The sequence below is a fragment of the Myiozetetes cayanensis genome, unplaced genomic scaffold (genome assembly GCF_022539395.1).
Source record: "Myiozetetes cayanensis isolate MyiCay16 unplaced genomic scaffold, myiCay2020 scf5-8, whole genome shotgun sequence".
NCBI classification, from domain to species: Eukaryota; Metazoa; Chordata; class Aves; order Passeriformes; family Tyrannidae; genus Myiozetetes; species Myiozetetes cayanensis.
In genome coordinates, this window is record NW_026087742.1 from 112,890,784 (window position 1) to 112,951,731 (window position 60,948).

The following is a 60,948-nucleotide window of genomic DNA, read 5'->3' on the forward strand; positions in this document are numbered from 1 at the left end:
GCTTCCACAGGAGGAACTTGCACTGCTCCCTGCCTGTTGCTTTGGTCATTAAAAAGACATCAATCACTCCTGGTCCGGGTATTGATCCCTGAGGCAGCTGGTAACTGGTCACCAGTTGGACTTTGGACACCTGACGGATTACAAACAACCCTCTGATTCCAGCAGTTGAACCAGTTTTCCACCCACCTTATTTTCTGCTTATCCAGTCTGTATCTCACTAGTTTGGCAATAAAGATATTGAAGAAAACACTGACAAAGGCCTTGCTGGAGTCTGGGAATATGAGCTCCACTTCTTGCCCTTCATGTGTCTTTTTCCAGTCGTTGGGAACCTCACTGTGACCAATGACAGAAAGTGGCCTTGCAGGGACAGAGGCCAGCCTCCCAAGCTCCCTAGGTGCCTCCCATCTCGTTCCATGGACTTGTCTATGGCTAATTGTCCCAAGCACTCACTAACTCTGTCTACTCCAAGTCTGGTTTTACTCCCACAACCTCCATTAGGAGGCTCAAGCACCTGAGGCCAGAGAGACAACCAGATCAGTGAAAAACCAAACAAAAAAGGCAATGAGCACCTCAGCCTTCTTTATTAGGCCTGAGGTCCCCAGCCACACTTAACAACGGGCAAACAGAGGTGTCCTCTGGGATTTGGTGCTCGTTCCCAGAGAGGCTCTGGTGGGTCAAGTGCCCATTGGGGACTGTCTTGATCACAACCACGGTGGAACTGCCGAGTTTCCCATCTCTGGTGCTTCGCCTGCTCCCGTCTTGCTCCCGAGATGGACCCGGCACACGCGAGCACAGCTGGAAAACCAGCATCCTTTATTCATGTGTCCAGGGTGAAGCTGCTGTCCTAAAACAGGTTCTTTCACTCGCAGTGCAAGAAGCCAATCTCCACACATGGACTTGAGATATTTTATTTTTTTTATTTATTTCAGTTCTGCACAGAAAGGGGGTGCTGGCTGGCAAATCCACAGGGCCAGAACCACACCCACCAGAAGTTTTCACTCCTTATACATTTGATCAAACAAGGCATCCATGTGCATTGGCTTCAAATTCTACGTTTCTCTCATTAAATTAATAGAGTAAATATTCACTTAATAATTAAATAATTACTAAATATTATCCTCAATACAATTCTAAATAAAACCTATATTACTCCTTACTAATAATTAAAAATTGTGTCTTCTTTTCATCTCTTCCTAAAATAGTTATAATTTTATCGTTCTTCATGAAAATACTAACTTACTCTAACACACTATATACTAAAGAATTAAGAACTATTATTAATCTAACTGAAAATGCTACAAACAAGGAATTGATCCTTGTAAGGCCCGGCCATCCAGGCCAGCCCGTGCTGCTCCCTCAGGGAGCTGTGCAGGCTCCAGGTCAGCTCTCATCTCCGGGGCCCGGCCTGGTGCTGGCAGTGGGCACTAATCCTGCGGCCGTCCCGCCAGGCAGGGGATCCGCAACAGCCGGCGCAGAGCCCACAGCACCCGCCTGCAGCGGGAGGGACGTTTCCTGGGCACTCGGCTCTCTGCCCCTGCCTCTGGCACCTGCTGTCCGCAGCCAAGAGAAGAGGCTGCCAGTGCCCACTCCTGGGGAGTAGGCTGAAGCTTCTGCAGGAGCTCTGGGTACTTGGGGTTGACCCAGATGGTGCGGATGGTGACGTATTTGCACACTTTCTCCTCCCTGGCAAAGGACCACTGCTCAGGCTGTGGCCCTGGCAGCTCTGCCCCCGACATTGCCCCCTCCGAACAGGGAGGTGAGGGGCTGGGGGGGCAGCAGGGGCTGTGCAGGGCAGGGCCTGGGCTCTCTGCCCCTGCTTCCTCTTCCCACCAGGCAGGAGAAGCTGCTGCCTGTGCTGACTGCTGGGGCGCAGGCTGAGGGTTCTGCAGGAGCTCTGGGTACTTGGGGTTGACCCAGATGGTGCGGATGCTGATGCGTTCCCATTTCTCCTCCCACAGCTCTTGGTCAATGGTGTCAGCCTCTTGGGACAGCTCTGAGTCTCCGCTGACTCTGACTTCCCCTGCAGACATCTCTGGCTCTGCTCTCACTTCCCCTTCGGACAGCTCTTGCTCCACGGAGCCTTCCCACTGCCAAAGCACTTGGTCACTGTCGTCTTCTGCCTGGGACAGCTCTTCATCTCTCTTGCTTTCCCATTGGGTTGGCTCTTGGACTTCCACATCTCCCCCTGGGGAAACTTCTTGCACTGGCTCCCCTTCCAATTGGGACAGCTCTTGGAGTCTATGGTTGTTGCATGGGGGCAAGACTTGGAGTCTTTCATCTCCCCATTGCATCACTTCTTGGTACCTCTCAAATTCCTGTTGGAACAGCTCATAGACTCTTTCCTCTCTCTGTCCTTGCAGTGCTTCGTGGTATTTCTCAAATCCCCAGGGGGACAGTTCCTCATATTCCTCATCTTCCCATTGGGACAGCTCTTGGATTTCCTCAGCTTCCCACTGGGACAGGACATTGTCGGGTTGGGAGTCGGGGTTCACCTTCTCCTTGAGCATCTCCATCGCCCTCTGCCTCAGAGGCTCTCAGGGAGCTGCTGCCTCCTGAGCGAGGTGCTCTCCAAAAAGAGGGCACCCCAGGGCTCTGCGTCCCTTTATTGCCCCCACCCGCGGTGTCACAATGGCCTCTGGGCACGATGCGGCCCCCATGTCACAAAGGGCCACCCCGGCACCCCAACAACCATGGAACTCACTGGAAAGTGGCTGGAACCGCTTGGATCCATCTGGAACAGGCCTTGCCTGGCTGTGGGCAGCCCCCAGGACCTGCAGGCCCTGGTGTGCCCAGAGCCCTGGGAGTCTTTGGACACGGTCCCACACAACATCCTGATCTCCACATGGGAGAGCCCTGGGTTTGGAGGGTGGGCAACTCGGGGGCTGAGCAATTGGATACATGGATGTAGCCAGGGAGTTGTGGCCAATGGTCCTTGTCCAGGAGGAGACCGAGGACGAGGATGTTCCTCAGGGCTCGGCTTTGGGACCAGGGCTCTGCAATGTCTTTACCAGTGACACAGACAGTGGGGTCGAGCTCAGCCTGAGCACCTTGGCAGGTGACAGGAGGCTGAGCAGGCCAGGTGAAACAATAAAGGATGGGGCCATCCAGATGGGCCTGGACAAGCTGGAGAAGTGGGACCATGAGAAGCTCTTGAGGTTCAGTGAGGCCAAGTGAACGGGGCTGCACCTGCATTGGGACAACCCCAGAAACACCGAATCACAGAATCATTAAGGCTGGAAGACACCACTGTCAACTCAGCACCACCATCGTCACCCCTAAACCATATCCCCAGGTGCCACATCCACACGCCTCATGAACATTTGAACAGTGAGTCACTGTGCCTTCAACTGCGATTTGATTTTGAGCACCTGTGGATTTTTGCATGTGTTCAGGTTCTGAAAAACAATGTCCACCAATCTTCTGGACAGCCTCAACACTCCCAGCTCCCTCTGCCTCTCCTGTGCTGTCCAGTGCTCCTGCTCCTCACCATTTTGGTGCTCCTGTGCTGCACTTCCTCCTGAAAATCCATATCTTTCTTTTACTGGTAGCCCCAGACTGGGCACAGCACTCAATCTGTGCCCTCACTGGTGCTGAGCAGAGGGGAGGAATCACCTCCTGCACTTGGTATCTTCACACTTCCCAAGGTCCTTCTGAACAGCAGCCCCATGGATTGACTGCTTCCACAGGAGGAACTTGCACTGCTCCCTGCCTGTTGCTTTGGTCATTAAAAAGACATCAATCACTCCTGGTCCGGGTATTGATCCCTGAGGCAGCTGGTAACTGGTCACCAGTTGGACTTTGGACACCTGACGGATTACAAACAACCCTCTGATTCCTGCAGTTGAACCAGTTTCCCACCCACCTTATTGTCTGCTTATCCAGTCTGTATCTCACTAGTTTGGCAATAAAGATATTGAAGAAAACACTGGCAAAGGCCTTGCTGGAGTCTGGCAATATGAGCTCCACTTCTCAAAGGACCAAATTACCCTTGGTAAATCCATGTTGGCTGTTCCAAATCAGCTTCTTGTCCTTCCTGTGTCTGGAAATGGTTTGTAACAGGATTTGCTGTATGACATCCCCAGAGAATGAGCTGGGGCTGACCAGCCAAGTGAACGGGGCTGCACCTGCATTGGGGTAACCCCAGAAAAACCAAATCACAGAATCATTAAGGCTAGAAGACACCGCTGTCAACCCAGCACCACCATCGTCACCCCTAAACCATATCCCCAGGTGCCACATCCACACACCTCATGAACATTTGAACAGTGAGTCACTGTGCCTTCAACAGGGATTTGGTTTTGAGCACCTGTGGAATTTTTGCATGTGTTCAGGTTCTGAAAAACAATGTCCACCAATGTTCTCTACAGCTTCTGTACAGGTCTTATCCCAAGCTCTACATTACCTGGAGCAGTGCAGTGCCAGTAAGATCCCACCATGCCAGGAAGGTGTCCCAGTTCCAGTCAGAGGAATGTCTGGGACCTTATCTGTGCTGTGACAAAAATGCCTGAGGTTAGAAGGCAGAGGACTCTTCAGAGTCACTTTACTGCCCTCTGCATTCCCCACCCATCACAGACACAGATCTCACTGCAGCAAGGGTTGTCCAAGGGGAGTAGGACTCGAGGGCAGCACCCCCAACAAAGGGCCCTTGGCTCAGAGCCTCTGTTTGCCCTCAGAAATGTCAGTTCTAAAAACCAACAGCTCAGGCCACGTGTCAGGTATTAACTGTACCCCACCTGTGTTGCAATCAAGGGTAAAAATGCACCTTTGCAATCCCAAACTCGTGCTTTTAAGCAAGATGTTCCACCAGATTAACTGCAAGAGGAAAGAGTCAGTTATTAGCTATGCATGTTGTTCACACTGACCTATGCAAGGTTGGTCTTTGCTGATAAGGATGAAGGTACACTGTATTCCTCTAAAAATGGGATACCTTATGAAGAAATACACCGGATTTTGAAGGAGCTGGTTCTGCTATTTATTTTCAGTGCATTAATTGTTGCAATTTCATGAGAAGCTGAGTGCTCACTGTATCTATATCACTGATCACACGAATAATCTCCAGGACTTAATATTAAAAGGCGTTTATATAATGACAAAAGTGGACTTGGCAGAAGTTCACAACAAAATGCAAACAAAGAGGGTTCTGAAATCTCTCTCGTATTGACAACACATTCAGAGAGGTTTCCTCTTTCTCTTATGTTGCTAAGGTGGGGTTTTATTATGGAAGTACATTTTTAGAACAGCCCAAATGCAGCCTTGCAAATTTAGGATCAGGAAAACATGGCAGGAAAAGAAAGAGCATCTAGGCAGCTCCTGCCAGCACATCTCAGCCTTTGTTAACATGACCAAAACAGCCGCCTCCTAAAGGATGAATGACACTAAAAACCTTAAAGAACCAATTTTTGTGCAGGCACCTGTGATAAATTTTGTCCTGGCATCTCACACCCCAGACAAAAGTGTCTTGAGGAAAACCTGTGCAAAGGGCTGTCCTGCAACCCTCACTCTTTGTGTTTAGCAGAACAGGTAAGACACGCACAAAAGAGCACATGCTAGCTTTGGACTCGCTAACCCACATAAGAAAACCAAACCAACCAACCAAAACCAAAAAAAAAAAAAAACACAAAAAACCCAGCCAAAACCCAGGCACAATCTGTCATGGGACACAAAATAACTGGCTTTCCGTTTGTTTCCCACACAGCTTTACTGAAACAAGTCTTTCAAGTCGTCTCGTGGTAGACTGTTTTATGCAATACTCCATTAAATGTTTTTCAGATGAGGGTTGTTTCTACATCCCGTTTTTTTCTGAGGTCAGTGCACTTCTAGTATGAAAAGCCTGTTCCAGCTGCCTACCCCTTTGAGGCTGATAGAGCCAGGCTGCCTCCCCAAGAGGGTATCTGTCCATCTCTGGAAAATGTAGATTTTTTTTTTGTAGTCAACTCTTCACCTCCCATCTCTCAAGCCACCCTGCAGGAGCCTTATTCCCTAATTTCACCCTTGTTATGCTGCTTTGAGGTCAGATGGTCTGGGACAAAGCCAAACAGGGGACACATTTGATGCAGGAAGTGTCAGAGTCAGCAGGGATGATAAAAATGTTAGTTCAGCAGCCCAGGACAAAGTCAGTCCCTTAGCAGGTCCTAATGGAGCAGTTTGTAGAGACTGCAGGAACAGATGAACAGTTGCATTTTAGCAACTTCTTAAGACAGCCCTGAGTGAATGTCAAACTGGCACATGGTATTGACATCCCTGAAGAAAGTGGAAAAGCAAGCCCAAGGAAGAAGGAGAATGCCAGCTCCACACTTAACCTTAGACTGAGCATACATCTTAATTTCTGGAAATACTTCTCAAGCCTCAGGGGCTTTATAGTCTGTGTCTCAGCTCAGAGTTTTATGGGTGCAGTATTAAAAGCACTGGCAAAGGTTTCATCACAAGTACAGTGAGTGCTCTGTCTGCACCAGGAAGGAGAACCAGCTCCTTCTTGATTTATAGCCCTGGATAGCCTGTCTATTTATTTTTCCAGGCAAGGTTTCAATAGGACACACAAGATAATTTGGCAGAGTTCTTTTATGCTCACTGGTGGGAGGAATGGGTTAAAAAGTGGAAGACTGGAGGATTGTGAATTGCCCAAGTGACCTTGGAGCTGGGAATAACCCTTGATAAGCCTGTGTAAACAGCAGGCCAGGGATCCTCTGGCATGGGCTGAGTTTAACAGTGCCTGTGTCTCCGCTTTTGTGCCTTTGCCCAGGTGTTGCTTCAGGGATCCCCTGGCTAGTGAGGTAATGGAAATAAATTTATTCTTTGTGTTATAGTCGTGAATTTGTGTTTTTTTCTGGCTCCTTGCCTGTGCTGACTCACACACTCACTGTTGAGCTGACCTAAGTCTGCCTAGACCACACGAGGATAGGGAAAAGCTGTTGATGTCAGGCTTAAAATCTGCCTGACTCTAAGCTCTCCCAAGGCACTTCTGTTGGCTGAACCAGGCTTTTTACAGATCTGCCACGCCTACCCACCAGCCTTTGAACCCAAGACAGAATATATCTGAATACCCCTGGGTGGAAACTTCTATTATAGGTCTATTTTTCTCAATGACAAATATTTCCAGGACAGAGGAGGGGGAAATCTCATTGAAACCTGTGATGTTTTCTAGGTTGATTAACAGCAGTTAGTGCCATTACTATACCTTGTGCCCCTTTAACTTTTTTCAGCATGTATTTTACGGTTCAGTCACAACACACTCCTGACCCAGAACTTGTGGGTGGCAGCCAGTCCCCGTGGGTGGCTCAGCCAGCAGGGTTTGTGTGTTCCCTGCAAAAGCCAGAAGGGAAAATCAAGTTTCTGATCCATAACCCCACTAGACAATAGCCTCGGCAGACGGTAATTTGCAACTGCTCTGCTCCTAAGGGACAGAAATAGTGGCCTGAGAACAGTATGTGCTGTTGAGGACCTGTAGTGTTAACACAAAACCAGAAGTACATTTCAAGCACTCTCTGGAACAATGTTCCTTCCAGTGGCTTCAGTGGATACCCACATTTATGAGGTAGCTCCTGACGTGGAAAGCCTGGAGAGCTTAACCTCTAAAAGCTTTGGTGTTCTTGTGGACACTTGAGTAGAAAGAAAAAAATAGACAGAGAACCTAAAAGGCACCAGAAGCAAAGAAGGGTGCCTCAGTTTTCTTTTTGGTCCCCACAGACCTGTGCCTTGCACAGTGGCTCCCCTGCTCTGAAGCCCTGCGGTGTCATGCTATGCAACCAGTTTTCTCTGAAAGTAACCAAAATTCTTCTTCTTTGTGTATCACAGAAACACTATTTTTCTGAAAGATACATTGAAAGATTTACCTTCTTGCAGGTTTTAAACCAACCTGTGTCCAAGCACATGTCTAAGCTCCTGCTGTTAAGGAAGACTCAATCATTCAGTCACCTCTGAGAGAGGTGCAGTTTTTCTCCTTGGCCTTCTCTTATGCTCACTTTCCTTTTACTCAGCTGGTGGGTGAGCAACCAAGACATCTCTCAGTTTCAAGAACACTCTAAAAAAGATGCCAGTGTTATGGATATTACCCCATAACAGGGATGACAGACCACTTGCCTTTTACCTTATGGTTTTGGGTGTATTATGAGCACAACAGCATCTGCAAAAAGGACACCCAGTTTCAGGGGATGTTTCACAGCCCTGCTCACCTTCTGCACTGGGTCACTGGATGCCCCCAGGACAGCAGGATATGGAAATTTCCTAGCTGAAAACAGAGAACTGCTGCTCCTGCAAGGGACAGACTATTTTAGGAGTTTAGATCTGACCTTTGCAGAGCCTTCCTCTCTGAATCACCTGGTGATCTCTGGATCACCATGTGCTTCCAAGAGACATGACACTGTTACTATGTACTTGCACCATTAACCTGCCCCTGTTTTTGCTTATACTACATTTCACAGCAGCATAGCCCATATGGGGCATCCATCAGGGTAGGGGTCACATCTTTCCCTTATTTACCTCTGGACAGCCTCCACCTGCGTTTATCGGGATGTTCTGCTCACACCGATGGGCAGATACAATCCTAACTTACTGGGCTTGCTCCACAAGCTGTTCCTGGGTGTAAAGGCTGATTTGGGTGCTTCTGTCCTCCAGGCACTTGGCACTGCCCCTCTCTCACAAGACAAGCAGGCTAACCTTGGCCGGATGAAATGATTTCTGCCGGACTCCTCCAGAAGGGAACACCTGAAGAAGCTGTTAAAGGATCACTGCTGATCCTTCTGGGAGCGCTTAGAGGATGCTGTTGATGTGCCCCCATGCAGAAACACCGGCATTTGGCTCCCCTGTTCACATGCAAATCCGCGAAATCTCACCACAATCGAAACCTGCTGTTCTTGCCCCACTCAGAGCCTGACAGACAGCCTGAGCTCCCATCTAGGTAAAAGCCAAGGCTGTAGCTTTTGTAGCCCCATCACACAGTGATAGTTTTTGGATTATTGGACACTGGTTGCATTCGAGCTACCTATGATCGAGCTGTTCTGTGTGCACAGGGTGCAGGCGACCCAGTTGGCCTCCTTTCAGTCGTTTTATAAGTGACTGAGTGTTTGAAGGTCAATCAGATCGTACTAAATGAAATGACTCACTGGCATGTGGGCTAATTTGCCACCCTTAGCATATCTAAGACAAAATTTCCAAGTGTTCTCGGAGGAGGGGGCTCAAACGAGTGCTGAAGTACAGGCACTCTCCTGAATTGTTAGCTCCAAAACTGCCCTTCTGGGGCGTGTAATGGGATGCTAAAGGTCTGGCTGCTTTGTGGATTCTTTGCCTTAAGGTCTTCTGACAGTTCCCAACACTTAAAGGACAACTTCCTCTCTCACTTTCAACTCTAATCTCTGCAAGGATACACGGAAAATCACCTTTTTTTCCCGGGTGGAATCCCACGGTTCTTAAATTTTAAGCGTACTCCAATATTAAAATATTGTGTATAGACTAGGCTTTTCTGACAAATCTGACCAGTGTAACGACATATGAACAAAAGCAGAATAAACAGGAGGATTATTTTGTATTTATAAGTCGTAGAAAAATACATTAAACACCTCTACGTGTTACCCGGTCACCCAAGTGCTGCCAACATCTACAACATGCCCTGTGGTGAGGTGTCCACCCTGGCTGTCCTGCTGCTCTTTGAGAGTTTATTGGGGCATCCAAACCACACCCTGGGAATTATTTTCCAAGGTCTGAACCTTGCTGTGTTTACCAGCTGACCCTCCCAGCTTCTGCACTGGCACTCTCTTGAGAATGAGTCTAGAGAGCTCAGGAAGGGGCAGGACACACAAGCACCGAGCTCTTGCATCACTTCTGCAGCAACCTGAAGTTATAACTCCCTCTCTTTCCCACTTCAGCGCAGCTAACGGAAGAAGAGGTTAACTCCCTGTTTTCACACAAATAGACACCTCACAGCTGCGTTCAAAGGTGTGGAAAGCCACTTTGTTAGGCTGGACTAGTTCAGCAGAACTAAATTCATAGGAAAAAGGGCAGAGGACTGTTTTGTCTTGAAGATGCAACAGGAGGAGAGAACATAAACCAAGGTAATGTTTTCACTTACTGTGTACTCAATATTAACAGTTTCAACTGTGTGTAGTAGAAGTTACAAAATAGCAGAGCCATTAAAAAGGGGCTAAATAAAGAAAAATTTTAAAAAATAAAATATTTATAATGTGCCTTCCTCAAATCGCACTGCAGTCTGCAGTACCTGTATCTGTCTCCTGGTGGAGTTCAACATCCTTAGGGCAGTGAGAAAGTCACACAGCAAGCAGGAAAGTCAGATTTCCAGGTACCTCAAATATTTAACCAGTTCCTGCAGCTTTCAAAACTTTCAACATTTTTATAACTTTTTAAAATAATATGATCTGCCCACTGTGATTTTTTTATATGTTATCACTTCAGTTCTAGCATTCCTGTGTCTCTGGTGATGCTAAAGGTGGAATAAAAATCCTGACTGCAGACACAACACGTTAATTAAATTAATTATCATTTGGCCAACTTCTTTTACCTGACTGCCATCTATGCTATCCATTCTGGTTCTTTCCTTCAAAACCTGTCCACACAGACAGCAAGATAATCAGTATTTTGCAAAGAAACTCTGTAAGACCGACCTGAGCAATTAGTAATAGTGGTATAATGTCAAGATCTAAAGCACAGGCTTTGTCAGCTTCGGGTATTTATGGAAATGCTCATTTCTTAAGGCCCTTTTCTACAGTGCCCATGCAACGCTGTGTGTTTTTCATTGCACCTGTACTTTGAACAGCCTTACACAAAGCAGCAGTGAAGATGCCTGCCCTCACTGGTATTTGTTTTATGAGGGCTGTTGCTGTTGTTACCACAGAAGTGTTCAAGAAAATAGGTCCATCCCCAGCAGAAACTCGTCTGAGCCAGATCGTACTCCTTTCTCGGTGTGGGTTCAAATTACCTTCTGGAAGTTCCTCACCACGTGGCTGTACAGGAGTCTGATGACCTATGTCCAACCAATCCCAGAGAAAACAAACACTTCCAGCCAGCTTCTTCCAGCTTCATATGAAGCTCTGATATGTGTCAGTGTGGCTGGGATTTGATCACAAAGGAGTTATAGAACCAGTAAGAAAAAACGTGGTAACCAGGTGGTTACACCAGCACAGGAATTTCCTCTTCAATTATTTACTTGGTTAATGCTGAAGTGGTGGCAATTAGGTAAAGGTCGAATTAAAGCATCAATCTCTCACTTTTTAAGAGTAAAATAGTAATGCCACAGTTCTCAATACTGATCAGCAAGGATCTGTTTTCTGGTGCCACCTTCTCTAAAGATAAGAAGTATTTTGGCTTTGTTTTATTTGTGCCTTCAAATACAACACTTCTTTGCACAAACAGCAGGCCAACAAACACAGTTTTTTCTTAAGGAATTAATGCAGCCACTGAACCAGAATAAAGAGAGTCAGACCTAAATTAAGAATGATGAAGTAAGACATATTTTAGTCAACGAGGAAAAAGCAGCAAGTAGCAGAGTGTCAAGTGTGTGATGTCCTACTACAAGTTAATCATTTTCACACCGAGATGTGGAAGAGTGATTCTTCACAGTGATGATTCTGAATTTATTCTGATTCAGAAATAATTTCAGAAATCACCATTTTTCCTCCACTCAAAAATGTATTTGTAGCACAAATAGTGTTTCATTGAGCCTCTTCAGTTAAAATAAAATTTAAAAAAAAAAAGGCAATAAAAATAACATATTGGAGTCAAAGTGTAAAATCTTGCCTTACTCACAAATAAAGTTATCCTGTGAAACATTATGGACAACACATCTGGCTCCTTCCATGGAAAGCTTCCTGAAAACTGATATCTTGCATTTGCACATGCAATCAGTGCTTTCTCATAATCACAATTAAATCTATTTCTTCCTGAGTTCATTGCTGGTTTGCTGAAGAATATGAACAGGTGAAAGTGAACTGCATTTCCCCTCCTTTATGACACACCTGATCCAGGATCAGTGGGTTTTTTTGTGACCCATCAGGGGTTTACAGCTTTCTGACTCCATCTGTGCCATTTATCACGGAATTAAAGCAATGTCACATTGTTGATAAAAATCGATAAAATACCTGATGCAGGAACAGACCATAAAAGCTCATCTAGCTGCCGGTAAATATAAAGAGGACACTTCATTGTTACCCTTTTTATAACAGGTTAATCATCAAGTCTCCAAGCACTTTTACAAATATTTGGTTAAATGTGAAAATAGCTGTGCTCCTCCTGATACTGCATTAATTCCCTTTCACGGGGCAGGAAAGAAATTCGCTGAAGTTATACAGTAAATCTGGAGCTGAGCTAGTATGGAAGGTGAATAAAATCCCCTGTCTCTTTATTATTCAGCCAAACAAAAGGCAATTCTTTTAGGATAGGATTTATCTCTAGTTATCTCATGCAGGTATTCAGAAAATTTAGCTGTTCAAGAGGTCTTGTTCGTGTTTGTTTTTTGGTTTTTTTTTTTAACCTCTCTAGCATAGAATTATTTCCAAATAAATGAAAAGCAGTGGTCTACCTGGAGCTATAGAAAATAAGGAGGTTTTTTTAATATATAAGATGGCATGAGTAACATTCAACATTTTAAAAACAAATTATAATTAAATCATCATTTGAGAAGATCTGGCTCCACTAAATCAATGTTTCTTTTCTTCCAAGATTACATTTGAATCCAAAACATAATCTTTGGTTTCTACTTGGAAAAGAAAATAAAAAAAAAATCTTAATTTAAGATTTATTGTGGTTGTTTCTTTTTATTTTACCAATCAGTATTTTTCTGTATGCATTAGCAAGACTAAATCTATTTGACTCTAATCTAGACTGAAACACAGTTCTTTCACTAATTGTTTAAGCCAATTGCATAAGAATGAAGTAATTTTCCTTTTGCAATTTCATGCGAAATAAAATATTCTAAAATGTTAAGTTAAAATATATTTGTGTAATTTCTTTTATGAGAACAGTGAGATCATTCTGTGTCGAAACTCAAATTTACCGATGCATTGTAGTTGCTTCAGACCTGATTACTGGCACAGGAGTAACTATAAACCTGGATTAATTGGCTGAGTAGTTTGAATTTATGGCTGCTTTGTGTTACAAGTGCAAGAAAAGCTAAACCACCAGATCAGTGGCAAAAAAAAAAGTCCCAAGTATCAGGAAAAAAAAGTACAATAAATGAAAATTGTCATTCAGTTTCTGTGCCACAAGAGGAGGATTATTTTATCGTGGGTAGCAGGTCAAATTTGTAGGTCAGATTGTGTTCTGATATAGGAAAATGCAGCTGTATTTACAGTACACCCAGAAAAATCCAGCAAAGAGCAGTATTTGAATTTTTATTCTCTCTTGTTATAGAATAACAGAGAAGAAACCCGTTGAAACAACATGCACCTAAAACATGAAACAGAAGGTCACTGATTATTCCTGAAAGTTTCTTCTCTCTGGGAGACAGCAAAGAATCTGGTAACTCTGAGGCTTTTGTGTCTGCACCAGAAAGCTGAGAGAAAAAAAGGGAAAAAAAAAAAAAAGGAAACCCACGGAGAATCTGGGCAACTTTCTGGGTTTCTGGGTTTCTGTCTGTGTGGGGCTTGAAACTCCTAAATTAGTTTCTGAAAGGCTAGGAAAGAAGTGAGAATGTTCACAAGGACACACCTTTCTAATCTACAGGCACAAGAGACCCTCTCCTAGTTCCCAGATAACAGGGTAACAGGTTTAAGAAGTTGTGTTTTTTCACCGTATTTAGTTAATACCCTAACAAAGGACTACCTTCTGCTTCATTCAACAGTTAGACTTAAAGAAAAAAAAAAAAAAAGATTATATTTGAAGATGTCTGCCCATTTATCTTGATTTTCAAATATACCTGCAGCAGGTAAATTTATGTGTGTGCATTCATGGTAATACCAGCCAGATGCAAACATACTTCCAAAGTCAACATACATTCAGTTCAAGCTTAGTTATTAAATGACTAATTATATTACCAGGTTTGATGTAGTTTTATGGGTGAGTGCACAACCGTAGTGTCTGTCACAAAGTGTCAACCCACAGAGACCTCTTTCGTGCTACTGAGGGAGGAAAATAAATGTATAGAGGACACCACAAATTGAATATTGGTGCTTTTTTTTTTTTCCCCCTCAGTTGTGGGATTTAGCACTGAATTTCCCTGGAGATAGCTCTAACTGTAGTTCTTTTGGAATGGTAAAAAGAAGTCTCCTGCTGTAATCCCAAAGTGTCAAGGGCAAGCTCACCCTGATGTGCTCTGAGTAAGTACTCTGGTATTTGGCCTTACGGAGGTCTCATCTCCCACTGCCCCGGGGTTTTGATTAGACCCGTGAAAACCCAGGCAAAAATCAGAAGTACAGTGGAGCACATGGCACATTGGGCACTAACTGAGTGGGAAATGAACCCGTGGTGACAAAGTGCCTGCAGAAACCAAGGGACTTATGATAGATGACCTCATTTCAGTCTCCAACATCCTCACCAGGGGAAGCAGAGGGGCAGGTACCAATCGTTTCACTCTGGTGACCAGTGATAGGACTGGAGGAAAAGGAATGAAGATGAGTCAGGAGAGGTTTAGGTTGGATCTCAGGGAAAGGTTCTTCCCCCAGAGGGTGGCTGGGCACTGAACAGGTTCCCCAGGGCAGTGGGAACAGCACCAAGGCTGACAGAGCTCCAGGAGGGTTTGGACAACGCTCTCAGGGACATGGTGGGATTGTTTGGGTGCCCTGTGAAGAGCCAGGAGTTGGCCTCAATGATCCTGATGGGTCCATTCCAACTCAGCATATTCTGTGATTCCATAAACGGGTAGGCAGAACAACCTTATTGAACAGGGTGAAGGAGGTGTCATAGGAAGCCAGAGGTATCACAAGGCAGGGTGTACTGTGGTAGGTGATGCCAGGCACTTAAAAAGATCAGTGCATTCATCAGTTTGTTTATTCAGATACCTAGCACCAGTTTACAGAAAGGTTAGCCTGTATACCTAAAAAAAAAAAAATCCAAACATGTTCCCCTGCACAAATAAGGAGAAGGAAGGGGTTTGTCAAACATTTAACAATCAATATTTAAGCGAGATTAAGGTGTTTGGAGTAAATTCTGAGATGACAGTGTTAGGCTGGGTCACGTTGAAGCTTTCCAACACCCTCAGTTCTGGGCAGTGAACTCAGGGCTGCCCAGGAGCAGCACATCCCTCTCCAGCAGGCAACTCGCTGCCCCTCCCAAAGCACGCAGCCACTCCGGGAAATCAAACCCTGCCCTGATCTCTCCTTCACAGGTTGCTTATAAGCCATTAATAAAACGAGTACTCAGCATCCTGCTCTGCAAAAGACACCTTTGCATGATTAAAACACAGTAACACGCATGGATAATAGCGCATGGAACTACTTTGGATAAGATAACAGGGCCAGGAGCTCAGTCCTCGAGCAGAGAGGACAAGCTGAACAGACCCGACAGCTTCTGCTGCCAAGAGGAGGCAATGTCCCCCTCCCCACCTCTGCTGCCGCTGCTCCAGCTCTCCTGTTCCTCTGACCTTTGTTTAGCAAGCTGAGTTAACCTTGGGGAATATTAACCCAGGTTAAAAAAAAAAAAAAGCGCAGCTTTTACAACGTTAGAGATCTGAAAGGCCAAGCCCTTAGTGAGGCTGATACCAGCCACGAAGGGAGGGAATGACCGGGGGAAAGAGGGTGGGAATGCACTGTTCACTGACCGGCTCAGCCCTCTTTGAGAAGAAAAGGTGTTAACAGGGGTAATCAGCGACCTGCTGGCTTATGCCCAGATCTTCAAGTCTGTAACTAAGCAGAGCACCATTCATTTTAACCGAGCTGCGCTGAAATCTCCCCCATGGCAGGGCTGGTGCTGTTTCCCAGCGCAAAAAGCAACGAGGGTCCCCCTAAAGGGTTTAAAGCTTCCCTGGCACAGAATACTGCTTACCTGCTACCCTTCCGCCCAATTTTGTTCATTAACACCTGAATTGATGCAGTCCCCTAGAAGTGGCTGCATACAGACAACAAGAACCAGCATATATTTTTTATCATATCTCCCTTTCTCCTTATCTGTAGCCATTGTGCAAGACATTTGGGCAAATCCAAAGAGAGATCCAGAACACTCTAAACTCAAAAGAAATACCTCTTTGAAATATATATTGTTAGGTATCCTAATAACTAATAAGTGAGCTTTGTCTTAGAGAGGCACATGTGTGAATTTTGAAAGAAAAGAAATGTTCAGGTTCTCCTGTAGAACAGAACAGATCTTGGGGGATTTCTTCTTGTGGCCATGATGCCAAGTGACAATTTGGCAATTTGCAGGGCCATTTCTCTCCTCTTGATAGTGAAACTTAACAAGGAAACCTTATGACCAGGTACCCTGCTTCAAACCCAACATGCCTCTAAGCTCTGAAGGCCACTGACAGAGTTACTGCAGAATAAAGACAAGGACAAGCCACACAGGTGAGAGAACCACAGAAGGTGTCATTGCAGTGCGTTTTGGTTGTGACTTGGGACAATTTTACGTTTTCCACTTCAAATGAAATTTGAGGTCCAATTCCTGCAACTGAATCCACACTGGAAAAATTACCAAATCTCACTGATTCATTCTGGGAGCACATGAACTGAAATAGCCCTACAAATGGTGCAACTGGAAAGCCTAAGCTAAAGTTTAAAGCCAATACTGCTTATGTTTTAGTGCTAAAGGGCCTGAAGATCACTCGTTCTCTTTGACTAAACACACAGAGCTGGAAAAATACTGAAGGTATGATCTTATTGGTGCACTTGATGTAATTCCTCGATATGCATTTGAAAATACACACAAACCCCAGACACTTATCATGCCAAACTTGTGTACTTTGCCTTATCGGTAATCTCCATGCAGAGATGTTAAGCACAGCATTCAGCAATGCTGCAGCTAATTTGGAGCTGTTCTTAACAGTGAGTGGAATTTCTTCTTTTGCCGACTTACTTTTCCAGTATTACTCTAAAGTTTTGGGATATAAGTGGATTTTCTTTTGTTTGGTTGTTTTTTTTTGATGTGGAGCTCAGCTTCAGCAGAGAAAAAACTTCACTCCCTGTATCATAGAATATGCTGAATTGGACCTTCGAGTCCAACTCTTAGCCCTGCACAGGATCCCACCATCTGCCTGAGAGTATTGTCCAAGCACTTCTTGAACTCTGTCAGGCTTGGTGCTGTGACCACTGCCCTGGGGAGCCTGTTCCAGTGTCCAACCACCCTCTGGGGGAGGAACTTTTTCCTGATCTCCAACCTAAACCTCTGCAGTCCTGCTCCACAGGAGTTACCACGAGTCACCACACCGTTGCAAGTAACGCGACCACTGAGACCTCACAGTAATTTTCCAGAGTGCCCCGCTATTAAATGGTCCTAAAAACGCCGAAGAAAACGGAAGTCATTTCCCAAGGACCGGTATTTTACGAGCAACCTTTACCAGGCGCTGACCTGCCCTGTTCAGGGAAGTGCTGTGACTCCTGATTTACCTGAGACGGAGCCCAACAGGCACCGATGGGCGAGCGAAAAAAGAAAAAAAAAAAAAAAAAGGCAAACAAACGAACCCGCGGGTCCCTTTGATTGGAGCAGCAAAAACCAAACCCGATAGAGCATCGGGGTCTCACAAGGGAGGGGGGCACCGCCACCGTCTCCTCCTCCTCGGGGTGTCCCTTTGCTTCCATCCGGCTTGTTTGTTTCCCTCCGTGGGAGGAGGAGGAGGCAGAGGGCTGGGAGGAGGAGAGGGGGAGCCCCGGGGGTCGGAGGCCGGGAAGAGCTGTTGGGCTCCGTCCCCCGCCGGGGTCGCGGGGCGATGGAGGCGGGCGAAGGGCAGCGGGCAGCGCCTCCTCCCCGCCCGCCGCGGGAGGAAGGGGCCGGGCGGCGCATCCACCTGCCGGCACCTGCCCCTGCCCCTTCCCCGCTCCCTGACTCCTCCCCGGCCGCAGCGGCTGCTCCCGGCTCCGTGCTCCGCGTTTCCATCCCGTCCCGTCCCGTCCCGTCCCGCTCCGCCGGGAGCAGCCCCAGGTAAGCGCGGCCCCTTCGCCTCGCACGGGGCTCGTTCCCGACAGCCGAGCGGAGCCACCTCGGGCGGCTCCCGAGGGAAGGGAGCGGGGGAATCGCCATCCCGGCCGCTCCGAGGGGCGCCTGCTGGGTGGGTTTTTTTGGCTTTTAATTAAGGCGTTTCGGCTTCGCGGGCATGCGGAGCGACCCCGGCGGCGGAAAGACCCGTCCCGTGGGAGGCTCCGGGTGATAAAAAAGCGAACAGGGATGTAGCTCGCCCCTCTAAACGGTGCCCCCCCTCCATCCCCCCGGTGTTTTTCCTTGTCTCCCCCTCTCCGTAGCCGGGCTTCTCCGCTGGGAGATGCAGCGCGATAAAGTTGCGCTTCCCTGTGGGCAGCCGGTGTGTAAGGACAGCCGGGAGCTGAGCTCGCCCGGAGGAGTTAGGGTGGGTGTTGTGAGTTCAGAGGACACCGAGCAGGGGGGGGGGAAGGTGCGGAGGGCTCCGCGCACCTCTCCAGGTGGAGCTTGTCCGTGTCCTGCCGTGGTGATGGAAGGGCAGGAGGTGAGGCAGCTTTTTCAAGGTCACCGAGCGAGCAGTCGCTCACGGGGAGAGTAAACCCCGTTTTGAAGAGGTTCTGGGGCCTCTTCAGCGTGTATTAATGCCAATACTGGTTCTTTTTTTTTTTTTTTGCAAAAATTCTAATTTATGTTTAAAGTTGTCATAGTTCATCAAGTGATTTTGGAAGATCATTCTCACGTTGAGCCTTTGTCCTCAGTATCCCTGTTTGCCCTAAGTTACGCTAATGCCCTTAGGCCTTCACATTTCGGAAGAGTGACTTCTTTCAGGAGTTCTGTCACTGAAATTTCTGGGCCAAATCTTTGCAAGCTGAAACCAACCCCACTGCACGCCTCTCCTCAAGGTGGCTTTACGTTAGGAGCTTACCTGGCCCTCGAATTTCAACCTCGAGTTCCTGGGTGGGTGGGTGTCAGTGAATTTAAAGGGACCGTTCTCACATTGAGCCTTTGTCCTAAGTATCCTTGTTTGTCCTGAGTAAAGTGACACTAAAAAGCCTTTAGTGCTTTAGAAAGAGCCAAGGGAAGCAACTGGGATGATTTACGGTATTAGATGGGGAAAGATTTTTTACAGTATTTTGGATTTTTACACTGTTAGGTGGGGGAAGAGATGGACACTGTGTGTGGCACAAATGAATGAACTGAGAAGTGATTGCAATTGTGAATGTTGCCTACAAGTATCAACATAAATATAAAGCCAAAAGACAGGTGGACTAAGATAAAATTTGGTGTCAAAGTAGGACTTAACATGTCTTTTCTCCTTTCATTCTTAAAGTGTTAAAAATTATACTGGTTCATAGGACAATCAGCCTAGAGCAAATCACTCATGGCAGCCTAGCCTGAAATGGAAATAAGTTGAAACTGTGTTCCTGGATGTTGATGGAAAAACAAAATGACACAATATTCATAGAATTATTGAATCTGATGAGTTGGATGGGACTCATCAGGATCATCGAGTCCAACTCCTGGCGCTGCACGGGACCGTCCCCAGGAGTCGCACCACGTGCCTGAGAGTGTTGTCCAAACACTTCTTGAACTCAGACAGGCTTGGTGCTGTGACCACTGCCCTGGGGAGGCTGTTCCAGTGCCCAACCACCCTGTGGGTGAAGAACCTTTTCCTGATTCCAGGGTGCTGGTCAAAATACTTGTCTTGGAGTTGCCAGTCCTGAAGATATGGGCTTTTCCTCCTGTGTCAGTCCAGGGTTGGTCTGCAGGAGTGTTTCCAGTGCCACGATGGTAGCTCAGCAGTGTCTGTGCTACTGCAGCAATACTTCCCTCACATCTTGGATGCCTGGATCTCGAAACCTGTTTCTGGCAACACGAGCCTCCCCATGGAGTGAATTCAAACCTCCTGCCAGCAGATTTGCTTTTCATTCTTCTCTGCCATAGACCCATTAGAAATGGTTTGCAGCTTCTCAGGATCTGTAGTTCACAGGTTGAAAACAGCTGACCTGGACCGGATATCTAAATAAGTCTGATTTGTGAGCATTATTGGTTTTTATTTTTCTCCAGAGTGGGTAACTAGTGCTGCCATATTCATACAACGTACATTTGCAACCTGAATATGGTAAAAAGGTGTTCTTGAGAGCTTCATTTCCTTGTCAGCAACTTTCAGTGACGTAGACACTTGAGTTTTACTGCTGGAAGATAATAATAAAATATGAAGATAACAAGCAAATATGCTTCTTCCAGAGAATTATTTACTTCGGCCGGGGAAGAAGGGCAGAGGCAAACCTGGTTGGTTCTTCTGGGCTCTTGGTCCTTTCTGTTTCAGAAACTGGTGTTTTTGTAGGGTCTTCTGTCACTCATCATCCCCTCAGCCAGGCAACAGCATTTCAGCCTCCTTCCCCACCCTGCTGTTCCTAACAGAGACACGTGATGTACCCGTGATAGGCTGAGTTTCATGGCAGTGTCTGCTTTCAGAGAAGACAAATAGATGATTATTTGCGGTACAAATATGGCACTCTATAACTGCTTAAAGAGACTGCTACACTCAGGAGATTTTTAATGCCTTCTTTTTTTCTCATGTGGAAGTAGAATTAATCTTGGTTTCCTGGCCTCAGGAATACTGTTGTGGACTTCACTGCGCTGCTGCTGCTGGTGCTTATCAAGTTTTTTGACACCTGTTGATAAGTACCTTCTACAGTATAATGATATTTCGGGAGCTAATCTAGAATAGCTTCAAACCTGTTTCTCAGGGAGTGTGAGAATGCTGAGGTTTTATTTGTGGCAACCTTTCATGTAAATATTTACCGAGTCTCCTGTAGTTCTACCTCATAGGCACCCTGAGTAGAGATCGCCTCTATGGAGAAAGTTCTTGGAGGGCCAGGACATTGGAAGAACCTGATTTTGATGACTTTGAGACATTCAGTGAATTTGTCTTTGACCCCTTCCAGGGGATAAATTTTACCCTGTGGAGTAAATTATGAGGAGGCTTTTTAATCATCACAATAAGAATATTTAGTGCTACTTCCTGAAGTGTCAAGGAAATCTTGTTGATTAAATGAGATGAAAATCTTATTTACTTCCTCTCCTTTTTAATTTATGACTGGGTTTGTTTTAACCTTTCTATGCTTCAATTGCAAGTCATGATGACTTTTAGTACTGATTGTTCAATAGGAACCTTGACCTTGTTTCTTTCCTCTTGTCCGGCTAGCAAAGGGAAGAATTGTCCTGTTCTGTGAAGTTGCTCTGTGAAAAGATAATAAAAATTAATCTGTAATCATCTCCTTCCTTGTTTTCCCTCTTATTTTTTTTTTTATTGCCCCTCTAATGTTTCCTCCCCACCATCATATCATGGTTATGTTGTGTCTATGGTTATGCTACTGAAATTTCTGGGTGATCATAAAGTGGTTGGGAATAAAAAAAAAAAAAGAAAGCATATTTCCCTTCCAGCGTCATCAATGCCATAATTTGTTGGCTTGCCCTTTTTTAAGGTTGAGCTTTGCACTGAAATTACTCCTTTGCTATCTTAATGAGTTTCGTAAATTTGTTTATCTGGATAGTGGGAATTTTGTGGCTGTGACTCACTGTGTTAGGTTCAGGTAGAGTGTTTGGATGCTTTTATGATTCCTCCTTTTAGAAGCTGAGCTTGACTTCATTCATTTGGCTTTTGACTGTTCTGTTCTCTCCCTTCTTTCTTGTTTGCATGCGGTTGCTTTTACGTAGGTCCAACTGTGGAGAACTAGTTTGGTTTTCTTTGTTCTTTTTTTTTTTTTTTCCGAGTTGTTGACAACTATCATAGAGCTTAGCAAACAACTAATGTTGTTTCTGTCTCAGAAAATAGCACAAAATATGTATCGAAGCAATATGTAAATGCAGGAAGCAAACTGTTGCCAATGTGACTCTGGCTTCTTTGTCGAGGTTGAATTTACAGTGTTGAATTAGGATATCTGGAGGTACTTACTCCATCCTATTGGCTTGGGCTTGGAAACAGCCTGTGGTGATCTCCACATAAAAGCTTGTGGGAAGCAGTTAACACTTGTGAGATGGTTTGCACCAGGGAAGTCCCATCACTGTTTCTTGCGTGGAGCACCAGGGGAAAGGCCAGCAGGTCTGGTTTGATTGACAGAACTGTGCTTAAACCTTTAGGGTTTCATTGCCTTTCATTCTTTCTGTTGTCCCTTTGGGGTACTGGCTCCTGGCTAGTGAGGGGCACAGGCTGGATGATGCAGCCATGACATGATGGTGCTGTAAGGAGGCAAAAGTCGAGTCTTTCCCTTGCCCAAAAGTCATCAGGTGAGGGGCTTAGGAGAGATGTGGTGGTGACCACTTGGAGCTGAGCAGCACAACTCTGTGCTCAGTGCTTTGCCCATCCAGGGGACAGAGTGGCTGTCACTGGGGTAGGGAGGAGGACGAGCCTTTGGAGGACTAATTGTCCAGAAAGTCTGTTATTAGGTTAAGTAGCGTGTTATCAAATGCAGTGTGTTATCAAATGAAGTACAACTCTACTGCAGCTTTTACTTAAACACCTGATCAGCAGAAATCCATTGAAAAACTAAAAAACAAAACAGAAGTTATTTGGTTGAATTAGTTTTGAATTAATCTAACATTTTAAAATTTTGCATTGCTGTTTAGTTCCTTTGTTTGTTTGTTTGTTTGAGTTTTTTTTGTTGTGTGTTTGTTGTTTTTTTTTTTCATTTTGACAACTTTTACTGGAAATAATGATGTGTTTTTTTAAACTTAATGACCCATGGCATCACATTAATATTAACACTCCTAAGGCATATGTGAGAACAAGCTCAGATACTTCAAGCAGAAGCTGCCAGCTGTGAGGCAGTGCATTTTCCTGTATTCATCAGTGTACTGTGTCAGTGATGGCTTTTCACTCTCCTTATCTCCTGTCATTAGAAACAGTGGCTTTATTTCTGTGCTTTCAGAGTTACCAAAGAGAAACAATGCTCAGTTTTGGACATTTCTGTGTTGCTGGAGGTCCAGGTGCTGGTTCTTGCTCCACCCATACTGGCATAAACTGAAGTTTTTGAAATTCAAGGACTCGACTTTATATGACTGGAAGGTCCCCTTCATTGTTTGGGCTTATTTTTTTTCCAAAGCTAGAAGGTGTTAGCAAGCTGACCTACAGCCCTCTGGCACCCTGGGCCCTCTTTCTTACACCTTGAAAGCCTCTTTCTTGGTGGAATTTCATCCCCGTTTCCTTGCTCGGGATCTCTTGAAGTTTGTTTCTTCAGATGTACCCAGGAAAGTGCCGTTATAGCTCAGCAGACATCAGGAAGAATGACTGGCAGAGTGAATAGTTGTGCACTCCCACTAAACTCTTCTGCATCAGAGTGGGTTTATGATACTTTTACACGGGGCCTGTTTAAATTTATGTGATGTGTGAGGTGAGTTAAAGGCCAAAGTATTGGACTGAGATAAGACAGACCAGTCCCTTCTAGCTTTGTAGTTGTTGGGATGGGGAGTGTTTGACAGGTCAGTTTGTTTCTCCATGACCCACCTTCCTTATCTAAGAAGTTTTTGCAGTTCCCTCGATGTATTTGTAAATGATTTTGAAGTCGTAGGAGTGATGTGTGCTTAACAAAACTAGATTATACCATTATTGGATGCTGCACATTGATTTTTTTTTTTGCCTTAAATATTTGCAAACTAACAGGTTTGGTTTCATCTGGTTTTAAAACACTGGCAAGTGTGAATATGGAATACCATAAAAATTTATATGTACCTATGACTTCCCCGTATTTTTGTGGTGTGATAACTGTTATTAATCAGAATCTGGATGGAAAATAGGTTAATAAGTACTAAATTGGGAGTGATGGTTAAAAGGTAGTTAAGCAACAGAGATTTTTTCCCCTCAGTTCATTAAAAAAAAACCCTCAAACCAACCCTAAAAGCTGCCCCCTAAAAAGAGTGAGGGACACTTTTACTTGCCAATTTGCAAAGCCTTTCAAACGGTAATGTAAAAAATATTTGGTTGTGGTTTTTTTTGTTAATCATAGTACCTGTTGACTTACCTCAGAATCACCACTTCTGTCTGCTGTGACTAAACTTCCTAACACTTTTTTTTTTCCTCTCCTTTTCAGAGAACAAGGAACAAAAATATCCTCCTGCAACTCGTTAATTGTCCTCTAAGTCAGGGCAGAGCTGCACTTCCTGGCTGCTGTGAAGAGCTGGGTGAGAATGGATGCGACATAAAGCGAAGCAGAAGTCCTGAAGCCTTAGTCACCAATCTGATGGACTTACTGTAAGTAGGATTAAGGCTCGTTTCTTACCTGTCTGCCGTGCAGGCAAGTTCAACGGTGCATCGTTTACATTTTTCTCGCCATCACTAATAAGCAAATACTAGCCTCAGCCTCCCTAAACTGTCACAAAGTATTGGCACGCTCGAGGTGCCAAGCTGCTGTTGAAACCTGCTTCAAAGTCGTTTGCAGTTCAGTTTTGGGAGAGATGACACCTTGGTAGAGGTTCTAAAAACTGATCTTATGCTCTGGGCTGAATTATGTTGAGTCTTGGTGCAACTGCAGTGTGCCTGTGTGCAGGGTTCTGCTCTGCAACTTAGGGAAAAGTATTTCTCAGTGCATGACTGAGGCACTTCCTAGGCTCGTTTCCATGTGGAGTAACATGAGAAGATTCAGTAGATTACAGTATTTATTAAAATGATAGCTCATGGAGGTGTATAACGGCACCAGCAAACATTTTGTGTTTCTTGTGTCCGTGCTAATGGGTGGTTTTACTTAATGTTAATGTTTAACTTTAAAATAAACTGTTGTATGCTTGAAACACTGGACATAGCTCTTCTTTTTAACTCTTATTTTCAAAACTTCATGTTGGTATTGTTTCCCTGCTGTGCTTCTCTCCCTGTTTTTGATGCTGTGGCTACAACACACAGCCAAGAAAACAATTCCTTGCAACACGTAAGAAAAAAAATGTGGCTTGTGGGGCAGCGATCTGTTATCAAATGAGCTGAATTTGTATTTCCCGATGCTTTTCTCGTGTTCTTGTTTCTGTGTCGTAAACCTCAGAGTAAGTGTTACATGAGTAAGTGTTGAGAGAGGCAGGAGGACCTGAACTTGGTACTGACACCGTGTGGGTTGTTGCCAGGATATTCTTTTAACAGCGAGAGTGAGCACTGACTTAACCTTCTCAGTTTGTGTGGCGCTCGTGTTAATGAATAGTTGCCACTGTATAATCCTCAGGGTTGTGGTGAGAGGCTGTTGAGATCTGATTTCATGCTGCACCTTAATTTGTACCTTCTCTTCAAATACTTCCGTTTTCGTTTGGGTTTTTTTTTTTTGTTTTGTTTGGGTTTTTTTGTTTTGGTGTGGTTTTTTTTTTTTTTGTTTTGTTTTGTTTTGTTTTGTTTAGGTTTTCTTTTTATTTTACTCCCCCCCCCTCCAGATTTGGCATTTTTCCAAAGGGAAAACTGACAAGAAAGGTGGACAAAGATCTTCTGGTTGTGATTGTTTTCTTTTCTTTTTTTTTTTTTTTTTCTTTTGTGTATAGGTTCATGCTTTACTTCCAAACACTTGAATTGTTCCTGTACTGTTGACAAAGGAAAGATGACCTCTACTGTAGTAAGTAATCAGAATGTTCACAATATTCCTCTCTGATTTTTTTTTTCTTTTAATGATGTTTTATTTCTTTGTAAGTAACAGCCTCCTGAGTAATTTACTGATTAGTAAGTCTTTTAAAACATGGAATATTTGCTGTTTTCTGCAAAAAGGGAAAGAGACACCTGTGAGACAGGTGTAAGAAGCTTGAATTAATTAACATTTTAAGTGTTCAGATGCTTTTAGGAGAGAGTTATATTTTTAAAGCTTATTTTGGTGGGATAGGTTAGAATGGCTTCTAACTAGTTCTTAAAGCTCTTCCTGGATAAACATCCCACAACCTGTTGTAGGCCAGCGTGTTTCAGAAATAGCTTAGGTATACCTGGTGTTGTCACAGGACAAAATGGGGCAGTAAGCATTTATCCTAGACCTGGACAAAGGCTGTTACTTGTCAGCATTTCTTTCTGTGACAGAGCAGCCTAAAGCTGTCCTTGCTGTTTATTTCTACCCTGTCAGATGCTCCAGTCCAAGCGTTTGTGCCACCAGCTTGGAGGGCTGGGCTCAAGAATCCTTCTCAGGCTGAGTCGCTTTGGATCAGGAAACTGATCTTGTCTTACATTTTCCAGCCTCTCCCTGTGTTATTTTTATTATTCAGGCCGTGAGGTGTTAGGCATGTGCTGTAAATCCCTTCCTCCGTGTAAGCTGGAGTCACTAGTAAGTGTCTGTGTGTGGGGTGTATTTCTCCGTTGGCAGAGTTACTGAGTTAAGGTTCTGAGTGTGGATGGGTTTTGAAGCTTTTGTCCTAACTGATGTCTTGCCTCTTTTTGTTCCTTTTCCCCCCACCCTCAATGTCACCCTGTAGGGTCCACCGCCATACTACGAGAACCACGGCTTTCAGGCAGAACACATCTATCCTGCCCACCAGGCAGTGGGTGCTAATCCATATCCACAGTTCTTCTCCACAAATGCTCCCCCAGTGCCAAGCTATGTCCCAAGGGTCCACACCCACCAGTCCACCAGGCCAGTAGCACGTTCGTCCAGGAGATCGTGTGCATCGAGTAAGTTTTGTTGGGATTTCCTCCAGTTTCAGGCTTAAAATAACAGAGGGGATTTTCCCTTCCAGCTTGTGCATTGAAGGAGCCACCTCCCTGTGGATGAAGAAGTGATACCTGGGTGGGATGCTGGTGTAACTGGACATGGGTAATTTGAAGGAAGGATGGTGGAATGGAAAAAGGTGTCTGATTGTAATGTCAGGGAAAAATACTGTACTGATGGGTGGAAATTTCCTTATTTGTGAACCTAATTTCTCTCTTTCGCCTTGCTTTCCTTTCAGGTTTAAGGAAAACCATAATAATAATATTATCTGTTTTAATAGTCATTTGTTGTGCAATTGCTGCTTTCTTCATCTGGTATTTTGGTAAGTTTCGGGTTTTTTTTTTTACTTGTTTTGTTTTGAAATTAAAATGCATTAAGCTTTCAAAGTTAGAAGTATACATTCCCATCTTCCATTTCATACCAAATTAAGGACAGGCAAGTCTTAGTTGCTTATCTCCTGAGAGATGAACTAATGTTACTTTCTAACGGCTCAGTTTTGTTTGTGGGTTGTTTTTTTTTGTTCTTTCTCTTTTTAATGAACAATGCTGCTGCCTCTTCCCTTCCCCTTCATCAGGTAGGTACATTTTTGATCTTAAGCAGTGACAACTTTTTGACTGTTCAGAAGTGGTTTATTCAGGTGGCTCCTCTGGAAAATTCCCTCTATCTGCCAAGAGCTGGTGCAGGACAATTAGCAGAGAATACTCCACCTCTGGCAAGGGTTTTTGCACTGAGGGAGAGCTGGCACGTGACTGTGCGTGGCCAACACGTTCTGTGGTGCAGTTCCTTAGAGAAGTGGTGCATCAGTGTTGATGAACTCTGTCCCATGTTTAAACTTCACTTAATTTTAAGCAAAGGAAGGAGGTTGCATTAAATTTGTATACCTTAACTGCAGCAGTGTAAACGGTCAAGGTGTGATTTGGTTTGGTCAAGTGGGATCTCTCTCAGAGCAGAGGTCGTTTAAATCCATGTATTTGTTTCTGTGAGGCTTTTGCTTTGAAAGCGTGTAAACACTGCAGGAGCCCAGCCCTTCTCACCACCTTAAGCCGTACAATGGATGATACGTTCACCTTGGAAGTCATCCACAACTGGGGTGACCGAGCTCTAAACCTGGGCTGGAACAATTCTCTTCAGCTTAAGTGAAGTTTGACTCGTGCTGTCTTAATTTCCCTTTCAATGAAAGCCACTTTTCAAAAGAAATTAAAATCATTTTTTTACATATTTAGGAGCCTCTCCTTTCTCTTCTGCGTAGGAAAAGAGGAGGAGAGATCTATGTCCCTAATCATTACATTGGGGTTGGACTAGATGGTGTTTAAAGGTCCCTTCTAACCCAAACTATTCTCTGATTCTAAGAGAGTTCATTTAGAACTACTAGGATGACACTTTGTGTTCTTAGGGTTGTTTTTTTTACTCCCTTTGATTTATACAGGGTGAGTGTAATCTTCTTTTAAATGACAGCAGGAGTGTATAATTGGAGCACTCAGTTTTTTTCTTCCTCTTTAAAGTGTGATGCTTTGTCAGTGTAAAGCTGACTCTTTTTTGATAACTTAATTTTTCTTGCTCACTGATGTTCAACCTTAGGGCTGTTTCTCTCTCCCTGCAGTAGAGAATCACTGTCTGGGCTCCCTGATCGAGTGTGGTTCTTCAGGAGTGTGCGTGTCGCCCTCTCAGTGGTGTGATGGAGTGAGTGACTGCCCCAACGGGGAGGATGAAACCCGCTGTGGTGAGTGACATGCGTCGGGGGCTTGGGGAGGGGACCTGCAAAGAGTTTTGGAGCAACTGGCCTTGTGCAAAGCTTGCCTAAGTTACAACAGGACTGTTCGAGCCTAAGTTAAGCACCCTAAAATGGTTTAGGGTGCTTGAGTGCTCTGAAGGGGGTGTATCTAGATACTCAGTTTGTTTTCGGTCTAATTGAAAAGTGGAAAGAAAACGTCTGACTCAGGGATTGGAGGTGCCTCGACTTTGAGTCAGTTTTTTAAATATTACCTTTTAATTTGAGTAGGGCTTGTGCAAAACTGAGCGTAACATTGTCTCTGGAATGGACAGTCATTGTTGACTTCTCAGTAAACCTCGGGTGGTTACGTAAACCTGGTGGTCTTCAGTCACGCTTGTCTTTTTTCCCTATATTTTGCATTCCCGGTTCTCCCCATAACTCTTCAACTACTTCATAACTCCTCTGTGCTAGAAAGCCTGGCCTGATCATTGTTTCCAACTGAAAGGGTGCCAAGGGGGGAATCAAGAGAATGAAAAGGTGATGGTAGAAGGTGGAAACATCATTGATTTGTAGATTCCAATGGTGTGGTACCTTCTTCCTGGCACCTGTGCCGTGCTGGAAAACTGTTATTCTCTCTCTGTGAACTTTTATTCAGCACATGCCTCATGCAGGGTTAGCATTACTGGCATATGCTCTAAAGCTGTTCCTCTCCATTTGATTGAATAATGGGTTCTTGGAGGAGCTTGTTCAATCTGTTCTTTTGCTCGAGCTATTTTATATTAAATTCTTGTGCAAATAAATGCATAATGGGGCGTGGAATGCCAGAGCTAATTGCTCCTTGTTACATTCTTGCTCTACAAGTGCTTCTCTGAAGAAATTTGTTGTATTAAGATACAATATAAAGTATATTACAAGAGATTATATTTTATACACAGTGTGTGGTATATTAAGAAATATACTGCTGTGTAGGTAAAAGATAAGAAAACTATTGCAACCTTTCTCAGTGGTATTTCTCAGAATATGAAAGAGAACTTTGAGCATAAAAGGTGAAGATGAACAATGTCTTGTACACTTGCATTTTAAAACTGGTAGTTCTTTTAAACTGCCTTACACAGAAAGAACTAAACCGTTGCCATATTTTTGTCTCCTGGCTATTTACTCGTAATTTGAGTTGAAGGCAGCATTGAATTAACATCAGTTCATACATAGAAGTGAATATTATGGGCAACAATACTTTTTAAGTAGAGAAAGAACAGTACTATAGTGTGTGATGTTCTTGGTTTCTCCTTTTTTTCCCCCCTTTCTTCCTTTTCTGGCAGTTAGACTTTTTGGACCAAATTTCATCCTGCAAGTTTATTCCCCTGTCAGCAAATCCTGGTATCCTGTTTGTCAAGATGACTGGAATGATGACTATGGGAAGATTGCATGTAAAGACATGGGCTACAGTGTGTAAGTCCAACCTTCATCAGCCTTTGCACGTACATGGAAAGGTTAAAATTTCTCTCTTCCATTTCTAAAAGCGTGTGTCTGATCCAAAAACCACATGGGTCTGATGCTGTCAGTGGAGGCTGTTGCAGAATGAAAAGACTCTTACAGGAGCATGTAGTGACAGGACAAGGGGGAGTGGATTCAAACTGAGAGTGTGTAGGTTTAGATTAGATATTAGGAAAAAAATTCTCTCTAGGAGGGTGGTGAGGCCCTGGCACAGGTTGCCCAGAGAATTTGTGGATGCTCCATCCCTGGAATTGTCCGAGGCCAGGTTGGATGGTCCTCTGAGCAACCTGGGATAGTGGAAGGTGTCCCTGCCCATGGCAGAGTGGTTGGAACTGGATGATCTTTAAGATCCCTCCCAACCCAGACCTTTCTATGATTCTGTGATAAGATCACTGTAAACATTTGCGGCCCTGAGTGCTGCTCACATTCTCCCCATGTCACGCCACAGCCTAAATTCTTCTGTGGTTTAAATATTTGATGTTACCTCTCTTTGATACAGTTGGAAAATGCTGCCTTCTGTTGTGTGTGGAGCAATTGAGTGAATTTTTGAGGCTGGCAGAACTTGTGTGTTCCAGTTCCAGTCCAGTAGTTCCAACTCCAACCCAGCAGCAAGAAAACCTCATCTAGAAAACCTGCCAGAAGAACACTTGCTGCCCTTTTTGTTTTCCCACTGAAACGTGGATGTCACAATTTAGTGCACCTGGACTTTGCTTTGCTGTGTAAATGTACTGGCAAAGTACATTCACTTCATATTTCCCTGCTACACGAGGCTGAGCATTTCTGCTGTGCATATTGCATAAAAATACTTTTTTTTAACCTAGTAACTGTTTGATGGGAAATGGAACTTGACAAGTGTTTAAAGAATACGAGTCTCTGGCACTGTGCTGCACCATCAGGGTTCTGTGTTTACTTAAAAATAAAAATAAATATTTTTAGTGCTGTCATGTCAGAAGCTCCATATTGGCACAGCTTATTGCTACTTGTTGGAAAAACTGAAACTACTGAGTTTTATAATGGGCTTTCTGTTTTGCAGGGATACATATTACTACAGTCGTGGGGTAGTACCTGACGTCAGCTTTAAAAGCTACATGAAGCTGAACACGAGTGCTGGGAATATAGACTTGTACAAAAAGCTGTACAGCAGGTACCTTTGTCTAATACAAACCTCTTTCCTTTTACCAGGGGTCTGTTCAGCTGCTGTAAGAGTTGCAGGTTCTGCTTGCAGCATAATGCAAGAACATCTTTCAACAGGGCTTGTTAGAGGAAGACTTTGATTTTAATCTGATTGCAGCAACTGCTCTCCCTTCTGTTTAAAAACACAGCTGCCTTTTCTCCATCCTTCCTCTCATCTTTTAAAAGAAAAGATGTCCCTTCCTGTTCCTTCCTCGCTCTCTAGAAGGTTGCCATGTCAAAGGTAGTTATCTAAGGCTCTTTGACCATCAGCAGGAGTTTCTGTGTGGTGACAATAGCTACAAGCTGTAACAAATTCACAGCAGCTGGTACAGCTTTTTTTTTTTTTTTTTCAGTCACAAGGACACACACATCATGCAGAGAAATTGATCTTTCGCTGTGGAAAGTATCGTTTTTATCCTCATTAAACAAATCTGAAGTGTCTGGTTTCAAAACCTGTAGACTGCTGCTGTGCCTGGCAAACTTCCTGCGGCTCCCTTGTTTAGATGCTTCTACAACTGCCTCATAAATCAGCTGAGCTCTTTCTCATGCTGTTCTTCATCTCGCTCCTCAGTAGGTTTACAAAACCTTCTGTACTGGCATCTTCAGTCTTCCACATGACAGTTTTGGTGAATGCAAGAAATGGTGGAGGCCAGATGGTTGCTGGTAGGGTAGCTGGAGAGAGTGAAGAAAGGAGGGAACCCTCATCAGGAAGATGAGGCTGAAGGCAGGGCACGTAGCTGGAAAGGGTAGGAAGCAGCTGGAGGGTGGACTTTTCTCACCATTTCCTTCGCTGTGTGTGCCTGAGATCCTGTTTGGTTTTTTATTTCTCTTGCAGTGATTCCTGTGCCTCAGGAAATGTGGTTTCTCTGCGCTGCATAGGTGAGTCGCTGTGGTTTTAAAGCTTCTGCTGGTTCGTGCTTTGAAATGCTCTGGCTGGGAAACCCCTTTTGAATCTCCATAAATACCTGCTGTCTTTGGATGGGCAAATGATACAACTCTGGTTGCCAAGTTCCAAAAGGTTCAGTTTAAAGAGGCAGGGTGGGAAAGGAGGTGAGGAGGATGTTGGTTCCTCAGTTGCTTTGGTCTTTGCTGCCACTGGTTCCTTTAAATGACTTGCCTGCTCTGTATCCCTCACCCAGAGCTGTGGTGGGATGTCTGTGGCACCTTTGCTCTCCAACATTCAGCCATCGGGCAGGCAGTGCCTTCTTGGTGGTGATGGCTGAGTGAGGAGCCTCCTGGCTGTTGGCTGCTTTGTGGCACAGCACAGAATCACAGAATATCCTGACTTGGAAGGAACCCCCAGGGATCATCGAGTCCAACCCTTAGCCCTGCACAGGACCATCCCCAAGAGTCACACCATGTGCCCCAGAGTATCATCCAAACACTTCTTGAGCTCTGTCAGCCTTGGTGCTGTGACCACTGCCCTGGGGAGCCTGTTCAGTGCCCAACCAGCCTCTGGGTGAAGATATCCAACCCAAACCTCCCCTGACACATACTTCAGGCCATTCCCTGGGATCCTGTCCTTGGTCCCCACAGAGCAGAGATCAGTGCCTGCCCCTCCTCTTCCTCTCCCAAGGAAGTTGTAACTGCAGCGAGGCCTCCCCTCAGTCTCCTCTTCTCCAGATGAACACACCAAGTGCCCTCAGCTGCTCCTCACGGCTTCCCCTCAAGGCCCTTCACTGTTTTCATTGTCCTCCTTTGGACGCTCTCTAAGAGCTTCGTGTCTTCCTTACGTGGTGGTGACCAGAACTGGTGTGTGCCTCGCCAGAGATGCTTGAAAGGTGTTAACGACCCTCTGTTTTGTAGTTTGTGGTGAACCAAGGGCAGCAGCTGCCAAGTGATGCTTGCAATTTACTGGGGGGTGCTGTGGGAGAACCGGGATCCATCTTCCAGCTCTCTCTTTGACTGACACCCGTGACTGACTCCTCAGAGTGTGGCCTGTCCACCAAGAGCGCGAGCATCATGAACAGGATCGTGGGTGGCAGCGGGGCCGTGCTGGGGCAGTGGCCGTGGCAGGTCAGCCTGCACGTGGAGGGCACCCACGTCTGCGGGGGCTCCATCATCACCCGCCAGTGGATCGTGACGGCGGCACACTGCGTGGAAGGGTGAGCCCAGCCCCTCTCCCAGCTGCCCATCTCCCCTGCTGCGGGCTGAAATGTGTGAATTTACCTAAGCCTCCCGACTTTCTGCTTTAAAACTCGCCTGCAGGCGCGGGGTACGCAGCGTTTTGTCTGTGCAGCAGTGCGGGCTTGAGATATTGGGGCAAAATTTGTTCTGGCTGCGGGTCGTCTGTCTGCTTTCTGCAGGAAGAAAGCCTCATTTTACGTGTTAAAGGTGGAAATTAAATGAGATAGTGGTGTTGGGCGCAGATACCCACCCGATTTAAGATGTAAATTCAAGGCACCAAAATTAACACCAGGCAATACAATGTTTTTGTGAAGATGTTGAATTGAACTGTGAGAAAACCCTGAAAAAAATGGAAAAAAACTATTCCCAAACCCTCAAGCACCACAGTACTGTAGATATGATCAATTTGGAGATAGCTATACCATTTATTTCCTCATATCTTCGTGCCACAGGGTAGTAAAGTCCAAGTCAGTATTAAACGTGGATTTATACCTATCCAAGCAGCACTTTATGTAGCCATCAACAAGAAAAATAGCTGATGCTTTGTACATTTTTAACCTGTAAAAGAGAGTTGAGGGTGCTGTGGTACCTTGTGTACGGTGGCAGAGTATGTTTAAAAGGTGGCTGCTTCTGTTGGAGGGAAAACCCACAAAGCAAAACATTTTTAATGTTGGTTGGCTGGGAAAAATATCTTTGTCCTTAACCTTGAGGAAGGAATGTAAGTGTTTTTTTTTGTGTGGTGATCTTATCCCTTCTTTGTTGTATGATTTGAGCTCTGTAGTATGTAAAAGCTTTGGGAATAGCAATCAAGCTGTAGCTGGCACAAAGCTGGTTTTCAGTCTTGATTTGTTTTTTTTCTTTTTTGGAGGTGCGATGACTTGCCGGCACTCCTGCCTTGACAGTTCTCATAAAGGGAATTTTAACAACTAGGGGAAATTTTCTATTAAGCATTTGTAAACTGTGTTGGAGCACAAGAAGCTACTTAAATTACATCGAGCAAGCATGGTTAATGTTGAAAAAAAACCATCACCACCAAAACCAAGCAAAAAAAAAAAAAAACCCTGGCATTTTCTAGATAATGAAATTCCTTCACTAGATCATGCTTTTACTAATTTTGGCTTCTGCTTCCCCATGTGCTTTGGGTAGAACAGGTGAATGATACCACTGATACGTGAGACCTCAGAAATAACTCCTTGATCCCTCAGCCATGGAAATCAATAGACTGCAGTGTTACAGTCTCAGACTTAATTTGTTGTGCTGAGTGACATAAGGGGATGGACAATGATACTTAACCCATTTCGAAGATTTTTTGGATATATTTATGGAATTAGAGTCAAGCTTTCCTAAATTTGGATGTCTTGCAACTTGTTTATCTTGTTCTTCAGAACTGGTAGTCAAATGCATGCACATTCTTGTACACTTGACTACCATTCCTGAAGACAGTGTTTTGAAGGTCATAATCCATGTCTTGTTACCACAGAAGCAAACCTTCTAACCTTTCTTTTCTCTGCAGACGGTTTTCTGACCCACACAGCTGGAGGGTTTATGCTGGGATTCTGAATCAGGATGAGATGTTCTTCAGAAGTGGATACAGAGTGCAACTGATAATTTCCCATCCGGATTACGACACAGATTCTAAAGACAATGATGTTGCCCTTATGAAGTTGGAGTCACCACTGAGTTTTACTGGTATGTGTTGTGCCCTCCTTAAGGTAAAAATCCAGTGGCAATGAACACATCTTTTAAAACATCTGAGTTTCATTAAGAAATCCTTGTGGGTACTTACGGGAAGAACAGAAATTTGGGTACAGACAGCTTAGAGACAGGGTGGAGGTAAAGACTGAGGGCACAGCCTCTGATTTCCTAAGTAGGATTTATTATTTAAATCTGTTACATGTACAGGAGGTTTAGGCTCATGTCAGTAATGTACTTCTACCTTAGAATGGTGCTGAAGTATTGCCACTGCTATATGTGCCTTAGTGGAGCAGCTGATTTACAGTCTAAATCAGTTTAGGTCAAATGATGGTCAAAAAAACCCAGTACCAGAACCAAACATTATAAGAAGTTCCCTTCATAAACATAGAAGTAGATTGTTTTTGAGTTGCAGTTGCTTTTCCTGTACAAGTTCTTTGTATTTCAGTGCATGAACTTACTAGAAGTACTCTGGAAAGCAATTTTTGCTGTTGAGAGGAGGGAGAGTGTTCAACAGGTTTTTGTGCTGCACACCTCTTGTATATATATATAGGCACTGAATCCTGCTTGCAGTGAAATTATTTTCAGCAGAGTTTTGCAAAGAGAATGCAGAGCTGTCTGAAGTTTTTCCTCTTTTTTGTCCTCTGCTGACCTGAAGAGCTGGTGTTAATTGTTCTAGTTAGCCTGATTAATTGAGCTAGAACCTCTAACTGCTTGTTACTCGCTGTGAGGTGAAGATGAAGCAGATTTGAGGTGAGGATTAGACAGTCCTCAGGCAAAGGGCAGCTGGTAAACTTTCTGCTGCTGCCTGCAATTCGCAGTGTTGCTCACCTGCAAGGAAGGTAAAGTGCAGAGAAAATGTGTGTGTAAGTGGTGTTGGTGGTGCTGAGCTACTTCATCTGCATTTATTTTGAATTCTGTCTGCACATCTGGGATTACAGATGTCACTCTGTTTGTTTTTGCAGAAACTGTACGGCCAGTGTGCCTGCCAAATCCAGGAATGATGTTCGAGCCTAATCAGCAGTGCTGGATATCAGGGTGGGGAGCAGAGTACCAAGGAGGTAAAGAGTGGTTCTGGTCTTCCAAATAAATAGTCCTCTTCAACCTGTGAATAACCATTTCACGGGCTGATTGGGCAGTTTGCTCTGTTGATATGCTGTTTTTTCACCCCTTTTACAGTCCCCAGTATTTACCCAGGGCATTCTGTCTCAAAGCTAGTTGAGATCTGTTGCATTCAGCAGACTCCATAGGACCCTCGAATCAGTACTGGGGACCAGAAATATTCACCCAGGAAACAATTCTGTGCCCCTGCCAGCAGGGCCACCTCTCCTGTAACAAGGATTGCTGTGTGCCAAACCAGTCCTGTGGAGGTGGGAAAGGGCAGGAGCCCTTTTGTAAGAGTAAATTTGTAAGAATGGAAAAGGAAAAAAGGGAGGAAAGGTTTCTTTCAGTATCAGAAGGTACTGGGTGGGGAGGGGGCTGTTGAGGAAGCTGAGCACTGAATATGGGAATTGCTGGCAGCTGGTGCTGCACCCTGAAACTGTGGGGAGCTCCTCATCACCTCTTGCAGACTTCTTATATTTTAAAAGTCCATCCTGCTGCTTCTAGTAAGATTATTTCATCCTGCACAGTGCTGGCTGCTGGGATTTGTAGCAGCAACTTGACAAGTGATGCCTATGCTAATTTTGTCTTTTCAATTTCAGGCAAAACATCAAATAACTTGAATTATGTTGCGGTGCCCTTAATAGAACGTTCGAGGTGTAATTCTCTCTATATCTATAATGGCATGATTTTGCCTACCATGATCTGTGCTGGAAATTTAGCAGGAGGAGTCGATTCCTGTCAGGTAATTATTCCTAATTAGCACCTGATGTGGTCTCTCTCTCTCACACAAACAAATCCTATGCTCTGCCCTCAAAATTAAAAGTTGGCATAGAATTTGGTTGGTCTTCAGGTTCCTTTTGTGGTGCATCCCTTTAAAATCTTTTGTTTCATCTTCTGAGTGGCTGCCAGTTCTCACTAAATACCCGAGGAGGGTGAGGCAGTTCTTATTAATGCTTCAAGGATGGCTTGTTATCTGGTACTTGAAAGTTATCAAATGCTCTTCCTAATCACAGCATTATTAGCATTATTATGTTATTAATCACAGCAATAATGCTTGTGAACAGTCAATAATGCAGGTCTTACTCAGGGCTCTGGGCAAATGATTTTCATCCCTGTTGCAAGCAGACATCATTTAATGCCAGAATTGCCACCACATTTTGTTTTAGTGACTCCTTAAAATGGTGGTTAGCTTTTTTGTTTGTTTGTTTGTTTTTTTTTTTTTTTTTGCAAACTTAACCTGTATTCCCGCAGTGAAATGGATCTTATCTTTCCTGGTGGCCAGATGACTAATTAAATGCTTGTGTTCTGTGCAGGGTGACAGTGGAGGCCCACTAGTGACTAACAAAAACTCTGTGTGGTGGCTGGTTGGAGATACCAGCTGGGGAACTGGCTGTGCCACTCCCAATAAACCTGGAGTGTACGGGAATATGACTGTGTTTACAGAGTGGATTTACAGAAATATGCAGGTAAAATATCTGAATGTTTTTTTTTGTTTTTTGTTTTTTTTTTTTTAATTTTACATGTCCCAAATCCTGAAACATGATTTTATTTTAATAAATAAATAAATGGGACTTGTCTGCTCATTAAGCTGTTCTGTTGGGAAGCATCCAAGTAATTGATAAGACAGTTGATAAGAACTGGAACCTTTGATTTTTGTTTTGTTTTGTCTTTTAAACAGGCAAACAGATGATGACACGTCTGCCCTTGCTGATCGATGTTCCTGTGGACAAGAATAAATGAAGCCATGGGTGCCTGGGATATTTATTCACTTTGCAATTGATTTTTTTTTTTTTCCCTCTTTGAATTTTCTTTTTAAAAATGTCATGAAGGATTGCACACTTGGTTCTGTGCTGGCTACAGTGACTGATTGTAATCAGTGAAGGATTATCACAATGAGCACCTTTCTTCTCCTTGTGGTGCCTGGCAGAAAGTCATTCTGTCAACTGCTTGCTGAAATGTCTCTCTTTAGTTGAGTAACTTTCACTTGATAATCAGGTACAGGCTTATAATGGCAATTTAAATCACAATTTAATTTAAGATTTTCGTAGCAGGATGCTGAGACAGTTGGTTTAGTAGTTTTTAAATTAAATGTTAAATAATGTGAACGTTGAATCTCTGAGCTGCTGGTTGGCAATTTAAAAAGAAATTAATGTGTTTTTTTAGTGTAGAGTGGTTTGGGTAGGAAGGGACCTTAAAGCTCATCCAGTTCCAACCCCCTGCCACGTGCAGGGACACCTCCTACTAGACCAGGTTTCTCCAAGCCCTGTCCAACCTGGCCTTGGACTTCCAGGGATGAGGCAGCCACAGCTTCTCTGGGCAGCCTGTGCCAGGGCCTCCCCACCCTCACAGGGAAGAATTCCTTCCCAAAATCTAAACCTATCCTCTTTCAGTCTGACGTCACTACCCCTTGTCCTGTCTCTCCAGGCCCTTCTTCAAAGTCCCTCTCCAGCTCTCTTGTAGCCCCCTCTAGGTGCTGGAAGGGGCTCTAAGCTCTCCCTGGAGCCTTCTCTTCTCCAGGCTGAACAACCCCAGCCTGTCCTCTCAGCAGAGGTGCTCCAGCCTTGTGCAACCTTTGTGGCCTCCTCTGGACTCATTCCAGTGGGTCCCTGTTGGGGATCCCAGAGCTGGATGCAGCACTCTGGGTGGGGTCTCAGGAGAGCAGAGTAGAGTGTGAGGAGTATACATGAAGGGAAATTTTCATGCACTACAGTAGAGGCACAGGAAAAAAAAAACCAAACCTCTACATTCAGGTAGTTAAAAATCCTCAGGATCTCAGCGCAGCAGTCCCCCAAGTCAGATTGTCCCGTGTGAGGCCAGTGTGGCTGCCTCAGCCATTAAAAGTGCTGTTCTGCCTTAAAAGCTGCTCTGAACCCGAAAAAGGGAAAGCCCTGCCATCATTCTCTTTGTAGGCTGTGGAGAGGGATGTCAGGTGTGGAGAGGAATGTCAGGGTGATTGAGGTGAGTGAGGTGTCCCGGTGACAGGCCGTGCACATCGAGGTTGGCTCTTTGAACTCTCCCCGCTGTGAAAGGCGAAGGGCAAACTTCTTTCAGCAAGGCTGTGTTGCAAGACCTTGGGTTGCAGAGACTGGATGTTTTATACAAGGAAACACGGATCTGTGTTTCTGCGTAACCAGATGAACTACCTCATTTATTAAATTTGGCTTCTGATTCCTTAGAGCTCTCCTTTATATATCTGCCTCTATGTTTTTTAGCAAAACAATTAATATCTGAGTGCCACCTCAACTAGGATTTTGAAAGTAATTTATAATCATAGTACAAAGGATCAAAAAGCCATATCAAGTCACTTTGTTAAGAAGGATAAATCTTTATTGAATGAAATGACTCCACTAGTCTTGTTTTCTCTTTTGGTACTGAGATGTAATTATCTTACATGTAAACACTGCACCAAATAAATTTTTTTTTTTTTTTTACAAATAGTTTTCCTTAGTAGTGCTTTGTATCTGTTTGCTTGGATTTTTTGGAAGCAGTTGCTGGATTCAGTGTCTGAAGTGCTTTGGCAATATGATTTTAAAAACAAAAAACAAACAAACAAACAATAGAAAAACAACCCAAGAGAGGGTGATCCAAGAGATTGCTTTTATTCCAATGCTTCAGGTCCTTGAACAAACCTCAGGGAAAGAGAGCTGGATGTCCTGGAATGTTGAACGTGGCGGTTGGGTCTGGTGGAATCGCACTTGACTTGTGAAATCAAATTAAATAAGGAAGTTCGGCCTACAGGCAGTGGCTTGAGGGAGTCACACCCTGTTTTGTTACTGCATCTCACACTGCCTCAAGCAATGTGTACCTGCCTCTCTTCTCTGGGGGTGGGACAGGTGTTTTCAATAGCACATGTGCATCAAGTGCACCCTGGGGGATATCATGACACAGTCAGCGAGTTTAAAGTGCTTTCAAAGCAGAAATTAAATAAATTAAGTTGTTATGGTACCAGGCTTTTTTTCGCACTGCAGGTCAGTAGTAGCAAAACAGTGTAGTGAAATGTGGAAAACTGTCTGAAGTGATCAGCAGGGTTAAGGAAGCTGTGCTGTAGTGGGGTGAACACAGAAATCAGCCATCAGCTGCAGTTTCCTGTAAGAGGGTCAAACACTTTCTGTCATTTCTAGCCTGAGGAAAAGGCTTCTCGTGCAAGGATCCTGGAAATTACTACATGGCACGCTGGTATAAGCATTTTTTTTTTTTTTCCTAGCTGAATGCAGACATTACTTTTGCTACACAAAGCACAGCTTTGCCCATTAAAATAATATATATTATATTAAATATAAATTAAATATTATATTAAAATCCTCCATATGAAAGATGTCATGAACACAGTGTGCAGTGATATATTTTGCAGTGGCTTCCATGAAATCGAAAGAGCTTTTGGAAAGGTTCTTCCTGCCCTGGGGAGGGGAAGGGGGAAGGCAGCAAGCCACATACTGAGACAGCCTTCTAATATTTAACATCCTGGGTGATTTAATCCATTTTGGACGTTCAAATGCTACCATGTATTGAATTGCCCATCAGTCCCAAAATTTCAGGTGATGCTCCGGGTTCCAAGAGAAAGAGCCTCTTACCCTTTCTCTGCAAATCAGAGCACTGAAAAAGGAGACTCAGCAGAGCCAGTGGCATCCTGTGGAAGTACCCATCAGATGAAGTAAACTTCTATTTTCCTTCCAGTCTGTAATTGTTTCATTCCCACTGTTTGTTCCCTCTCTGCCTATTGGGCTGACACTTAACAGTGGTGACACTTCGCAGAGTCCTCTCAGACAATGGCAGGAAAGACAACAAAACATATAATCCTTGGAGTGGTAGCTTTTTAATAATCATTTCAATGGTTGTACAGAGTTCATGAAGCAAAAAAAGGGGTTACATTTGTTTAGTCACAGCTCCACCCCAGTGGAGCCCTTGATGTAGAGGTAGCTGCTTGCATGGAACTGATTATGGAGAATAAAGCAGAGCTGAGCACTAGAAATGAGTGTTAAAGGTCTGGGATGACATTAAACGTTTAGGTGATTATACAAAACTCTTCAGTAATGCTAGAAAACAAGAAAAATGCTTATGAAAAACAGATTACAGCGCGGAGAAGTCCCTCAGGTACTGACAGGCCTTGGTGAGACGACTGACTCGTTGACTGAGATAGTTCCTATGTTTAGCAGCTTCAGCGTCCTCCTCAAGGAGAACGTTCAACTTGTCTTTATCTTGCAAAAGGTGCAGCATTGTGGTCTGAATGTTCTCTCCGAAGTCGTGAAGGACAGAAGACAGGATGATCAGCGGTATCTGATTGGAGAGGCGTTTACTTGCTCCCTGCGAGAGGGGGGGGAAAAAAAAGAGCGAAATTCTAGTTTCCCAAAAAGAACTGAAAAAGGAAGGGGTTATAGGTAATCTGGTAAAAAGTGATACCGAGGTTTCAAAAGGTTGGGTTGAGTCACTGTTCAAGAAGTGAGTACTACTATGAACTGAAAAATGTTTGCAACTCTTCTCTGTGCCTAAAGATCCAAAAATTAAGTTAGTGGAATGCCAGCTGTTGTTTTCTTGCCCTCAGCAAACTAAAACCAAGGCAGGCTGTTCCCTGCTTAGCTCTCTCAGCTGTCATTGATGTGAGTTATAGGAGAACATACCTGACAAACAGAACTTGTGAACCATTTCTGTTGTCAAACCTGTCTTCACTAAACGCTACCAAGATGTTACGGTGCAGGAAATCACAGAGTGATTTTTTCCCAAAGCTGCTAAATTCCTATATTTAGATGGTATTACTGGTGTGGTTGCCCTTTTAAGTGTAAGACAGCTTTGGGGTAGGATTTAGCCTTAAGGGGAAATGTCTTCAGCAGTGGTGAGACCAGACTGTGCCTGCATTACATGCAGCGATATCTCCATGAGATAATCTCCTGCCTAACCTGACCAACTGCCTGGTCGAGTTACTGATGCAAACTGAAACAGATTGACCCAGAAGAGCTTGTGGGGCCCTTTCTCCAGAGAGGTCTGGGGCTCAGCTGGTGCTCCTGGGCAACAGGACTGAAAAATAAAACCTCTCCCATGTGGGAGAGCTGCTTCAAACCCTCCTGGTGCCAGGTGAGCACTTATGCTTGAGTGACTGGCTGCAACTGAGAGGTGCTGTCTTCCTTTCTTTTTGTGATACCTGACCTGAAAATGGCAGTGGGAGGGTCAGGGAGAGGTGCATTTCATTTGTAGGTCCTACAGGCAGCCTGGGAAATCCTACAGTTTCCTGGGAAGTCTAAAGTTGTTTCTGGCTTTAGATACCCCTGGAGCTCAGTGTCTAAAAATCTTTTGTGTATGATGATGGGGCTGAAATCAAGCTGAAGAACAGCCAAGACTAGATGTTAAGTTTTTCTTTGTAGTTTGCAGAGATCTAGTCCATGGCAAGCAATTTGGCTGAGCCAGCTAAAGCACTTACTGAACCTACCTGCTCTCTAGGCACTACTGACCCTGTGAGGGAGACCAGGTGCTTTAAATATGAGTGTTCTTCTGGAGCCAAACTCTACCCAGAATTTTGACAGTCCTGTCATAGGTGACATGGTTTCATGCATGCCATTTTCACTTGCCATGGATGCTTAGGAGCTTCCATCTCATTCAAACTGTGTTTGGCCTTGCATAAGTCCCATGGAGATAATGATGCACTGGAATGTTTTTTCTGTTGAAAATGGCTCTTAGGGCATTTTAAAAAAAATGTTTAACTAGCATGTAAGTCATACCTATTACAGTAGTGAGTATAACGAGGGATGGAAGAGCTTATGCAGTTCTACCTCTGTCTCTTGTTCTCTGAAAGCCACTGGTTTTCTCGCCATCAGCCTGAGCAGCCTGGACATTTAATTGCAGGAACTTGTCAAAACCCTGCTATTAGAATTCAAGGTGAGCTGCTGCTTACTCTACTGCATTATTAATATTGAACCTGTTGCTTTCTGAGGGAGGTTTATGACAAAGCAAATCCTGATACTGCGTGTTCTCTTTTCTGTCCCTCTCTAACATGATCCTTTGTTAAAACATCCCATATTTCTTCAGAGACTTAACTTCTAGGGAGGGACCTGCAGCACAGCAGATGCACTCTGATCCCTTCGGACAGCTGATTCACTTTAACTCGATGTTTTATTATCTCGCCCCTTGCCATGTTAGTTTTGGGATCTGACTGCGAGCCACGGACACCACGTTCTGCTGGCTGCAGGAATATGCAGAGTGGCTTGAGCTCTCAGATGCTGTGCCAAATGCCAAAGTGCTGTATATAATGTTTTTAAACTTGTGAAAACCAGTGTTGTTTGAAAACCGTGAGAGAACTTGCAGTGGAGAGAACAGTCCTAGGACTGTCACTTCTTTTGCTGGAGTGGGGAGCTGGCCATCACTCATCACTTTTAATTACAGGGCCAAGGGCTCTTCCCTATGCTGGTGAGTGACTGTCTTTTCCTCCCCCCAGCTCTTGTCCCCATAGGCAAGCCAGCAAGAGAGCACTGTACTGGTGTGGAGCTGTGTAGGGGGCAGGGAGTCACCCCCTTCTCCCTGGAAGGCTGGAGGAGGAGGAGAGGACTCCCTTGCTGATGGTGTGTTCCCCAAGCGAGGGGCAGCTGCAGCAGGGAGCCAGGCCAGCCTGGGAGGTGGTTAACAAGTGGTTTAGGAGCCAGCTGTCACTTTTAACAACTTGCAGGCTTTCCTGATCACCGTATCCTACACTCTGCAACTGCTCCTCCCTGGCCACGGTGCTGATACAGCCCCACAGACCAGCTTTGTCCTGACGTTTTCATCACTGGTCAGAAGCTCCTTTTAATTTGTACAGAAGCTGAGTGTGTACCTGAACAAGACAATTATATACCCTCTGGCTACTATTCCCTGCATAGCAGTTGTATGAAAGACTGTATTGACTGCAGGAAGATCTGGATGAGGGGTATATGCTGTAGCATTCAGGGGGCAGCAAAGCTGTCTGTAAACTCACAGAGAAGTAGGCCTTTGTGTGAGAAACCATTTCCTGGACACAGGAGGGCTCTTCTTTCGGAGGTTGAAATATATTCTGTGGCATATTGGCCCTAACAGCATTAAAATCACGAAGGTAAAGGTCATCCTGGCAGTACACAATTCTCTCCATTTTAAACTGTGTCCGGATGTGTCTTTCAGCCTCTGCCGCTTGTTTCTCTTTAATGTCTTCAATTCTCATCTAGAAAAGAAAGGAAGAAGAAGTTCTAAGACATTTGCTTCCTTTGGAGAGGCACCAGTGCTCAGCAGTGTCCCAAGGCAGGCACAGTGTTCAACAGCCCTTGCTGGAGCACTGTCTGATCCCACACTGGCTCTTGGGAACATGGGGTAATTCTTTAGATTCTGGTTCCTCTGCTGTGAAAGAGCAGGAAAATATGGCAGTTTTATCCCCTCCTTAAACACAAATGGAATCAGTCAAAACTGGTGCTTGAAACACGAAGGCAAACACAAGGTTGACAGGAACAAGCAGCAGTGGCCAGACATGAGTTCAACCTGTCCTTGGTTTCTGCATGAGCTTCGTTTGCATCTCCCTCCTGAAGTAAGCAGTGACAGCAGGCACTGATGGGAATTCCATTGCCCCTCCTGCCCTTCTCAAACACTGCAGTCTCCTGTCTGTTGTCAGCAAACCAACCCTGCCTAACCCCTCTCTGTCTGGTGCTTCCCTTGCAGCCATCTGATGCTTTCTGCCCTTTCTGATACATCCACCTGAAAGTCTGTGGGGATGTCAAAGTTCCCTCAGTCATCACTGAAATCCCCCTAAAACGCTCTCCTAGCATCCCTCAGAAAGCATCCCATCTTTCTTCTCGTGTCCAGTGTCTAACAGAACTTCTCTCACCATATTCTTGAACACCTCTGTGTTTGGGTGAAATAGCTTATTTGTTTGCTGTCTGGTAGGCCTGGAGCTTAGCAGGGTTTGGCCATGCAAGTCAAGTGGCAAACCACCTATTTCACTCGTATTTGCCTTCGTGTTTCCTTTCTCAGCAGTACCCTGTGAGTGGACTCTGCCTCCTGGCTGCCAGCATTGCTTCTCATCTCTTCCTCAAAGCTCTTTCTGAGAAAAAGCCTTCAAGGACATCCATATCATTTAATTCCATCCCAAAGCATGCTACTGCCCAAACTGTGAACAGTCATCTCCTAATTTTTTTTTCATAGTTGAATGATTTTTGGCCTGTCCTGCTCCCTTTCATCAAAGATGGCATTCCTGCACTGGCTAACACCTTGGCTCCTTTTCAGAGAGGGAAAAGCACTGTTTAGGACTCTGAGGCTACCCCCATGCTTACAAATCATTGCAGGACTTAAATCTGAAATTAGTTAAAAACTCTTCAAGGCTGCCGTGCCAGGTTTTCTTTGCACTGTGTTGTAAGCATCAAGAATGTGACCAGAATGAATGGAGAATATATGTGTGTGTATATATATATATATATATGCAATCTTGTCAAAGTTGTGCAAAATGCACTTTCAGTAGTTCCATGATAAACATTTTATCATTTTCAGTTTCTTCCTTATTTTCCTGCAAGAAATTCCACACTTGCATAAGGGTAATGCAGTGAGACATGTACCATAAGCATGGCTATCTTTACAAATGCTATTCTGTCTTGCTTTTAACTTATCTCAGGGTATAGGTAGTGTCTCACCTTAGCAGCTCTGCTTAGATTGTGAAAATTAGCAAAATTCCTTTTAACAATGTCCATAAATTTCTCTTCAACCAGTTCTAAAGGAAGAATAGACAGAAAAATAAAGTCAGGTAAGTAGCTGAGGTTTTTAAGCCATTGTTAATATGAGACTTGGGAAACTACTCATTTCCTGTATTAATCCAGCAGTAGCTGAGCAGCTGTAGGTGCACTCTGCCTTTATGACCGACACAAACAAGGAGGAATTTAGATTTCCAGGTCCAAGACTGTGAGCAATTAAAGACCTCCTGTAACTGCTTAACACCTGAGAGAGATTTCTTTGACAGAGCAATTTCTGTGCTTAAATCTGTGTCTACCAAATGTAGCATCACTTGACCATGTGTGCACATCTGGATCTCACCCTGAGTGTCCTCTCCAGGTCTAGGAGCTGGAATGCAGAGTACAGAGCAGTGAGTCTGGCATGGGATTGCTGCCCTCTAAGGCAGCACAGGAGAGACAGAATCACAACATCATTTTTACCTTGGGTGCCTTTTACTGGATGAGCTACCTACCCTGCCCCCCAGCCCCAGCAGTCACTGTGTAATACATACAATGTCATCAAAGAAGCTGCATTCAAAGTTCAGGTTTGTGTATTCCACTCCCTGGGTTTGGGAATTCCAAGCTGCTTGGCCGGCACCAGGTACTTCTACTATACTGTTTTCTTAGTGTGTTATTTATTAAAGTTACTTTCTGTCTTCCAAGAGCCACTGGGAAAAACATTAACAAATGCTGGAGAGAATGAAGGCTCTAGAGAAGAACCAAGCCTTCAGGTCGAATCAGATTTACTTCCCCTCTCTGCAGTATCCTGGCTGGAGCTCTTGCTCCAGCAGAGAGAGCGTTATCATCAGCTTATCCTGGAAAAAACCCACAATTGTGAGGCACCCCAGTGTGTCCCACCCAAGAGCCTCCCGTGGGCTGTGAGACGTACGGATCACGTTGTTCAGGATCTCGACGGCTGGCTCCTCCAGTTCCAGGATTTGCTCTTTTATGATGTCCTCAAACGTCCTGTAGTTGTTAAAGCCTGGGAACTCCCTCCCACGGTACTGGTCTTCGTATTTGTTTACCTTACTGGGTACACTTTTTTTAGCTGTAATAGTAAAATAATGTTGCTTTACTACCAGATCACTCAATCTGTACTTTCCACATTTAAAAAGGAAGTCTAATTCTCCTCCTGAGTTGTTCTTGAGAAGAGCAACTGCTGAGATGATCTTTCAAGCAGTGCTGTTACTACAGAACAGAGTTAACACATTGTTGCTCAGTGAATGAGCCATCTCCCTTCCAAGTTTTAAAAAAAAAACAGAACAAAACAACCCCCCAAGCTCACTAAACCCCTATTCCAGGAAATCTACTGCTGACTAGCTATTTTTGTTTAAAACAGTCAATATTTAAAACAGTCAACATTTCGTTGTTGACATTATACACATATGCCCTCTTAAATGAGTGATGTCCCTTTGAACTGGTTTACACATTTTTTGAAAGGTTTTGATACTGCCCTGTTTCGGGATCAGATTTGTGAATTATGGATCAGGTGCACGTGTGGAAGTAGAAGTCAAGCCATGAATGCATTCAGTCCTGACATTCAGATACATGAATCTGTGGTTGGATAATGAAAAAACCCAAACAAGAAAACTCAAAACCAACCCAACAACAACAACAACGAATAAGTTTAAGGTTTCAAGTATCCAAAGTATTGGCTATTTTTAATCATTTAATTCAGAAAGCTGAAGTTAAACAGAATCACCTGACACTCAAAGATGTACCTTCAGAAATCTTAGGCAGTGACTGATACCAGTTGAGGAAGGTCTTGCTAAAGCATGGGACATTGGTATACACCCATGGCTGTCTATTAGTCTGTCTCCACATTTATGCCTATATATTCATACATAGATTTTTCTTTGGCTGATGACACCTTTGTAACCTATATGTGCCTATCATTTTTTATAATTTCTAAATTATCATTTATCATTTTAGTCACTAGCGATACAGCTGTGCATCGAAGACTAAAAGGACCTGTTTCAAGAGCTACTGCTTGACTGGCTATGTCATCTCCAAGAGCAAATGATGGGGTTTCAGAGGTGTGAAAAAAGTGCTGCAAATGATGTTGAGTGTACAGCAGAGTTCAGTCTGTGTGTACCACCCTACAGTAAAATCCCCCAGTTAAGAACTGAGTTCAGTTAAGCAATTAAAAAGGTCCAACATTCTTGGCAAGGCTGTGGCTGTTTCAGACCCAGAATTACTTTCTCCACACCTTAAACCAGAGCTAAAGTGGGACAAAAAAAGACCCAGATTCCAAAACATTCATAGTAATAATAACAACAATAATAATAATAAAAATAAAAAATAACAATGTATTATATATATAAGTATTATTATTTATTATTAATGAGTGTTGGTGGTGGTGTTGTTATTTGAAGAAGTGGTTCAGAGAATCACCAACAAATTCTGGGTCTTGATTTTACTGCTTTGCTGGGAGAAGAGAGACATCCACTGATCTCTCTGTAATGACAGCAGTTAACACAAACCATGTCTTTGCTCCCAAAGCATGACTTGCCTAACACTACAACAGATGGATGCTCGTAGCTTCTTGTTCTTCACTTCCTTGAAAACAACCTACTGATGATGCTGTGTCTAGATTTAAAAGCAAAGGAATAGACTCTGAGGTCAGCTGTAAGTGATGGTTTCTGTGCTTACCCTTCTCAGCACACTCCAGGAGAATTACTCCCCATGTTTGGAACTCTCGGCGGATTTTCGTGAACAGTCTGATTTCGTCCCCAAAGAGCTGCTCTTCCCCTCGCATTGTCCGAGAGATGTCTTGGTTAAAGAGTTTGATCAACTGTAATGAATTAAAGGACAAGCAGGCCATGTAGCAAACTTTCATTTTCTTCAGACTACTCGGTGTATGTTAAGTGAATTAAAGCAGGGTCACGGTTCATAGAAAACATCCTTTCCTTACATCTTTTATGCTCTCAGCTCCCGGGTTTTTTAGCTTTGGATTTTTTTTTTTTTAAAAACCATCACAGCTAGAGGAGAACAAACTTTATGCTCTTTCCCCTCCCTCCCCCCCAACAGACTTTCAGAACCATTTACTAAATTCTAATTGACCAGACCTGTATGAAGTCTTTGAAGAATGATGAGCCTGCACAAGTACCAAAGGCTTACTGTGAGGGATTAACTCCCCAAGATGAGACAACTTAGGTGGACTGGCAAACCCTATTTTGATACCAGGAATACACTTGAACTTACAAGTGCTGTAAACAATGGAAACCCTTCAAAGTGTTGAGCAGGCAGGAGGGTAAGTTTTCCCTCTCTGAGGTGCTTGATTTTGACCAACCAACTTGAGTTGTTTCATTTTCTTGTCACGTAATCACATGGAAAAAAAAATAGAACGGGCCACGAGCTCCTCTGGTCCATTCTTTTTGCAGGTATGGTGTATTCCTGACAGAGATTTGTCTGTTTTACTCTCAAAGCATTTCAGTGACAGAGACCACAAACTTCCTGGTGGTCCATGCTGATGTTTCGATACCTTTTTCTACCTCCTCGCTCTGCTCCCTGACCAAACTAATACTGATACTTACATCTGTGAGGAAAATCAGCTTCTCAGACTCTGTTTTGGGTGTGCTTCTCTGGTACCTTTGTAGATCCTGTAACGTTTTATGGAGCATCTCACGTATTTGGCTCTCCAGTGTTGGCAAAGTTTTCTGGGGAGTAGACAGTAAAGAAGGGCGTTGACATAGGTTGAACATGTCTGGCTTATTTTCTGTAAGTTTACATAAAGAAATATTTCTTTTTTCTCCTTCGAGACTGAATTTAGAGGTTTCCTATATTTCAGCATCTTCCCTTAGTGGAATAAAATATACTACTTACAGATAAATATATATAAAATAAAAACACCAGTGTACTTGCAGCAGTACAGTAATATAGTAGAACAACTACATCTTACTAGAGATTTTGAAGACATTTTCAGTTGAATAGAAATGACTGTGTTTCAGTAAGCTGATGGCAGTAACTTGCCACCCTTAAAATAAATTCTAATTGACCAGACCTGTATGAAGTCTTTGAAGACTGACTGGCTCCTTATAAACAAAAGGAAATATCATGGCTGCCAGTGAAAAGGCAGGAGTTATGAGTCACAAGTAGATGAAATGATCTGCAGTGTAAAGGCACATCTGAGGACAGAGCATGGTTTGTTTGTTTTTTTTTTTTACCTCTGACTCTCAGTTCAGTTTGTTCTCAGACTGCCAGACTGAAGGATCATTAAGCACTATCCATGCACAGAAAGCTGCAGTCCAGCTGCAGTCCGTTGCATCCCAAGGCTGAAGGGTTGAACTCATTTTTAGGCAGCAACTGACACAAACAGCTCAGTGGGGTACCTCTGTTACTTACAATGATGTGCTTCACAAGTTCATTTGTGAGCTTCACCGACAGATGGGGGATAGTAGCCTTTCCTTCTTCCATAAGAACACTGCAAAAAAAAAAGAGGAAAAGGTGGTTTTTTGGGTAGCCAGCATGTGCAGGGCAAGGAGGCAGCACTGATGCTCTGCTCTATTTTCACTAGTTCTCTTAAACAACTTGAGCAAAGAAAGAGCCCTCTGGGGAGTGCTGGTACAGACGTGGCAGCAGCTCAGAACTCTCTGGGCACCTTTATTCAAGAGTTGTTTGACGGCTCCTGGCTAAGCAAAGGGAAGCAGAGAAGAACCTGAAAATAGCAAATCCTCACAGCAGATGGATGTGCTGCTGTATCATTTCTGCATGTGTGAAGTTCACTGATTCATCTGGCCATCCTCTGTATTATGATTGATTTGCTGCTGACTCATCTTCTGGGCAAACTGTGCCCTCAGTTTGCCTTTCTCATGCTGTGTTTCACCCTGTTTCCCAGTGAAAAGAAACACTTAAGTGCTTGACTTGAAGTGCTCAGATGCTTGACTCGAATTCCTTGGGGCTATTCTGAACTTCTAAAGTTCATTGCACTTCTCCCAAGTATTTTGCATCCAGAAAACATTTTCAAAGTTTATTTGCTATGTAAAAATTCCTCTGGGTTGCTGAAACACAACACTACGACGGGCAATCAGAAATATAATATATAATTTTAATTAATACCTGCTTGTGACCCTGAGTTAAATCTCAGCAAATCAACAGGAAGCTTTGAAGTGATTTTAATATGTTTTTAAGTGGATCTTTTCTGTGAGAGGTACCTGAAATGTCTGTGACTCGCAAAGAAGTTCCTCTCCTGCTGGATGGCAGAGGCCAAGGTGACTTTGTTGTGGATGTCCTGCTGCCCACGGCACTTCACGATCATGTAACCCTTTTTGAGGGGGATTACCATGTTTTGCATAATTCTAATGATAGACTCTTCAGTTCCTCTGTCCACCAGGTCAGGTTTGGTGAGGATCCCTGTGAAATGACCCAAAGTTAGTCGAGCACAGAAGTTACAGGTGGGAGAGGTGCAGTAGAACCTACCCCCCACCATGTTTCATAAAGGAATTTTTCTCTGTTTTCTCTCTCCTACAAAGCTCTCAGCCCCTGGGCTTTGCCCTGTAAAACTTGCTCTACAGTTGGCCTCCCACCAGGCCTTTTGCCTTGCAAACCTTTTTTTTAACAGGCAGCAGCAAAGCTTTCCTACCACTGAGATTTGTAATTTCCAATTATTCATAATGCGAATGCCAGCGAGACACAAAAACAAGGTGTTTTTTTCTTATTCTTAGAGCAACTTAAGCTTTGTAAATAGTTTATTTAGGCTATTTTCTTTTTTTTTGCCCCTCTTCTTCTAGTAGCTAATGTCAGAGATCTGGTGTGGAACACAGAATATCAGTTCTCATGCAAAAAGAAAACTGCCCTTCTCTTCAACTTGTAGCTTAAAAGTTGTCTCACCTAGTGTCCTTTCTCCACTGGGATCCACCTCCTGGGCCATTTTCAAGGCTTCTGTTGTTGCAATATCCACATTACATGGCACCACTACCAAATTGATTGTCTCTTTGCAACCAATAATTCTTTTAAGGAGAATTTTGATCTGCAATGCAACACAGCAGTAAGGAGTTTCGGTGAAATCAGATGCTTGCACATAGAATGTGACCATTTCTAGCAAGATGAGCCACTGTCTGATGACATTAAATGCCACATATGCTGAGGATGGTATTACATGCTAAAGGATGGTTTGGAAAGGGGTCAGCAGAAGAATGCAGCCTCTTTTCCTATGCAAACATCCTTATCCTTATCCAAACAGCTGGCATGAACAGAGACCGGACTGTTGCCATGCCTGTCTCAACAGCTATGTAGATTTTAACCTCTCATGCGAGTAATCTTTCATTATGGAAGTATTAAAGGTATTTGATAAAGAGCCATATGTAAGAAAATCAGGTTCTGATGTCTAGGCACGCACTCATGAAAAGAAAGCAAGCTAGATTATATTGACAAATCTCAAATTTGTACCTCTGCAAGGAGAGCAAATGTCTGGCTTTTATTTCAGTGGAGTATTTGCAGGGAAATGAAAAATAAGCCAAAAACCAAGTAGCACGTGATATCTAGTTGGCATTGTTTCTATGTTTCAATGCCCAACTAAACCAGTTTCTCATAATTTGTGTCATTTTGCAACAGCTTCACACAGCTCTATTGTGCTTATTCTGAAGTAAATTCACTCTTTCCCCTTCCTCCCTGGGTTTTATAAAGATGCCTTCCTTTTCTACTCCCCATCCACCCCAGTTTCTGACATACTACAATGCTATAGACTCCATCTTTGAAGTGTGCAGACAGCTGGGGATGATGGAAATGTTTGGATCCTGTCACATCTGCTGCTTTCTTCTGAATACAATAGAAAGATTACTGTCTAACTCTGAAACTAAATTACTCTCCTCCCAGAAAGTAAAGCCCAGACAATCCAATCTAGTCTCAATTTTTATTTGGTATGTCTAGTTCAGTTTGGGCTCCTCTTATTCCAAGCTTCTATTTAAAGGCATTTTAGGAGGAACAGTACACTCAGTTCCTGCACATCACCCTCAAAGTTGAGTTTGTCCAACTAGATTTATTTACATTCCCCAGCATTGCCTCTAAAAGCAGGCAGAGGAAGAGTAGAAATCCCCTCCACTTTAACACTTATTCTGTTTACTTCCAAAAAGGTCTTCTGGGCTGCCTTAAAGGATGACAAAACCCAGGATGGGTCTGATTCTGATGTGCTCTGCAAGTAAGGGATGAACTCAGATCTGTTCTCCTCTGCCAAATACATCCAGAGGGCTGGTAAGAGACCAGCTTTTCTGGGGTGTATTTATCTTCCATATCTAGCTGAGGGACATGGGGCTGCAGTGTGTTCAGTGACGTGCCCCGGGATGAGGGGGGTTACAGAGGTGTCCCCATGCACAGAGTGGCACACGAGGCTGAGTTTTACCTGTTCCCCGATGTCTTTTGGCTGGTCCCCCACGGCCACTCTGGCAATTCCAGGAAGATCAATTAGTGTCAAATCTGGGACATCTGGGGACCAGACCTCTAGGGAAATTAATTCTCCACTAATGGCACCTCTAGGACCAGCCACAATGTCCTGGGCTGCAAGGACAAAAGAGCAAGGCAATGAACACAAGCTTCAAATAGGCATCAAACCAAAGCTTAACACACCGACTTTGAAAAGTGCCCAGCTACCACCTCAGGCTCTTTTAGGCTTGGCTTTTTCTCTCAGATCCAGCCACACACATAAATCCACTCATGCAAAAATCTAAGGAAATTATTAGGCAGCACGTGTGAGGTCCCTTTGGAATATGAACTGCAATATTTTACAGAGCACGTATTCGTGAACTCTCGTGCGTGGAGACAAAATACATCTAAATAAATCACTGCAAAAGGGATCAGATAAAATATTGGTCAGCTGTAGAAATGCTTCCCCAGCAGCAAGACACTTTCTAGGCATTAATTAATCCTTGGATGCCTTGAAAGACAAATAGGTGTTGCTCTACATTCTTCACATTTTGATAGGGAGGTTGGGAGATCAAGTAAATTGTCCCAGATCCTACAAGGCAATAATGCTGGAACTGTGAGCGGCACAGAGAAGCAAAGAAAACCCAAAGCCATTCTCATGAGAGATTTTCATCCATGTAATTACCTTAATTAACTCAATACCATTGCCTTGCCAGTTTTGGAAAGATAACTTGAGAATATCCAAATAATATATTGAAAAGCTAATGGGGAAAAAAAAAAAAAAAAGGAAGAATAACAATGTGCAGAGCTGTGCTAGTGAAGGAAATAAGGAAATTCCAACTTTCACATTTAGGGCAAATGCTTACTGCCCTTTGGGTAAGAACAGTGATTTCTTACACAGCATGAAATGCTGTAACAGTAAAGCTCTGACATGGGAAGGACAACGGTTGAGGCCATGGCCACAGCACCTCCCAGGATTTCTCCATGCTCTCCACTCTGCCTTCTTCCAGTTTTCTCCAAAATTGTAAGGTTTCCAGCGAGAGACACCTTGAGCAATCTCTGAGCTTTCAAACTGATGACAGGGACCATTTGGGGCTTTCCATGTTTACAATTTGACAGACAGCCTCCCCATACCTGGAAACCAGGAAGACACCATCCAGCTAAGGACTCAGCCTGAGCCTTTTATCATGGATAAAAGGATCATGGACCTTGCAAGTGGCATCCCTGCCCACGGCGTAGGGATTGGGACTAGATGATCTTTAAGGCCCTTTCCAGCTCAAACCATTCTGTGGTTCTGTGATCATCACGGATCATCCTGCTTCAGGGGAGACTGAGCAAGCCAAACCCACTCACCTTGTCTTATTGCCCTGTCCACCTCAGAGGCGTCCTGGAGGTCCAAGACAAAGTTGCGGTAACAGATTCTCCCTCGCCACGCCTGGCCCTCGGGTAACCTTTTCAGCTTAAGTTCCAGGGGACAGCGAGTGACAATACCTGCAGCAGTTCCGAAGGCAGAGGTGAAACTCAGTAGCTGCTGAACATGATACACAGCCCTGCACTACGTGACATTGCCAGAGGGCATCTCATCCAACTTCCCACTCGGGGTAGGATTGTCCCTGGCACTACAGGAGGTCAGCTATGGCTCTTTCCACTCGTGCCTGGTCTTGCAAACCTCCACAGATTTGTAGATTTGCTCTTTGCTGGGTGACCTGTTTCAGTGCTGCACCTTAAATCCTTGGAAAACTTTTCCCCAAGTGCACCCTCAAAGATTTGAGGGTATTGTCAGCTCACGCAGAACTTGCAGAACTTACGTGTGAGAATATACACACACACACAGAGAGCTGAAAAGTGAATTTCTTGAGCAGCAAAGTCTTCCAACAACCTTCTCTGACTTAAATGATGTTTCGTTTTTAAGTAAAGGTCTTTGTATGCTTTTTTTAAAAAAAATCCATTTCTCAGTCACAGTTGTCCAATTCTAGACCAAAAAAAAAAAAAAAGGAGAAAAAAAACCCTTCCATCTCATCAAAGTGAAATTCAGGTGAAAACCTGAGAAGGTGAATTCTTACCATTGCCCCTGGGAAGAGCAACACCAGACAGGGCTTCTAGGACAGAACTTTTCCCAGAGCTCTGGTCTCCAATCACTGCGATCGCGGGCAGGGACAGGTCCTTCTCTATTCCCAGAGCTCTCAGGCTGTCGACGAGGTCAATGCAGGGCCTGATCTTTTCCTCATATTGTTTGTACAGGGTGTGTTCTGCAGCCTGGTGGAGTTAAACTTAGGATGAGTTTTCCCTAATTTTAAAATAAGTTGTTTCCACAACAGCGACAGCAAAAATCTAGACATTTTTCCTGCTCGTCCTTCTTTAGTAACAGCTTATTTACTGGCATCAAGCTGTGCTTTATATCACTGTGCATCTTTGCATCTCCATGTAATAAACAGGTGTCTATAACTATGAAAAAAAAAATCTGTTGGCCTAATGATCATCCTTAGCAAAAAAACCCTGATTTTGGAAGCTATTCTGAGAGGGTAAAAAAAAAGAAGGAAACCACATTACTAATTGTGCTTTGTTCTTTTTTTTTTTTGTAATAATTGCCATTTTCTTCCACTCATCTACAGATTTATTGAAACGTGTATGCAAATGAAAACTAGTAATCACAGAATTTAGCACAGAATAGCTTATTAATATCTTTGGTTTGGAGTTTGAAGATAGAGTTTTTGCACAGATACCATAAGTGTTCTGCTATGGAGTCCTCAACAGGTGGCTAAAAGCCTTTTAGATCATCATGGCTCTTCTTTCTTTGCCTCATTTTGGGCTTGGGTAAGGAATGAATATGAGTGGGTTGTGTTAAATGACTGATTATTGTCATTTTTTGGTTTTGATACGTGTGCCAGACATTAACACAGGCTCCTCATTTACATGAAAACAAGCCAGATAATTTCCAGCCTTTTACAAAACTGGTCCATCTGCTGTTAAATATGCTCAAATGAAGTATATAAAGATCATCCTTAGTCTTTTTTCCCTGTTCCTCTCTCCCTGTTCCAGTCTGACTGCTGCATTTAGAAATGCAATTTTGAGAACACCAATATGTTTCAGATATATTGGGCCAGGCACAATCAAACCTGATTTTTTGAAAAGAAAAACTGAAGTTTCTCTACATCACTTTTATCCAAGGCAGCCAACTCTAAGAGTATGTCTGTCAAGCAGATTTTTTTTTCCAAGATGAAGAAGAAAGCACACTTTACTGGAGGCAGGCACTGAAATGTTACTGGTACCCCCTGCCCACTGCCTTCACTATGATGTTTAATAGATAGCCAATTCTCAAAAAATTCATTAACTATGTCACAAACTTAAAAGTAATCTGCTTCCAGTGTCAAATATCTAAGAAGGTTATTATCAAGCTTTCTTTGCATTTCTGTTGAAGGTAGAAGAGCCTCAAGCAAAATTTATCTCAGCTTTTAGGATTTCTGTTCAACATTTGTTGTTAAGAATGACACAGGTTCATGTCACACACTAAATTGGCTTCTAGGCTGCAGCCATCCTTTTTTTTTTTTCCCCTTTTTTAGGCCTGCATTGTTTATATCTGCAGATTAATTGCAGGTACCTGCCTTCCTAGTTACACAAATGACTGCTTGGTCCTAATCCAAAAGGACTCCTTAGACCTAACAAGTATAGATTGCCTGAAAAGAGACAGAGGAATTAATTTTGGGGCCACAAAGTGAACCAACAGAGCAAGAATGGGGAGGATCTGTGTCCTCTTCTTGCCTTACCTTCTCCTGTTCTCCGGAATCCTCTTTCTCCAAACCCTTCTTCTCATAGTTAGGGCTCCTATGGAAAATGTTCTCTGACATCTGAAAAGCTTCGTCTTCTGTCTCTGGTGGGAGAGGTACTGAAACACCTTCAAAAGATTGTTTTAAGAAAGGAAATGCAAACCCTTCTATCTTCGGGGCGGGTTTGGTTCTTGCAGAAGGCGGTTTGAAGGCTGCGTTCCTTTTATCCATGGCCCGCCGATTTTTTGGGCTGCCACGCAGGTTGTCCATAAGTGATTCACTAAATAGTGGTTACTGCCTGGTCCAGCTCTTGGGTACAGCTTCTGAAATCAAACATGGGGCAATGAGTGACTCCAGCTTGAAAGAATGAAATTGCCACAGGAAAAAAAACAGTATTTACTTGTGGGGGGTGGGGGTGGTGGTGGAAGTTACACCATTTTTTTGCAAAAAGCTGGTTTTCCTTAGTGAAATTTTTGCTGAAAGCTGTCTGGAGAAGCTCAGTCAGTACCTGGGCATGGTTGGAGAGACTGTGAGAATCCTTAACTTCCTGGGGTCAGGAGTACAGAGCCGTGGGCTGCTCAAGGAGGGTCTACATGGGTGAGCCACCAGCGATGAGAGTGGGACACACCAAGCCACACTCTGCTGTGCAGCCAACTCACCTCTCTTGTGGCAGAAACACTTGCCAGAGGCAAGTCTGACACCTGTTTTAGAACCTCTGTATCTTGGTCCCCTCCTCTATAGCTTAAAACCCCCTCCCCAAAAGCACACTTTGCTTGAGGTGATGTTAGAGAAGGGAGGCTTTTTATTTGCTTATTCAACTTTTCTTTATGTAAAAGTTTTGTCTTATTTTCTGCGGGTGGCTGAAGAAACTAGAGGTTTTTGATGTGACATTTTCCAGGGAAAGTGATTTCCAGAGAGAGAGATTTAAAGAAAAAAAAACCACCAGTATTTTTTCAAAACTTGATGTTCTTTGGCTTCCTTCTGCCAAAACCAGGATCTGTTTAACTCAAACACTAGGGGAAATAACTTAGAAGAAACGCATCTTTGCTTGAAATAACTTCCTGTTTTGTTAATTTCTTTGCTTGAATTAAGTTTACAGGTTTTCTAATATAAGTGGATGTCAAAATAGGATGATCGGACACAATCACCACATGCTGTAGCAGAGTAGTCAAGAGAAGATTTTGGGACAGGCGTGAAAAGTAGCATACAGTGATTATGTGGATTAGATGTATTGCTAATACAGTATCTAAATATTGCCAATGCAGTGCCTAAATAACACCTCTGTTATCTATTACTGTGGATTGTAGTTAGGTCAGGGTTCTTCCTGTTGAGCCAAAGCTTCAGTGAGACCCTCTTGCTTCCAAAACGTTGCCTTTGGCCTTGCAGAATTCACAACTACAAAGCAACAAAGCACCTGTGTAGTTCGAGGCAAGGAAGGAGGCAGGGGCAGCCCTGGGGAAGGGAAGTCCTTGGCAGACTTTCAGTGTCATCACGTCATCCTGGTGTCCTGTTTCACGTGTGAATTCTGACCATTTCAGAGAATCACTTTAAAATTGCAGCTTTTTTTTTTTTTTTTTTTTTTTTTCCCCCCCCCTCTTCTTTCTTTCATGATGTTGTCAGGGCTTGGTACACAAAGAAATGACTATGCCCCTGTGGCACAGGAAGGATTGCCCCACCCTACCAACCTTTTTCAGGTCCATGGAGAGAATGGCTGGATAACCTCAGAAATCCACACGTCTTGGTTTACTCTGCTGCTGCCTGTAGGTATCTCTGTCAGGGTGTGTGGGCACCCTGTGGTCTTCAGCCCCCCTAGGTGTGTGTAAGGGTGATTGTTGGGTCTTCTCATGAATCCTCAGCCCTCCCCCATTTGCCCAAAGATAAGCAGACCAGGTGGGCACTGCAGGATGTCTGGATGCTTGCATAATTAATTCATTCCAGAGATAGGGGAGCTGAGATGTTTGTGATTGCCTTTGGTGCACATTGGCCACCAAAGGGTATATAAAATGGTGCTGGAGGCTGAGCCAGCAGGGCAAACTGACCTCCTGAGATTTCAGGGAGTTTCCAGGTCAACTTTCACCCCTTCCCAGCCCCCTCTCCCCCACCACCCCACTGCCAGTGCCTTCATCAGGGATGCCCGCAGGGTACCCCCATGTAGGAGTGGCTGGACGGACACCACCAGCCCACCTGGATGATAAAACAAGAAGAAGAAAAATACTAAAGCAAAAATATTGTGGTCCTGAGCGAGCCAAAGCTAAGATTTGTGCGTGTGTGTGTGAAAAGAATCACAAGGTCAAGCTGGAAACCCCTTGAAGCGTGGTTGTTCCCTGCGGCTGGAAGCAGCCACATGGGGAGGGTGTGGTTATGTGGGGAGATGAAGAAACACCTACCTGGCTGGAGAGCTCGGACCCAGGTTCGGCAGAGAGTCTGTATATAGAAATGGAGTAATGGAGTAATAAAGTTACAAGAGAGTTCTCCCTGAACAAAGTCTGTCCTGCTTGAATTCATTCACCCAAAACGGTGCAGAGCGAGGCACGTTTTTGGACAGGTGTGTAAATACCTAAGATCCAGTCAAGTGCAGAGATTAAATCCTAAAGTATCCCCTGCCTCCCTCCTCTCCTTGAGCTTTACTTTTAGATCTTTGCCTGCCTGTGTGTGGAAACCTCCCCTGGCACAGCAAGGAGCACTGTGTGCTGCACAGCCACACCTGCACGAAGCACCAACCTGCTGATGGTTCTGAAGAGGGGCTGCCTTGTTTTTCCCTAAAGATCCTGGCTTTGCATCTCAAGGAGATATAGAAAAAAAACCCCTTACCAATAAAATCCCCTCTAACCCTAAAGTGCAGGGCTGCGGTGCTGAACCCACACAGCTGTATTTTTTTTTTTTAATCTAAAAATGTAGTGAAAGAATTATTCACCATTTCCAGCCAGAAGAGCATGTGGACTTCTGACTGACATATTTCAGGATATTTGGGTGAACTACAGAGTCTCTGGGCTGTATGTTTGTTAATTTTAGCTGTCTTCTCAGAAAAAAAAAAAATAAACTGATGATGCTGCACGTGAACACTGCTGGCTAGATCATGTTGCTGAACATTGCCTCTTCCACCCCCAAGTACATACTTCAAAACATGTGTTCTGATTTAAATGCCATCTCCCAGTTCTCTCCTTTTAAAGAGGAAATAATACTAATGTCTTTTCTTTTTTCCCCGCCCCAGAAAGCAACAAATCCTGCTCCGGGCGACCTTGTTTAAACACACTTGTTTTGGACTCTCATGGAGCCTTTTCACATTAAAAGGAATGAAGGCAATCGTCAAAAATTGCATTATTATTCTAGGAAGCAGGAAAAAAGGAACTTACCCTCGTAAGTGTCCTGTAGCAAGGAGATGCAATAACCTTTTCGAACTTCTTCGGGTGCTTTTTTATTTACAGGCTCCACCTACAGACAGTGACAAGAATCGGGAGAAACGAAACTGATTCTCACACGAGAAATAGTTGCCTTCTGTGGAAAATGACCAGGCTTGCTTTTTCAAAACACTGAGTTGCCATGAGTCAGCACCTCTTGCTAACCCTACACCTGGAGTTATCCTAACACCTGAGTCATGTCTGGGGTGGAGACCTCACAGCCAGAAGTTCAGAGAATCACAGAATCTGGTTTGGGTTGGAAATGACATAAAAGATCATCCAGTCCCAACCCCATGCATGGGCAGGGACACCTTCCACTAGCCCAGGTTGCTCCAAGCCCCGTCCAACCTGGCCTTGGACACTTCCAGGGATCCAGGGGCAGCCACAGCTTCTCTGGGCAACCTGTGCCAGGGCCTCCCCACCCTCACAGGGAAGAATTTCTTCCTAATATCCAATCTAAACCTACTGTCTTTCAATTTAAACCATTCCCCCTTGTCCTATTACATGTCCACGTAAAAAGTCTCTCTTAAGCCTCACAGAAGAGCACCCTCACCACTGTACCTAAGCTTAATTAATGGTAGAGTTAAACTTAGTGAATTGTAACTTATTAATTAATCACTGTCTTTCTAGCCTTAGGATGTTTAGCACTAACATGGCAAATGCATTTATCAACAGCAGTTCTGATTCTGTTGTAGCTGTCACCTGAATAAACAATTTTTGACTTTGTGAAACTGTATCCACGAAAGTCCTTGGAGGGGCTTTGTCAGACAAATGCCAGATCCATATTCTCAAGGT

At 44.0% G+C, this 60,948-nt stretch overlaps 2 protein-coding genes across 2 annotated transcripts; one reads left to right on the forward strand and one right to left on the reverse strand.

Moving 5' to 3' along the window:
- Positions 1-17,899: 17,899 nt before the first annotated feature.
- Positions 17,900-39,382, forward strand: TMPRSS2 (transmembrane serine protease 2). The gene is made up of 15 exons (XM_050332845.1): positions 17,900-18,006; positions 24,093-24,253; positions 25,513-25,583; positions 26,422-26,617; positions 26,893-26,976; positions 28,255-28,374; positions 29,685-29,814; positions 30,893-31,003; positions 31,868-31,911; positions 32,963-33,137; positions 34,673-34,848; positions 35,817-35,912; positions 36,555-36,697; positions 37,269-37,421; positions 37,634-39,382. Exons 3-15 carry the CDS (start codon positions 25,569-25,571, stop codon positions 37,643-37,645), a joined length of 1,455 nt encoding a protein of 484 aa, XP_050188802.1. The 5' UTR covers positions 17,900-18,006; positions 24,093-24,253; positions 25,513-25,568; the 3' UTR covers positions 37,646-39,382.
- A 1,379-nt stretch (positions 39,383-40,761) lies between these two features.
- On the reverse strand, positions 40,762-59,176 carry LOC126649009 (interferon-induced GTP-binding protein Mx-like). The gene is made up of 14 exons (XM_050332814.1): positions 59,143-59,176; positions 56,756-57,078; positions 55,055-55,247; positions 54,345-54,482; positions 52,972-53,126; positions 51,465-51,603; positions 50,789-50,987; positions 49,980-50,058; positions 49,172-49,294; positions 48,288-48,429; positions 46,525-46,683; positions 45,561-45,637; positions 43,889-44,107; positions 40,762-41,256 (listed from the first exon to the last, which is right to left on the reverse strand). Exons 2-14 carry the CDS (start codon positions 57,023-57,025, stop codon positions 41,023-41,025), a joined length of 2,127 nt encoding a protein of 708 aa, XP_050188771.1. The 5' UTR covers positions 57,026-57,078; positions 59,143-59,176; the 3' UTR covers positions 40,762-41,022.
- Positions 59,177-60,948: the final 1,772 nt, after the last annotated feature.

Bases quoted from the DNA above. Each gene is read 5' to 3' on its own strand.
- TMPRSS2 (XM_050332845.1), top strand. The intron at 28,375-29,684 runs GTGAGTGACATG...CTTTTCTGGCAG, and splicing joins GGAGGATGAAACCCGCTGTG to TTAGACTTTTTGGACCAAAT. The intron at 36,698-37,268 runs GTAATTATTCCT...TGTTCTGTGCAG, and splicing joins GAGGAGTCGATTCCTGTCAG to GGTGACAGTGGAGGCCCACT.
- LOC126649009 (XM_050332814.1), bottom strand. From the start codon at position 57,025: ATGGACAACCTGCGTGGCAGCCCAAAAAATCGGCGGGCCATGGATAAA. The intron at 54,483-55,054 runs GTAAGAATTCAC...GAACTGCTGCAG, and splicing joins TGCTCTTCCCAGGGGCAATG to GTATTGTCACTCGCTGTCCC. The intron at 44,108-45,560 runs GTGAGACACTAC...TTTCTTTTCTAG, and splicing joins ATCTAAGCAGAGCTGCTAAG to ATGAGAATTGAAGACATTAA.